At 40.2% G+C, this 67640-nt stretch overlaps 2 protein-coding genes across 3 annotated transcripts; both read left to right on the top strand.

The window, feature by feature from the left end:
• The first annotated feature begins 6906 nt into the window (after positions 1-6906).
• Positions 6907-51044, top strand: LOC117487187 (1-phosphatidylinositol 4,5-bisphosphate phosphodiesterase beta-1-like). The gene is made up of 32 exons (XM_034135845.1): positions 6907-7235; positions 9876-9953; positions 10747-10815; positions 11732-11872; positions 12324-12403; positions 12577-12630; positions 18316-18391; positions 20258-20358; positions 21679-21842; positions 22121-22267; positions 22771-22928; positions 23306-23388; positions 24016-24100; positions 24314-24479; positions 29109-29164; positions 31149-31245; positions 34857-34941; positions 35659-35783; positions 38679-38833; positions 39938-40105; positions 41988-42087; positions 42329-42433; positions 43489-43601; positions 45104-45254; positions 45383-45436; positions 45842-46019; positions 46845-46971; positions 47675-47751; positions 48046-48135; positions 48328-48385; positions 48850-48936; positions 50393-51044. Exons 1-32 carry the CDS (start codon positions 7137-7139, stop codon positions 50543-50545), a joined length of 3480 nt encoding a protein of 1159 aa, XP_033991736.1. The 5' UTR covers positions 6907-7136; the 3' UTR covers positions 50546-51044.
• A 3269-nt stretch (positions 51045-54313) lies between these two features.
• napba (N-ethylmaleimide-sensitive factor attachment protein, beta a) lies at positions 54314-63652 on the top strand. 2 transcript variants are annotated; one of them, XM_034135965.1, is made up of 10 exons: positions 54314-54595; positions 56873-56952; positions 57439-57555; positions 58356-58402; positions 58951-59028; positions 59144-59199; positions 60688-60772; positions 60943-61047; positions 61245-61313; positions 62757-63652. In XM_034135965.1, exons 1-10 carry the CDS (start codon positions 54498-54500, stop codon positions 62907-62909), a joined length of 888 nt encoding a protein of 295 aa, XP_033991856.1. In that variant the 5' UTR covers positions 54314-54497; the 3' UTR covers positions 62910-63652. The 2 variants fall into 2 exon arrangements, with proteins under 2 accessions (XP_033991856.1, XP_033991857.1); XM_034135966.1 differs by lacking the exons at positions 54314-54595; positions 56873-56952; positions 58356-58402 and having other exon boundaries at positions 57448-57555.
• Positions 63653-67640: the final 3988 nt, after the last annotated feature.

Genomic DNA, 67640 nt, shown 5'->3' with positions numbered 1-67640 from the left:
TGGGCTCGGTATCACCGGAAGTTGATTTGTCTGCGCCATCTTGAGTAGCGTCCCAGTGGCCTTATTTTTGGATCGAGGAGTGATAACGGAGGAGCGATAATCGAGGAACTACCAGACCATGCTCCGGTGAAATCCTCAGACACTCGCCCGGCTCACTGATCTGGCTGCTGTCAGACGATCAGCTGTGCGGCGTCATCACAAACGGACGTCGCTTCACGTGACGCTCCGGAGGAAACTACGTCCCATTGCTCTTAAAACTCATTTCCCTGCTTCTCGTGGTTTCCTTGCGTCTCTCCATGCTTCCCTGGTGGGAGGGACTAGTCGCAGGGAAACGACGCAAGTGAGGGACGCAAGGAATCCATTTAACCGAAGTGAGATGCAGCTACTGTCTCAGAGCTGTACATGAAGATGGGTTTAACAGTTGTCCTTAACAGATATAGTTTCAATGGGTTCAGCAGGTCAGATCTGCTTATGTTTTCCTGCTTATAGAGTGGTGCAGGAATGAGTCCTAAAACCGGTTCCCTCGTCTTGAACATCTGACGGCTTTTTAGGGAGAAGACTGCAATTGAAATAAGTATTTTCTAAAGGCTTTTATCTTAAGGATAAGGATGCTGCTGGCACAATATCCTGTGCTGTTGACATTGTTGGCAGAAACCAGTAAACATGTCGGCATTTCTCATTTCTACGCTGCTCTGTGGGATCGTTTCCTTTTAAATGTGAGCAGGCACAAAGACTCTGAACCGAACTTCACTTCAAACTCGACTGGTTATGAAACCTGCACTGAATCAGAGTCCTTATGGTCCTTACAGCAGGCCTACACAGCAGCACCAATACTAATCCATATGGGCACTATAGCCACACACACACACACACACACACACACACACACACACACACACACACACACACACACACACACACACACACACACACACATGCTCGCACACACTTGCGTCTTTTCTGGTCCTGAAATAGCTCTCAGCCTCCCACTCTCCCTTATATAAGCTCTGAGCACTGGTGGTGAAGACTGGGGTGTGTGCAAGTTTGTGTGTGTGTGTGTGTTAGCGCATGTGCTTGTTTATGTGTGTGTGCACGTGTGCTCCTCTGTCTGTGTGAGTGCCAGCAGTGTGTGGGCAGCAGGTGTGTGTGTGTGTGTGTGTGTGTGTGTGTGTGTGTGTGTGTGTGTGTGTGTGTGTGTGTGTGTGTGGTGTGTGTGTGTGTGTGTGTGTGTGTGTGTGTGTGTGTGTGTGTGTGTGTGTGTGTGTGTGTGTGTGTGTGTGTGTGTGTGTGTGTGTGGAAACATTCGCCTGTGTGTTTCTGTCAGTGCGGAAATTTGGAAAAACATATTCTTAGAGAAAAAAATCCAGTTTTTATCTCCAAAATGCAGCTTTCAGGGACAGCACCACATTCAGTCAGACAGAGGTACAGGTTGGAAGCAAACCATGTTTTTAAAGGGGCCCTATTAAGCTCATCGTCAGCTTCATATTAGTAGTGTCTCTACTGGGACATGTCTCCATGCTTTAATGTTCAAAAAGCTCTTTATTTTTCTCATACTGCCTGTGCTGCAGCACCTCTTTTCACCCTCTGTCTGAAGCCAGAGCCCAGTCTGCTCTGATTGGTTAGCTGGCTTGCTCTGTTCTGATTGGTCAACCGCTTAGAGATGTCCCACCCCTTTGCCTATCACATACCATGTGTTGGAGTACTAGCTATTAGAAGTGTTTCAGGCAGGGGGGCGAGTGTGTGGGAGGGAAACTCCCTATGGAGGGAACACAGGAGTTTTAGGCTTTGCAGACCATTTACATGCACTAAAACCTGTATAACACACTACAGGAGAGGGAAGCCTAAATCTCTATATTGGCCCCTTTAAAAGGACTTTTGCCCATTTCATTTACACATTCAACTACAGCATGTTACAGGGTTTATGTGGAAGGAAAAAAATTCTCCTTTCTTTATTTTCAGAAAATAGATATACTCTTTGTGATAGAAGAAGTCTGCAGTTTATCTGTTCCACTAAGACACTCTGGTACACATCTTCCTCTCCTTCACAATTTCTGCCGTTCTTCTCTTTGTGTGACCAGCTGTCTCTGTTGCAGAAGGACCTTGTTTATTGAAGGCTTTTATAAACTGTGTCTACTTGCTGAAAGAAACTCAAGGAAGTGTGAATATGTGAGAGGAAAAACAATATTGAACAATCTCACCTTTTTACGATTAATGTTTTTTGTGTAAAACTGGAGAGAACTGGATATAATGGTCCTTATTCAAGATTATTCAACCAGTTTTTTAGGAAATTAATCCCCGAATGTTCCTCCGTTCTGGACTCCTTAATGCAAACTGATCAGAAACATCTTGAACCTGATCCAACATAATACAAACCCTCCTTCCTTTCCTCCGTCTAACTGCTCCTTTGTGCTGGCAGCCATAAAACTGTCCGATGCTTCTGCAGTTTTACTGAAGCAAAGCGTCTGCTGCGTCTTTCTCTAAAACCCTGGATTGTTATCAGGACCAAACAGCCTTTGTACTGTTTTTGTTTTCGTAAATGCAAACTCCCCTTTGCCCTTAATCTGATGTAGCAGGTGTGAAAAGACTGCACCTTGTCTCTTCTATACATTCACATTTGTCTCAAACAGGTTTGGATATTTTCTGCTACAACTGGCCCTGTTTCATGACACGTGTCTTTGTATGCATCACAGTGTGAGTGTGTAGGAGGCTGCAGGCTGGGGAGAGTGTATATTAAGTGTGCTGTGTTATACTCGTGTGTAGGGTTCAGGGTCATACGGTTGCATTGGCACAGTGTATGTTATCTGGTATTATAAAGTGTGCATATGGAAATCAATATTTCCTGTGTGCGAGTGCGTAGGCTGTGTGTTAAATTAGACACTGTGTTGCTGGTTAGCAGCGTTGTGTGTTTAGAAAAGCTTAAAGAGGCCCTTATAATCTTTTTGGGGTTTCATTTTTCCTGTAGTGTGTTATATAGGTTTTAGTGCATGTAAATGGTCTACAAAAGCTAAAATCCCTGTGTTCTTTCCAGAGGGACTTTCTCTCCCACACACATATGTCCTCTTTAAAGGTCACCTATTATGCAAAATCCACTTATCACGTGTCTTCTACATCAACATGTGTCCCCTCTGTGGAAAGAGACTCTGAAAGTTTCAGGAACAAAGATTCTCTCTCTTTTTGTCCTGATCCATTTATATAAAAACCTGTCTGAAAATGAGCTGATCAGATTTTGGCCACTTTATGATGTCGTAACGTTTTTTTGGCATGTGTAACCATTAGCCAATCACCAACCAAGGTAACCCCCCCCCCCCCACCTTATCACCTGAATCTCCTCCTAGAGCACCATTGTGTTCTTTTTAACCTGTTAAGCCCTGAGTCTGTTTTTCAGGTCTCAGGCTCGAAAATGACATTCCCAGAACAAATGACCATACTTCTAAAAGGGGTAAATTAATAATATTTTTTCTCAAAGCAAGGTTACATCTGTGAGTTGGATGTAGAAGTGTCAGAATCAATATAGATGTTTTTATTTTAAAGTAAATTCAGATTGAACATAGTAAACCATTTTTTATTATAGTGTCCGTCCAAAAGAAAAATAATTACTTACTTATTACTATAACATATAATAAGTACCCTGTATCAGGATTGATGCAAAACAAGTGAAGTTTGACCTTTTTAGAGAGATTTTGGGTGCATTTTCCATATCTCTGGCCCCCCCCTTCGATTTTGATGATTGACAACTCTTTTTAACCGTTAGAGCCAATAGAATCGAGGGGAAGTTCCTAAAACCCATCTAAACATTACCCATTGGTGAATGAGTGCTGCGAAGCCAGAATGCCCCGGAACCGGAAGCTGCGATACACTCTGGTGGCTATCATTAGCAGCTAATATAAAATCTCAGATTTTTACATAAAAATGGAATTATGGATTATCAATAATTTGTTCTAAGTGACAGACACATTGGATTAACCTATGGATCATTAACCTATGAACCTTCAGCCGCGTTGTTATCGTTTTAATGCCATTGAACACGACTTTTGATCAGAATAACAGCTAAGGTGAGACGATCTCCCGTGTTTGCTCCGTAATGCTACGTGTTGTGATGTCTGTGTTTGCTTCCCCTGTCGCGAGTTCTGATCGCTCAGTGATGATACTAATAACTATATAATCTGTGGAATCTCAGCTTTAATCTGATATCTGATACCTTGAGTTCTGTGCTAAGTGCGTTAGCATTTTTTCGCTCAGGGGTCATTTAGACGCTTCTTATGAGACTTGTGTTTTGTTTTGGTAAAAATGGTTCGTATTGTCAGTTAGCTGAGTTTCTTCCCGTTAAGTGGGTATGACACATTCATAGGTTTTTAAATATTAAGAAGCCCTGAGACACAGTTTCGTGAAAAAAAAAACCTGCAGCCCCCTCTACTGGGGGCTCTCGGGCTGTAACCAAATATCTCTCAGAGGGGCGTGGGGAGTGTCTCCTTATTTTCATCTAAAGTAACAGACAGAGAATCAGCACTTTGGAAACAGGGCTGAAACAGAGGGGATTATGGGATACTGCAATGGTCTGTTTGGTGTTTCAGCCGATCAGAGACAGGTTCTGTATATATCTGAGACCTATAATTTATTGATGAAAAACAGTATGATAGGGGACCTTTAAGTCATTAAGCACATACTCTCTCTCTTGAACATTATTTCCTGGACTCTTCATCCACTGAACTGCCAATTTCTGATTTTATATTCAAAGACAGAAACACTGTTCTCTATCTGTTTGTCTTTTCCAACAGTATTGTTCCAATGCTCAGTTATTTCATCTCGCCCACTCTCCTTCTTCCTCTGTTATAATTAGTTGTGTTTGTAAACAAAAATAAATCTGAATCCAACCTGGGTATTTATAGAGACACTATATCCCGGTAAATATGTGGACACGGTATATTATGTTTTTGGATGTTTCAGCATTAAATTATATTTTATATATATTGCTTTTGACCCCAACACCAAGTAACACCAGGGCCAGAATCAATACTAATCTTGAAATAATAAAAAAAGTTGGTTGTGTCGTTTATTATAATTAAATGCACCGTTACTATTTTTAAAATGTTATAATACTTTCTTGTCAGATCAACTCTAAAACATGTCTTGCATTACAGCAGCTGCAGTTCAACAAGGAAATATATATACATTTAATACAAGATACACAGACTTGTTTTAACATATTCAAATCACAGAAAACACTTTGTTCAAGTCCCTTTAATGTACTTTTGATCTGGGATTTAACGCTGTATTCAATTTAAGGATTGACTGGTATAGAAAGCAGTTGAACCGTTGGACACCGTGTCTCAGAAGTGATGAAAATAATTCATATTTGTCAATACATGTTCAGAGACCATGTATTGTATTACATGTTACTGTAAATCACTCCAGAGCAAGTTAAAGTAAGAGATAGTCTCAAAAGTAAATGTTTATTGTGTGAATTCCCTGAACCAAAGAGTGCATCTGTCGCGGTACAGAACTACTCCTGTGTTACAGATGCTATTGACTGCAGATACCACTGTATCAGTTTCTCCTCCCACTCCCCCTGCACAGATTGAAAACCCTTTTCTCCCAGTTTGGAGTGGAAGCAGCTCGCGTCCTGCAGAGCTCTGACCTCACACCAACGCCGACTGCAGGCCGCGCTTTATCGCATCAAATCAGTGCCAAATAATAAGCGGTAAATCTGGCCGAGAATAAATCCCTGCAGCCAGCTTCCTAAATCTGAACCAGAGAGTCTGCAACCAGGAGAGAGGAGCTGCAGACGGTCAGGAAATTAAAATACGTGTAGTGTCATAATGCACAAGTGGCCTCATTTGACCCTAAGGCTCTGGAACACTCTGCCCCTCCATGTGAGGTCGGCCCAGACCCTAGGGGTTTTTAAATCAAAACTAAAAACACACTTCTTCTCTCTGGCTTTCTAGTTAGAGCGGAGCACGACTCCTGACTTTTCCGTGTGTTTTATTTTTATTTTGTTTTTTAAGATATATCTGTTGTAATTTATTGTCGTTTATTGTGATTTGTAGTAATGTGTTTTTATTACATGTACAGCACTTTGGCTCGACCAAAAATCGCTTTTAAATGTGCTATATAAATAAAACCTGATTTGATTTGATTTGATGTGTGTTTGCACCCCCTATTTTTCCCATTTCTCCCTCCAGCTCTTCATCTTCTCTCCTCTTCCATTCCCTCTTTTGAATTTTTTTATTTGTTCTTTATCTTCCTTTTTGAAAGTGCGCTTTGTGGTCTGTGTGCTTTTTAAAGTCTGCCCATCTGTCTGTCAGTTATGAATAATCCAAAAGTTAATTTAGAAAACGCAATGTTCGTCTCTTCTCAGAAGAAACATCGTTTTACGTGGGATAAAATATTCTGTGAAGCTTGAACATGTCTTGTTTTTGTTGTTCCCTTCAGAAATGTGACAGGATTAGTCATGTGTTCAACAGGTTTAAAAACTAGAACATGTTCATATTTGGATGACTGGTTGTTCAAAGTGACACAAGCATTGTTTTCTGTCAATCCCAGCTCTTGGCATCAGCTCAGAGGATGCTTCAGACATTACCCATGTTGTGCTTAAGTGTTTTTAATTTGAATTATTTATCATTGAAACATTAAATCCCTAAATTAAATCATGAGAAAATTGAGAGTCTTCTCCCACACTCTTCTTTTCTTCTCCCTGCTCTTCCTCTCTTATCCCTCCCCCATCTGTGGGAAGCTGTGATTGTGCGCATGTCGCCGATGAGTCAATTTGTGGAGGCAGCGCACACACACACACACACACACACACACACACACACACACGTATCCTGTCTCCCACGAAGGCATCTGTTTCAGTCTGTCTCTCTGTGAGATGCAGCACCAACAGAGGAGAGAGGGGGAGACAAGAGGAGGGAGGGAGGGATAAGAAAGGAGAGAGGAGGGAGACAGATCAGAGAGGAAGAGGACAGAGGAAGGACTGAGATTTAAAGAAAAGAGTGAAGAGACAGGACACAATCTAGAGAGGAAGAGGATGCTGCTGCAGCTTCTGAGGAGTTTGGACTCGGACATGACAGAGATGCAGCATCCAAGAGTGTGAGCAGCTTCCAGTCTCTGTGTGTGTGTGTGTTGGTGTGTGTGAAGCCATGGCGAGTGCTCAGCCGGGGGTCCATGCTCTGAAACTCCAGCCTCCCTCCGTCTCCGCCACGCTGAGGAACGGGAGCAACTTCATAAAATGGGACGAGGTAAGGACAATTTACTGAAGTACTTCATGCAACAACAAAAAAAGCACAATATCTTCATCGTGTTCTGCTTCATAATTTACATTTCTTGAGGTTATTTCATATTTTTAATGCTGCATATATTTGGGAGTATTGTGGTTTTGATTCCCACTGGAATTATACCCAGTGAATGTTAGTGTGATGAGAGAAAAAGGGAGGAAGAGGAGGTGTTGTCAGATGTGTTTACTATACGTTGTTGATTGAGCTTTGGCAGTAAGTACCTGTGGATTTAACACCAGCAAGAATGGTGTGTGTGTGTGTTTGAGTTTGTGCGAGAGAGAGAGAGAGAAGCGCTATCTTGGTCCATTTCTTTATTGCCACCTGTTGGCATGGAATCAATTAGTGTGCACTTAAAGTGTGTGTGTGTTTGTGAGTGTGTGTGTGTGTGCATTTAAATATGTATAAGGCACACACATGCAGAACCCCTCAATTGCTGTCACGTGCATTGTCAAAAACACAATTGTCGGTGTGAGTGTGTGTGTGTGTTTGTGTTGCGTGTTGGTATGCTGAAGTACGGAGCTCTGACAATGAAAAAACGTGCTGTCCGGTTACCATGGTAACTGGCATGGCTACCGCCACCTAAACAGTGTGTGTGTGTGTGTGTGTCAATGCATTGATCCATGTTATATCATGAATCATACTTACGGAAGAGCTAATTCAATACACTTGACTCTATTCACCAAGTGTGTGTGTGTGTGTGTGTGTGTGTGTGTGTGTGGTGTGTGTGTGTGTGTGTGTGTGTGTGTGTGTGTGTGTGTGTGTGTGTGTGTGTGTGTGTGTGTGTGTGTGTGTGTGTGTGTAGAGCTGTGTTTTTATGAAAAATTGAATTGGTTGCCATGCCAACGAGTGATAACCAGGGATCTAGTTAACGATCTTCTGAGTTTTTTTTTGTAGTTTTTATTCTTTTGAACGCAGGCTGCAGTATTTATGAGGAAAGCAAAGAAACACACACAACGTCTCGAGCTCTGATTTCTACACAAACATCTCAGCCGGCTGTTTCCCCAAAAGACACGCTGCATAAAGCCGATCACCAAATGTTCAATTGTTGGTGCTTTCTACAGTCTGTACATCTATTTCCAATTGAGGGATAATACAAAAGATAATTTAGAAAACTCAATATCCTTCAGTAGAAACATCACGTCACCTGGGGTCAGATAGAAAGCTAAAACCTCAGCTGGTTAAATGACAGTTTCCCCTCTCGAAATATGGCAGCATTGTTTATTTGTTTCAACGACATAAACAAATGAAAACCTTTAAATATTCAGTGCCAAAATAGGGAATAGAGTCTTAGAGAAAATAAAGGTGCGGAGATCCAAAGATTATAGCTTACCCTGAATTTGATTTGTTTGCAAGCTTAAAGGTGGGGTATGTAATTTATTTGAGAAACACTTGTTGTTATATTCCATGGAATGCTCTTAACATCCCGATAGCAATGAATATCTTAAATGCTTTGACAATAAATACATAAAAAATATCATCTGTGGAAGCCGTAATACTGTGAAAAGCACGACCAATCATTTTAGCCGGCCCGGCTAAAACAACTGGATGGCCTACCTGCCTGTCAGCCTTCCATCTCGTGCACAAACTTATCTCGTGCCCTCATTGGTCATGTGCGCGTTCGTGTGTGTTGGAGGAGGGGCTCTGTAAGGAAGTCTGAAGGAAGTGGCAGATTTTCTCCGGTTGTGTATTTTCAAATTCTAGCGCACTCGAGCTGGTTTCTCCAAAATGACATACCCTACCTTTAAATACATTATGTATAGGGTTACAACTAATGAGTGTTTCATTATTGATAAATCTTACAAATATGTTCTAGATTAATTGATTAACTCATTTAAATACAAAGTCAGAAAACTGTGAAAAAACATTCTTCGATAATGTTTAAAAAAACGTCTTATTTTGTCCGTCTGAACCCAAGGACATTCAGTTATTTCAATATTTGAGAATTGTAAGGAACATTTTCTCACCGTTTGCAAGAAAATGTATTTTCACGATTCATCATTAGTTTATACGTTTTTTGTATTTTTTTTTTCGATAGTTGCAGCTGTTTAATGCATCTGGCTGCTTTAGCAATATTCTTAAAACAATATTTTTAGGAATAAAACACTTTAAACACTTTGTGTGTAACGGTATGTCTTCACTGTCTACAAAGTAACTGATATTGAATAAAGAGTTTTTATCACTGCACTAATAATCCATATTATCTGCTCCTTCATATAAACTGGACGGGCTAAGTGCACCTGGAGCCGATCACAAACTGTCATGGTGTGTTACTACGGCAACAGGGACAATTATTGGATGTCATGACAACTCAACTTAGTCAGTTAGAGTTGGTGTCCCGAAAATCACTCAGTGTTCCCGGTTTAATAAGCACATTTTAGGGTTGAACCTGCGGTGAATCATCACTGACGGGTGTGATGTTGCATAATGGTCATTTCACATTTCCTTCCAAAATGATAAAATCACCAGTGCTGAAATAGGGATTAGAGCATAATGTGGTATTTTCTATGGCCACTAATGGGTGCCTTTGATATATTTGTCGGATTTCTTTGTATTTCTTTTCTATTTGTTGTTTTTTATCAATGGTTTTTCATTCTTTCTCTACAGGATCTGTCCACTGTGCATCCAGTGACGCTTCACGTGGATCCTCATGGATTTTATCTCTACTGGACAGACCAAAATAAGGTTGAACACACACACACACATACACACACACACACACACACACACACACACACACACACACACACACACACACACACGTGCACTGTCTTGAATAGCCTCTAAAAGTAGGCCGAGAATGTGAACAAGCAGGATGATTAGGAGCACTTTTAGTTCATTGATTGAGTCCAAATTTGACTCCATGTCTGAGCGGTCAATGTGTGCACTTTGCTCTGAGTCAAACACTAATTACATGTTTGTTCAAATATACCTCTTACTTCCAATCCACTCTTTTTTCCTGAAATTGACTGACACCTTTAGAGTGCCGGTTGTTTGCACAAATTGCTGAAACGGAGATAAAAGCTAAGTAAAGAAATAGCAGCTAATAGCAACCGAAACAACAATGGCTGCTCCTGTTGCTTTGTGCAGAGGGTTAAGCTAATGCTAACTCTGACTGTTGTGGAGTGTGTGGGGGGTAGGGGGGGGGGGTGCTATACATAATGTTTTACAAATAGCAGAAGCACATTGACAGCACGTGAGGATTGATTTACACACACACACACACACGCACGCACACACACACGCACGCACACACACGCACACACACACACACCTTCTGTCCAGGTGGGCCTAAGTCCTTTGCGGGAAACAGGATGTAGCATTTAGCTCCAGCTGATGGTGTGTGTGTGTGTGTGTGTGTGTGTGTGTGTGTGTGTGTGTGTGTGTGTGTGTGTGTGTGTGTGTGTGTGTGTGTGTGTGTGTGTGTGTGTGTGTGTGTGTGTGTGTGTGTGTGTGTGTGTGTGTGTGTGTTCTTCAGGAGACGGAGCTGTTGGACCTAACCTTTGTTAAAGATGTCAGAACAGGGAGGAGCACCAAAACACCAAAGGTAACATCGGATGCTTTAATGAAGTACTTTTATTGTTCGTTAGTATAGTATATAGTATATAGTATATAGTACATGTAGCTTTTCTCTGCAAATATATCCTCTCTGATATGGACGTTGTAGACTTTTACTCTTTACTTTTTATACTATCATGTTGCATTCAAAGCGTTGGTGTCCTGTCATTATGTTCTTTTGTTCTACCTCTATAAAGTATTACAAAATGTTCATATTTCCTTTCTTAGTTACTAATATACTGCAGTTTAAAACAGTCTTTTTTACCTTTAAACACCTGATAATGTACTGATTTCTTAGCTAGTCATCTCCCTCCGGTTACAAACAGCAATGCCAAGCTGTTTTGTTTTGAGTTTTTAAATATACTTTAAATATAAAATTATATTTTTCTGACCCACTTTAAGAGTAACACCTTCTTTAGGAAGAAATTGTCTCTGACTAAATCACTGTTGATGTCACGTACTGATAACTAAAGTCATTTCATATTCAAGTTACTTTAATTTCAAGTTACTTTAAAAAGCTGAATCTTAATAGCAACTTTTTTTAAACTTTAAACAAACAAATGTCAAATACTTAAAAACTCAGTGAAGTTAGGATCATGGTTAATGGTTGTGACATTACATAAGTAACATTTGTATTTCTCCATGTATATTTCCACATATATTTTTTTCCTTTCTTAATGCTATTTTATTTCTACTTCAGAAATATTTTGTACATTGCCTTGTTTTTTATGCTGCTGCAACGCAAACATTTCCCAAATTTGGATCAATAAAGTACTAATCTATCTATCTATCTATCTAAATACAACAAAAATAAATTAAAGTTACAACTATAATACATAAAATAATTTTTTTTTAAAAAGAAGAAGAATTGTGTCTGAAATCGTTTTTTCTGTGTCGTCCAATAGGAGGCCAAGCTGCGGGAGCTGCTGGATATCGGCAATCTGGTTGGCCGACTGGAGAACCGCATGGTCACCGTGGTTACAGCCTCAGACCTGGTGAACGTCAACCAGCTGAACTTCATCGCCTCACAGGAGGACGAGGCAAAGGTGATGATGATGAAGAAGAGGAGGATGATGAAGATGATGATGATGATGAGGATGATGATGATGAGGAGGAGGAGGAGGAGGAGGAGGAGGAGGAGGATTATGATGATGATGAGGATGAGGAAGATGACGGTGACGACGATGATGAGGAGGAGGATGATGATGATGATGATGATGATGATGATGATGATGATGATGATGATGATTATGAGGAAGATGATGTGATGATGATGATGATGATGTGATGATGATGATGATGTGATGATGATGAGGATGATTATGAGGAAGATGATGTGATGATGATGATGATGATGATGATGTGATGATGATGATGATGTGATGATGATGAGGATGTGATGATGAGGAGGAGGAGGAGGAGGAGGAGGAGGATGATGATGATGATGATGATGATGATGATGATGATGATGATGATGAATTGCGTTTCTTTCGGCAGGTGTGGTGTGAGGAACTGTTTTCTCTGTCTTCCAATCTGCTGAGCCACAATCTCAACAGGGACCACAGTCTGTTGAAAGCGTGAGTAAACACACACACACACACACACACACACACGCACACACACACACACACACACACACACACACACACACACACACACACACACACAGAAACCTGCATATCATCTATTTACTTACAGTGTATCCCCCAGTTTAAATTTACAAGTACTTTTTTACTCTCTTTTGTTTCAGGTTCGTCAGGTTGACTCTCCAGCCGAACGCAGAGGGGAGGATTCCCGTGAAGAAGTGAGTCCCTGATTATCCTTATTATTAGCTTCCTGATCTTTAATCAATGGTTGTGTGTTAACTCTGAGGCACATGTGACAGTAGGCGCTGCAGAGGAAGTGAGAAAATAGCCCGGCGAAATCCTTCGAGGCGCGCACAAAACGAAACTTTGCTCTTTCCTGTCCCTTGCTTCCAAAAATAAACTTAATTCCATGTGCACTTGGGGAAAGCAAAAAACAGGGACAGGTTTCATGAAGGTGCTTAATTCAGCTCTGACCTGGTAATCAACCACTGCCGGAGCATGAGACGGATAATACAAGTGAGGAAGGATAGCTGTACTTTAGAAGCAAGGCATGAGCAGAATTAAGGTCAGGTGATAAATACTGGAAGACGATGAAGGAGAGGTATGAGAATGACAAGATGGGGGATGAAGGAGAACGTTGGGGGGGTTTTGAGAATGCAAGGATGCTCATATTGCCAACAGGAATTTGTAAAAGAGGCTCTATTATGCTTTTCAGGGTTTTCAATTTCTAGGTTGTTGTGCATGTAAATAGTCTGCAAAGGCTAAAATCCCAAAGTTCCTGAAACGCCTCCATTGGACTCCTTTGTTTTCTGCCGGGTCATACTGACATCACTATGTAACACTTGCGCTTCTATTGGCTAGCGCTCCAACACATTGTACGTGATAGGCTAAGGGGGCAGGACATCTCTAAGCGGTTGACCAATCACAATAGAGCCGGCCAGCTAACCAATCAGAGCAGACTGGGCTCTGGTTTCAGACAGAGGGTGAAAAGAGGTGCTGCAGCACAGGCAGTATGAGAAAAATAAAGAGTTTTTTGAACATTAAAGCATGGAGACATGTCCCAGTACAGACACTACATACTGATATACACCTGAACATCAGCAGGAGAGGACTCTTTAAAGTAGAGACACTACATACTGATATACACCTGAACATCAGCAGGAGAGTACTCTCTAAAGTAGAGACACTACATACTGATATACACCTGAACATCAGCAGGAGAGGACTCTTTAAAGTAGAGACACTACATACTGATATACACCTGAACATTAGCAGGAGAAGACTCTTTAAAGTAGAGACACCACATACTGATATACACCTGAACATCAGCAGAAGAGGACTCTTTAAAGTAGAGACACTACATACTGATATACACCTGAACATCAGCAGGAGAGGACTCTTTAAAGTAGAGACACTACATACTGATATACACCTGAACATTAGCAGGAGAAGACTCTTTAAAGTAGAGACACTACCTACTGATATACACCTGAACATCAGCAGGAGAGTACTCTTTAAAGTAGAGACACTACATAGTGATATACACCTGAACATCAGCAGGCGAGGACTCTTTAAAGTAGAGACATTACATACTGATATACAGCTGAACATCAGCAAAGAGAGGACTCTTAAGTAGAGGACACTACATCTTAAAGTAGAGACAACTACATACTGATATACACCTGAACATAGCAGGAGAAGACTCCTTTAAAGTAGGACACTACATACTGATATACACCTGAACATCAGCAGGAGAGACTCTTTAAAGTAGAGACACTACATAGTGATAGACAACAACCTGACATCAGCCAGGAATCGCCAGGATGCGAGACTCTTTAAAGTAGAGAAATTACATACTGATATACAGCTGAACATCAGCAAGAGAGGACTCTTTAAAGTAGAGACACTACATACTGATTATACACCCTGAACATCAGCAGGAGAGGACTCTTTAAAGTAGAGACATTACATACTGATATACCACCTGAACATCAGCAGGAGAGTACTCTTTAAGTAGAGGCACTACATACTGATATACACCTGAACATCAGCAGGAGAGTACTCTTTTAAAGTAGAGACACTACATACTGATATACACCTGAACATCAGCAGGAGAGGACTCTTTAAAGTAGAGACACTACATACTGATATACACCTGAACATCAGCAGAAGAGGACCCTTTAAAGTAGAGACACTACATACTGATATACACCTGAACATCAGCAGGAGAGGACTCTTTAAAGTAGAGACACTACATACTGATATACACCTGAACATCAGCAGGCAAGGACTCTTTAAAGTAGAGACATTACATACTGATATACACCTGAACATCAGCAGGAGAGGACTCTTTAAATTAGAGACACTACATACTGATATACACCTGAACATCAGCAGGAGAGGACTCTTTAAAGTAGAGACACTACACACTGATATACACCTGAACATCAGCAGGAGAGGACTCTTTAAAGTAGAGACACTACATACTGATATACACCTGAACATCAGCAGGAGAGGACTCTTTAAAGTAGAGACACTACATACTGATATACACCTGAACATCAGCAGGAGAGGACTCTTTAAAGTAGAGACACTACATACTGATATACACCTGAACATCAGCAGGAGAGTACTCTCTAAAGTAGAGACACTACATACTGATATACACCTGAACATCAGCAGAAGAGGACTCTTTAAAGTAGAGACACTACATACTGATATACACCTGAACATCAGCAGGAGAGGACTCTTTAAAGTAGAGACACTACATACTGATATACACCTGAACATTAGCAGGAGAAGACTCTTTAAAGTAGAGACACTACATACTGATATACACCTGAACATCAGCAGGAGAGTACTCTTTAAAGTAGAGACACTACATAGTGATATACACCTGAACATCAGCAGGCGAGGACTCTTTAAAGTAGAGACATTACATACTGATATACAGCTGAACATCAGCAAGAGAGGACTCTTTAAAGTAGAGACACTACATACTGATATACACCTGAACATCAGCAGGAGAGGACTCTTTAAAGTAGAGACACTACATACTGATATACACCTGAACATCAGCAGGAGAGTACTCTTTAAAGTAGAGACACTACATACTGATATACACCTGAACATCAGCAGGAGAGTACTCTTTAAAGTAGAGACACTACATACTGATATACACCTGAACATCAGCAGGAGAGGACTCTTTAAAGTAGAGACACTACATACTGATATACACCTGAACATCAGCAGAAGAGGACCCTTTAAAGTAGAGACACTACATACTGATATACACCTGAACATCAGCAGGAGAGGACTCTTTAAAGTAGAGACACTACATACTGATATACACCTGAACATTAGCAGGAGAAGACTCTTTAAAGTAGAGACACTACATACTGATATACACCTGAACATCAGCAGGAGAGTACTCTTTAAAGTAGAGACACTACATAGTGATATACACCTGAACATCAGCAGGCGAGGACTCTTTAAAGTAGAGACATTACATACTGATATACAGCTGAACATCAGCAAGAGAGGACTCTTTAAAGTAGAGACACTACATACTGATATACACCTGAACATCAGCAGGAGAGGACTCTTTAAAGTAGAGACATTACATACTGATATACACCTGAACATCAGCAGGAGAGTACTCTTTAAAGTAGAGACACTACATACTGATATACACCTGAACATCAGCAGGAGAGTACTCTTTAAAGTAGAGACACTACATACTGATATACACCTGAACATCAGCAGGAGAGGACTCTTTAAAGTAGAGACACTACATACTGATATACACCTGAACATCAGCAGAAGAGGACCCTTTAAAGTAGAGACACTACATACTGATATACACCTGAACATCAGCAGGAGAGGACTCTTTAAAGTAGAGACACTACATACTGATATACACCTGAACATCAGCAGGCAAGGACTCTTTAAAGTAGAGACATTACATACTGATATACACCTGAACATCAGCAGGAGAGGACTCTTTAAATTAGAGACACTACATACTGATATACACCTGAACATCAGCAGGAGAGGACTCTTTAAAGTAGAGACACTACACACTGATATACACCTGAACATCAGCAGGAGAGGACTCTTTAAAGTAGAGACACTACATACTGATATACACCTGAACATCAGCAGGAGAGGACTCTTTAAAGTAGAGACACTACATACTGATATACACCTGAACATCAGCAGGAGAGGACTCTTTAAAGTAGAGACACTACATACTGATATACACCTGAACATCAGCAGGAGAGTACTCTCTAAAGTAGAGACACTACATACTGATATACACCTGAACATCAGCAGAAGAGGACTCTTTAAAGTAGAGACACTACATACTGATATACACCTGAACATCAGCAGGAGAGGACTCTTTAAAGTAGAGACACTACATACTGATATACACCTGAACATTAGCAGGAGAAGACTCTTTAAAGTAGAGACACTACATACTGATATACACCTGAACATCAGCAGGAGAGTACTCTTTAAAGTAGAGACACTACATAGTGATATACACCTGAACATCAGCAGGCGAGGACTCTTTAAAGTAGAGACATTACATACTGATATACAGCTGAACATCAGCAAGAGAGGACTCTTTAAAGTAGAGACACTACATACTGATATACACCTGAACATCAGCAGGAGAGGACTCTTTAAAGTAGAGACATTACATACTGATATACACCTGAACATCAGCAGGAGAGTACTCTTTAAAGTAGAGACACTACATACTGATATACACCTGAACATCAGCAGGAGAGTACTCTTTAAAGTAGAGACACTACATACTGATATACACCTGAACATCAGCAGGAGAGGACTCTTTAAAGTAGAGACACTACATACTGATATACACCTGAACATCAGCAGAAGAGGACCCTTTAAAGTAGAGACACTACATACTGATATACACCTGAACATCAGCAGGAGAGGACTCTTTAAAGTAGAGACACTACATACTGATATACACCTGAACATCAGCAGGCGAGGACTCTTTAAAGTAGAGACATTACATACTGATATACACCTGAACATCAGCAGGAGAGGACTCTTTAAATTAGAGACACTACATACTGATATACACCTGAACATCAGCAGGAGAGGACTCTTTAAAGTAGAGACACTACACACTGATATACACCTGAACATCAGCAGGAGAGGACTCTTTAAAGTAGAGACACTACATACTGATATACACCTGAACATCAGCAGGAGAGGACTCTTTAAAGTAGAGACACTACATACTGATATACACCTGAACATCAGCAGGAGAGGACTCTTTAAAGTAGAGACACTACATTCTGATATACACCTGAACATCAGCAGGAGAGGACTCTTTAAAGTAGAGACACTACATACTGATATACACCTGAACATCAGCAGGAGAGGACTCTTTAAAGTAGAGACATTACATACTGATATACACCTGAACATCAGCAGGAGAGGACTCTTTAAAGTAGAGACACTACATACTGATATACACCTGAACATCAGCAGGAGAGGACTCTTTAAAGTAGAGACACTACATACTGATATACACCTGAACATCAGCAGGAGAGGACTCTTTAAAGTAGAGACATTACATACTGATATACACCTGAACATCAGCAGGAGAGGACTCTTTAAAGTAGAGACACTACATACTGATATGAACCTGAACATTTGCCTGATACGTCCTCTTTTAAGTCACATTTTAAAAGAGCAACGTTTTTGGGCACGGTAAAGAAAGTTAGCGGAGTGACAGGAGGACATTTAGGGAGTTAGAGGAGTAAATGTGGGGTTGTAACACAGAGATATTTTAAGAAGACAAAACGTAGGTTGTGTTTAAGGCTGAGGTGATAATGTGGTGTTGTCATTGTGTTTTGCAGCATTGTTCGCCTGTTTTCTTCAGACAGAAAGAGAGTAGAGAACTCTCTGGAGAACTGCAAGCTGCCCTACGGACGGGTAAACACTTCAATACGTTTCTTTAATGTTATTTTCAGCAGAAAACTGTGGATACACATAAGTCCCTATGTTTCTTCCTTACCACTTTTCCCTTACCTATGTGTAAAAACATCATGGGTTAAGGAAAGGATGTGAAGGAGATTCCATCAGGACAGGATGGAGGATGTTAATGAATCTGCTTTTGGGAACTATATTATGTAGATGGACTAAAAGTACGTAGATAATTCACCCCAGGTTGTTTCATCAAGTTTTTTAAATCATATGACTTCATTACCAAGGTTTGAATTCAGATTAAAAAAAGGAAAGTGGAAGGAAATAGTTCCTCACCCTCCCCTCCACAAGTATTAACATAAACATGAATCAGGATTAGTTTGATTGTATGAGAATATCTGAATTTATTTTACTTCATATTCAATATACTGTATGAATAACTTGTCAGGCCTACTCCTCTACTTATATCACCATCCAAATGTGTTGAATTAAAAGGAACATCTTAAGAAACACCTCACAACTCAGTAAACACTGTGAAACGTTATTAGATCATTTTAAAGTAATTAGTGTAACGTAGTTGTCCTTTAAGTTTAACATATTGTTGAAAATAAAAATAGCACTATAGCTAAAAATGGCCTAACATGGGTCAGGATCGGTTGTTTCTGTAAATGGCCACTTTGAATGTTGCGCACCAAAGAATTGTGGGACAGCATTAGCTCCTTTCCATTCGTAAAGGATGGTCCAGTGTATCCTACGGTAAAGGAGATGATAAACAAAGTATTGAAGCTCCTTTCCTACCGTCTAGACCAGGGGTGTCAAACTCAAATACACTGTGGGCCAAAATTAAAAAATCGGTACTAGTGGAGGGCCGGACTGGTTCAATGTTTATTGCAAAACTTATTGAAATGAACTTATTGCACATATTAAACCTGGAACTAACAAAGCTTAAATTATTGCCTATATTTTATATATATATATAATCAGCTGCATTCATTTCTTATGGCTCTATCTGCAGCTTTTCCGGAGTCATTTCTTATGATTACATTTTTCCACAGGCCAACAACAGCTTCAACAAAACGATTTCCCTCAAAGAAACACAAACATGCCCTGTTGTCTCAAGAAAGAAAGTGCAGAAGGAAACATCCATTGAAACTCAGTGTGCTGCTCTGTGATGCTAGCTCAAGCCAGATACTTGGCATCTCATCTTGGGTGCAAGTTCATCAATGTTTGGGGTCAGGCTCTGAGCTGAGGAAACCCTCAGGATGGAGTGAAGGTGTGCGTGCAATATACCGGCGGGCCAGATCTAATAGTAATTAGAAATTATCCTGCGGGCCGAAATTAAATCCACCAAGGGCCTGATTTGGCCCCCGGGCCTTGAGTTTGACATGTGTGGTCTAGGTGATTCAAACAGCTCTCATCATGGCTGGCACTCAGGTACTTCTCTCTGAGAGGAAGAGAAAAAATATATTTGACCTCAAGCTCTGTCTCTTTCAAGTCTAGCCTTCTTTTTTCTCCATTTTATATTCTATATATCGAGTTCTTTATCTGATGCTTTGGGTCCAGAATGACTCACAGTGCATGGAGTGGAGAATAAAATATCTGGGTCATCAAGTTTTAAAGCAACCAGTGAAAAGTGGAAAAACTCACTTCACACTGAATCTCACATTTAATATTCCTGTGAAAGCATAGTTTTATAAGAGCAGAAATAAATCAAAGATGGTGAGAAATGTTTGATTATTTTCATGGTTTAAAACATGTTTTTCACAGGAGGGAGAGAGAGGATGAAACACAGTGAAGCTGACACACCGATAGCTCCAGTTCTTGCTAATTAAAAAATGTGCTGATGTTAATGTCCGTGTCCTATATATCTGACAGGGGGACAGCATCAAACTGGAGGACTTCACGCCGGAAATCTACAGGAGCTTTTTGGAGAGCCTGTGTCCTCGTCCTGAGCTCAGCAGCATCTTCAAACTGCAGTACGTTTATATCTCCAAGAGGCCCTACTGTATTATGCCTTTCCTGTAGTGTGTTAAATAGGTTTGTGTGCATGTTAATGGTCTGCAAAGCTTAAAATGTCCCCTTGCCTTAAATACCTCCATTGGACTCCTTTGTTTATATCGTAACATAGTGACATCAATACGTAACATGTAAAAGCTTCTATTGGCTAGCGCTCCAACACATTGTAAGTGTTTGGCTAAGGGGCGGGACATCTCTAAGCGTGTTGACCAATCACAACAGAGCCGGCCAGCTAACCAATCAGAGCAGACTGAGCTCTGGTTTCAGACAGAGGGTGAAAAGAGGTGCTGCAGCACAGGCAGTATGAGAAAACTGAAGAGCTTTTTGAACATGAAAGCATGGAGACATGTCCCAGGAGAGACACTACATACACATTATGAGCCTCAGAATGAGCAGACTATGTCCTCTTTAGATGTACTGATCCACTGACCTCTGAGCAGCTCAAATACGTATTACTGTTACACAAGCTTTCATGCTTTTCAAGTGTGTTGTTATTTGCTTCAGGGTAATTTCTTTGATATGTGAAGGATGATGAATAATGATTCATCTTCTGTCCCACTTGTGCACATACACAGGGATTAAAGAGAGGATGTCTCTGTAACTTTGAAGTGTAAACTACAGTATTAACTCTTATTTCTCTATGTTCAGCAAATGCATATCATTCACTGGGATATATGCAACTATTGAGTCCATAACATGTTTTTAAATAGGCAAATACCTATACCCATAAGGTCCAAGAACTAACTATTCATCCTTCACTTTTACATTTTGTCAGAACAAATCAAAAACACAAAGAGATTAACTTCATTATGATTCAAAATATAACAACTTTGCTCTGTTTCAAACTGAAAACGTCTTCATTAGGGCTGCAATCAACAATTAGATTTATTAGATTAATCTGCACATTCATTTCTAGATAAATCAGTATAAAACATATTTGTATTGTAATAGTATTAAAAAAATGTCCATTGCAGTTTTTCAGCATCCAATATCTTAACATGTGTTTTATTATCAGTCTAAATCATAGGATATTTAGTTAAATAGGATAGAAAACAGATAAAAGAAGGACATCTCCACATTTGAGGGACTGAAAACAGCTTTTTCCACATCTTTTTGCATGAAAAATTACATTAACAGTCAACCTATTATCAAAAATATATATTTGTTTCTGTTGCGCAAGTTATTATACAATTACTGCTTTACTATTTAGAATATTGAAGCTGTTTTGAGGTTCTGTAGTGTAGACATCCCATAATACGCTGTCTGTGTGTGTCCTGCAGAGGGTGGGGTGACAGGACGCTGACTCTGGATCAGATGACCGACTTCATCAACAACAAACAGAGAGACCCCCGCCTCAATGAGATCCTCTACCCCCCCCTCCGGCCTGCACAGACTCACTCTGTGATGGAGAGACACCAGCAGGACCAGGACCAGCTGAAGAAAGGTACACACACCATCTTATTTAGATATCAGACATGTACACACACCATTATATTTAAATATCAGGACATGTGACTGAGTGTTTCTGTCAAGTTTCATAGTAAATACTTACAAATCAAAAACAAAAATATGTCTAAAAGATATTATAACAAGAGGCTATAAAATATTCAAACTGTGTGTGTGTGTGTGTGTGTGTGTGTGTGTGTGTGTGTGTGTGTGTGTGTGTGTGTGTGTGTGTGTGTGTGTGTGTGTGTGTGTGCGTGTGCGTGTGTGTGTGTGTAGGCGTGATCTCCCTGCAGGCCCTCTCCAGTTATCTCTCCAGCGATGAGAACGGGATCATCCCTCCGGAGAAACTGGATCAGTCTGAAGACATGAGCTTCCCCCTGTCACACTACATCATCAACTCCTCACACAACACATACCTGACAGGTACACACACACACACACACACACACACACACACACACACACACACACACACACACACACACACACACACACACACACACACACACACAGTTTTATTTTCAAATATATATATTATTTACAGTGTATTCTTACTCTTATAAATTGTACTCTATATCGTCCTACTGTTGATAGGTATATATAACATGTTGATATTAATTTTTTATAATATTTTATTTTCAATGTATAGGCTATATCTTGTTCACATACTATTGTAACAAAACAATTGATTTGGGATCAGTCAAGTTAATATAATATAATCTTAAAAACAAAAAAAGCCACATTTGGACTTCCTATACATATTCTAGAAGCTATCTTTTTTATATAACAGATACAAAATATATATGTAAGATTCAAAGCAGGTGCCACATCATTGTATATTTAACTCATGTGTAATGCCTATGCTACTGTAACAAAACGACATCTTTATTTGGGATGAATAAAATGAATCTCCTGGTGTGTGTCAGCGGGTCAGCTGGCCGGCAGCTCCTCGGTGGAGATGTACAGGCAGGTTCTGCTGGCCGGGTGCCGCTGCGTGGAGTTAGACGTCTGGAAAGGACGGACGGCGGAGGAGGAACCGGTCATCACACACGGCTTCACCATGACCTCGGAGATACCCTTCAAGGTGTGTGTGTGTGTGTGAGAGATGGTGCAGTATCTCTGTGGTGGATCCTGAAGTTGGCATCACAAGGTCTCCACAAAGAAAACAGTGGGAGAGTCCAAATGACCAATGTTTTCCAACCTCTTTGATTTCCTGGAACAGATCTTCTGTTCTTCCAGAGTTTGTGAACCTGCTTTTCATTTGTATGGTGTTATGGAATATGTACTCAATTTGCATTAGATATGTTCAGAATTGAGTATTTTAAAGGCAAATTGAAAACTTTCCATGTTCTCCTTTACCTAAGTGGCCTGACTTGCACATTTGGTTAGTTTTCGTTTTTTAGGTATACGCTAAAAATGCTCTACGTGTTTTGCTAATTGTGTTGTGTTTTTATTTTTCAGGAAGTGCTTGAAGCGATTGCAGAGTGTGCCTTCAAGACCTCACCTTTCCCCGTCATTCTCTCCTTTGAAAACCACGTGGACTCGTGAGAATCTCATTATTTACTTCTGATTTATCCAAGAGATGGATTCAAATTACCCATGTTAGAGGCCTTTCCCTCACCTGATTCACTGTGCATTTTTCTTTGACTATTGACCTGGACACTCTGGGGTCCTTAGTTGTGGGCTTGAAGTTGTTACGTACCTTGTCACACTAAGGGTTTAGAAGACTGGCAATAAGAATAGCATAAACTAAAATGTTTGTTTGGGTTATGTGTGTGATGTTTTATATCTGATTATTTACTCGTATACTGTCTATTATCGTCATTATTTTTGTTGTATGTGTTTATTTTGGTCTATTTCTATTTTTATTTGTTTTCATTTCTTTTTTACCTGTATTTATATATTTTTTATATTTTATTTCTATGACCATTCACTTATTTTTGTCGTATGTTTGTCTATTCACTGGGGAATACCACCTGGAGGGGGAGGGGGGTGGGATTTGGGGGGTTTGCAACTTTTTGTCATAAATATTGGACATACTGTATTTGTGAAAAACTGAAAAATAAAGTTGTTAAAAAAAAAAAAAAAAGAGATGGATTCAAATGTAAGATTTCTATCCATGTATCTTTCTAACTATGTATCTATCCATCTTATCCTTATGTCACCAACAGTTCGAAGCAGCAGGCTAAAATGGCTGAATACTGTCAATCTATTTTCGGGGATGCGCTGCTGATCGACCCTCTGGACAAATACCCTGTAAGTAACACACACAGGAAGAATGTGGCATAATGCATTTCATTACTCTTGGAAAATCATGTTTTTAGCTAACCACCTGTATGGTTTTGACTAATCATCTGCATTGTGTGTGTGTGTGTGTGTGTGTGTGTGTGTGTGTGTGTGTGTGTGTGTGTGTGTGTGTGTGTGTGTGCGTGTGCGTGTGCGTGTGCATGTGTGTGTGTGTGTGTGTAGCTGGAGGCAGGCGTCCCTCTGCCCAGTCCTCAGGAACTGATGGGAAAAATTCTCGTCAAAAACAAGAAATCCCACAAACCCTCGGCTAACACGGACACCAAACGACTGACGGACCTTGCAGCCAATCTGAGCCACGAATCAGCGTCTCCTAGCAACAACACGGGAGGTAAGAAAGACACAAGACAAAAGGACTCCTTCAGCCTTTAGATCCATCTGAAATCTGCTGCCACACACTCACAGTCTTTGTAGGAAAACACAAAACAGGGTGGAAGGATCCGGGATTTTTCAGAGCTGCAAAATGGTTCAAATGCAAACAAACACATGCATTGATGGAGAGGCGTCAGAGTGAAGGTGCTACTGTTTTCGACGCCAGAGAGGAGTTAGGGGTTCAGTGCCTTGCTCAAAGATACTTTGAAACTGGTGAGCTGGAACCTCTCCAACCACCAGTCCACACAACAAATATTTTGTTTGTTTTTGTCCGCACAGGAATTATTATAATGTTTATTATAATAGAAAATGTTGATTCTTGCAGATAAAACATCTCAAACATTCACACTTGTTGCTGTGGCTGTGAGGGAGTCATCTTTCGATCGTAAGGTTTTGATTCCAGCCCCTGCAGTCAATAATAATAATAACAATACATTTTATTTGTAAAGCAGCTTTCATTGCTAAAAGTAATCCCAAAGTGCTACAAGAGGCGTAATAGAAACACAAGTTCAGTCAAAGGCTTTTTTTAAAAGAACGGTTTTTAGGCCATGTCAAATGATCCTTGGACAAATGCAATATTTCTCTACTTTACTAGAAACAATGAATGAAATAAAAGCGTTTACAATAGTGATGTCAGTTAGATTTGGTTTGCACAAAGAAAAGTTGTGAATAATAAGTTTTTTTATTAGTATCCAAAGCAGGTAATTATCCATATGAGCTAAAAATCTAAATGACGCATTCCTATTATAATTGATCCCTGCCATGTAGTGTCTGGATTATGATTTAAAGATATTTGATCAGCTGTTTTCTTGTACCTTAATTTTTCCCATTCATTGTATTTATTCTTAACCCAATTGTTGACCTTAGGCGCTTTCACACCGCAGTACTTTTCCCACAAAGGTTCATCAGAACTTAGTTCATGAGAACTCTTTAGTTCTCATGAACTAAGTACAGATCGCGTTCCCACCGGAATAAGTTCCCTGAGGGAAGATTAGGCAAATGAAGACGCTGACGTCACTTCTTCTTCTTCTGCTTTGGGTTTACTGGCAGGCCGCAAACCACTTCACGGCGTATACTGCCACCCGAAGTCCCCGGCCGGAAGTCCCCGGAGTTGGGGACTGGCTTCAGTAGAAGCTGCTGGGACTCCCAGCAGCTTCTACTGAAGCCTTCCGAGTAAATCGCCAGAACGCCGACACCTCCTCATCTCCACCGCTCCCATGTTTTCTTTTGTGTTGCCAAAAGTTAGTCTCTCTGTGTTTGTGCGCTGGGCTAATGCTAATAATGCTAATAATGCTAATGCGAGGAAACTTTTTTTGAGTTTTACGGGGCGTGGTTTGCAATCCGCCCAGCCAATCAGAAATAGGAACCTTTTCCAGCACGGCATTCGTTTGTGTCGGAGGCTGTTAAAGGCAATGTGAGCGTCCATTCCCATTGGACAACGGAGAATTGTACACCCGGAAGTAAGTATTCGCCTTACTGTCGATTGATTTGACAGTGATATCTCCACTACTCATCAACTCAAAAACACCAGATTACTGTATCGTTGTTAATTAAACGACGGTTTTAGTGTGTGAACAATGCTTTTGTCACGTTTTCCCCTTCAATTCTGAGAAACAAGTCGTTTTCTATGAGTTTTGGATGGCCGAAGACATTACATTACCCACAATCCTCTGTAGCAACCATAGACTGTATAATACAATTAAATAATACATTATTCCGAGTGCGCTTGCTTTTCTCTTTGAAAGTCATCACATAACGGCATTGTAATACACGTTTTGGCTGCATTAAATATGACATATCTGCCGTAGTTAACTCTATTTATAGAGCCCTGATGACAAGACTTCTAGACAAACAGGAACTGCAGCCAAAACTGAAAACTTGACGTGGATCTTAAATATATAAGCAATTAAACCACATCTTACATTTCTTTTCACACAATACGTCTCCTTGCAGTATCAATACTAATTCGGCTGACTTTTATATTTGATCCAATTGGTAGATAGGCTGTATTTACACCATAACGGTGCACAGCTGATAGAAAGGGACACCTACTGGTTAAAGCACATTATTGCATTTTATAATTGTATTATTAGATATTAATAGGATCCCTATAAAGTATATTCTTTACTCGTCGTTATTCTCTACTAATAGTTCATTAAAGACTGTATATAATGACTATTTTGCACATCCCTTTCAAGATTTCAACATTTTCTAAGGTTTATTGACATATTATATTATTATGCATTGAATGAAAAACTTGGGTCGCAGATTCCTAAACAGTGCATTACAAGACATCTATCAATATGTGTGTACCTCCACCATTACATTGTCATATTCTGCACATTTCTTATACTATTTACATACATCTTATAAGAGTATAATACATATGTATAATATCAGTTAAAATAAGTGCTTCAACATAGTTAACATTGCAGGAAAGCAATATATTAGACGTTAAGTACTTTGTCAGGCTTAATATTTATCTGTAATACAAATGTCACTGTGTGTGCTGTGTGCTCTGCATGTGTGACCATCAAAGAGGGTTTCATCCCTCCATATTCATCTTCTATACCCCCAAAGCTTTTTTCTTATTCAAAAGAAGACCTTAACCTAAAGTATTCTTTTATGTTTAAATAAAGCCTTATTAGTTTGTCTGTTTTGCACATCCTCCTATTAATATCTAATAATACAATTATAAAATGCAATAACGTGCTTTAACCACTAGATGTGCCTTTCTATCAGCTGTGCACCGTTATGGCGTAAATACAGCCTATCTACCAATTGGATCAAATATAAAAGTCAGCCGAATTAGTGTTGATACTGCAAGGAGACGTATTGTGTGAAAAGAAATGTAAGATGTTGTTTAATTGCTTATATATTTAAGATCCACGTCAAGTTTTCAGTTTTGGCTGCAGTTCCTGTTTGTCTAGAAGTGTTCTCATCAGGGCTCTGTAAATAGAGTTAACTACGGCAGATATGTCATATTTAATGCAGCCGAAACGTGTATTACAATGCCGTTATGTGATGACTTTCAAAGAAAAAAGCAAGCACACTCGGAATAATGTATTATTTAATTTGTTTATACAGTCTATGGTTGCTACAGAGGATTGTGGGTAATGTAATGCCTTCGGCCATCCAAAACTCATAGAAAACTACTTGTTTCTCAGAATTGAAGGGGAAAACGTGACAAAAGCATCGTACACACACTAAACCTATCAATGTCGTTTAATTAACAAGGATAATCTGGTGTTTTTGAGTTGATGAGTAGTGGAGATATCTCTGTCAAATCAATCGACAGTAAGGGGAATACTTACTTCCGGGTGTACAATTCTCCGTTATCCAATGGGAATGGACGCTCACATTGCCTTTAACAGCCTCCGACAGAAACGAATGCCGTGCTTCCCTAAGCGTCAAATACCGCCGCCGATGGGAATACATTGCAATCAGTTGAAAGCTCTTTGCGTCCGTTTATGAAGCTGAAGGAGCCTCGGCGCGTCACAACTGGACGCCACGGGACCCTGACCAAGCGTCGCTCCTGGACGCTTAGGGAGTGAGAGTGTGTTGAGCAGGGTTATGGCTAGAAAGGATCCGTCTTGTGTAAATATGACGTCACGTTCTCGTTGTAACTCTCGTTGTAATCGGAGCGGCTCGGAAACACATCTACAGCAGTAACATCATGCAACATACCAACCCAGTCTCACGGCATTTCGTGTTATAGTCACGAAATTAATTTAATCTATTGATTCATGTTCACCATCACGATTTTCGCATTTTTTTCGTGTCACACAGAACGATTTTAAAAGCAATGTATTTCTATTGGTAGTGTGTTTCGTGCCTGCACCACGTCTTTTTGTCCGGTCGGGTCTTGGAAGACCGGAAGCTGTGTGGTTCATAAAAACATGTTCTTACTCAATATCTTACCCTAAGCCTAACCCTATCCCTTTTTATTTTAAATTGACATAATTAATAGATAGTTTAGCTTCTCACCATAATTTGCTGTGGCCCACTGATGTTAACGATCGTAACTGAAAGGCTGCCTGCCAAACGTAAACATTCAGCCACGTGACTTGCAAACTCTCGCGAGAGTTGTACACAAGACGGATCCTTTCTAGCCATAACCCTCTAGCAGGGACGGAAAAGGGGGTAAAAAGGTTCTCATGAACTCATTTGAGTTCCGGATTTGTTTGGTGTGAACGCAACACTTCGGAACTATATCAGAACTAAAGTGGGAAAAGTACTGCGGTGTGAACGCGCCTCTTGTCTCACCGGTGCGATGTGAAAATGTGTTTTGGAAAGCCTTTATGTAAATTGAATACGGATTTCATCAAACAAACATATATTTCCACAGGCAGGACTCCACGTTATTGTTCAAACAAACAACAACAAATTGCAAGTCAAGTGCAAATTATTTTTACGATAATCTTCTCCGGTTACTTTGATAAAGTGGAGTGTGTGTATGACGGTGTTTTATTCCCTCTTTAAGCCGAACACACAGGGTCAGGTTTACAGCTGTTTGATGTGTACAAACGAAGAAGAGTGGATGAAGAGTCGATGAGGATGAAGACTTGTTTAACTTTAATTTTAACAGAGATGGAGGCTGAGAGTGAGGAAGAGGATGATGATGAAGATGATGATGGTAAAAAGGTCAGTGAGGCGGAGGGCCGCTCGCCCTCACTGAATGTCAATAAATATTGTTGATTTTCATTGTTCATTTTTTATGCCATTGTTGTTTTATGTACTGTAAATGTTGTTGTTAACACTTGCTATTTCCTGTTGTGTGTGTTCGTTATTTTTGCTGTTGTTGTTTGTTCTTAATGTGTAATGTTATTTTCTTTTTCTTGTCCTAAATGTTTCAGTGGGTCTGAGCTCTTACAAGCTATGATCATTTACTTGTAATCATTTTGTTTACATAAAAATACACCAATCATTGCTGTCCTCTATAGCTGTGTATCCATTCACCTGTTTCGCTGCACATTATTCCTTTACACAAAATAACAAATAAATACAAATAAAGTTTAAAAAAAGAAGATAAAAGTAGACCAAGTCATGTGAATAGAATTCCTACCGTAATTCAAACAATTAGGTACCGATATATGTATAAAACAAAATATTAATATGAGGTAGAGATTGTATTATTTAGTGTTTTTAAATTGTCACTCTTCACTAGACAACCTTTTATTAAATGTTTGTAGTGTTGGTCTACTTTGCAATTACTTTTTAGAAAACCTAGTTTAAGATTAAGCTTTCATTTTAATGATATAAATCAGGGGGGTCAAACTCAAATACACAGTGGGCCAAAATTTAAAAATGGGTACTAGTCGAGGGCCGGACTGGTTCAATGTTTATTGCAAAACGTATTGAAATGAACTTATTGCACATATTAAACCTGGAACTAACAAAGCTTAAATTATTGCCTATAAAAACAACATTAAACATTAAATAATCAGTTGCATTCATTTCTTATGTCTCTATCTGCAGCTTTTCCCGAGTCATTTCTTATGATTACATTTTTCCACAGGCCAACAACAGCTTCAACAAAACTATTTCCCTCAAAGAAAAAACCAAACATGCCCTGTTGTCTCAAGAAAAAAAGTGCAGAAGGAAACATCCATGTAAACTCAGTGTGCTGCTCTGTGATGCTAGTTCAAGCCAGATACTTGGCATCTCATCTTGGGTGCAAGTTCATCAATGTTTGGGCTCAGGCTCTGAGCTGAGGAGACCCTCAGGATGGAGTGAAGGTGTGCGTGCAATATACCGGCGGGCCAGATCTAATAGTAATTAGAAATTATCCTGCGGGCCGAAATTAAATCCACCAAGGGCCTGATTTGGCCCCCGGGCCTTGAGTTTGACACATGTGCTGTAAATGAACAGATCAATTATATGTATTTTTTAGGGAAACTTTTCATCTTAATCTCACAAAACCCTACTTTGAGATATTTCATAAAAGCTAATAATACCAAGAAAATGAGGTTTGAGGAGGTGTGGAAATGTCATTGTAATTCTGTTCACTCTTGTTTTTGTGTTTGTATTTCTGTCAGATAATGATAATGCTGTACTTTTTAAGTGTTCAAAAATTCCTGACCACAATTTGTTGGACCAAATCAATCTGCTGAAACTTCACTTCCAACATTACCCAAGTACATGCATCAATCAGACCATTTAACCACAGATTTAAATGTAAAGCTTGAGCTTCAATATCAGGATACATGTATTTATTATCCTTGCAAGAAAGTAGTCATCACACACAGAGTTGCATGGGACAAATAGTCCCCGAATAGTGTCCTTGACATGCTTATATACAAGAGAGGGTGTTACACATGTGTACTGGTTCAAAGCAGTATTCTGGCATTAGTTCAGATTAGTTTAGGCCTGCGTAAGCAATAAACATCACAGTCATATGTCTATCTCCCTAGGGGCTGAGTCATCATGTTAATCGTTGGAACATAGCTATCATATGTCTAAAACAGTGTCTCATGAGCGTCATCCATGTAATCATACATCTGGTTATGTACACAGTTACGTAGGGGGTCTGTTATCATGTGCTACTCTGATATAGAAACAGTACATTCAGTATTTTCCCAACAGAAATGTCCCTCTTTAACTTGTTTTTCCTGTGTATCTGTGTCAGGGCTCAGCAGAGCGCGAGGCCGTGGCCACCGAGGAGATGTCCACGCTGGTGAACTACGTCCAGCCAACCAAGTTCAACTCCTTCGAAGCTTCAAAGAGTGAGAAAAGCTGATCATACACACATTGATTTACACTTTCTCTGCAACACAATTCATGAGACAGTTCTCCCACAAAGCTGGATTTCATGCTTCAGCTCTATCTGCAGAGGATCAACATTTCACACCTTGAGAATAATCTTTGATATGAATGTACAATCACACAGCAGCTGTTTCTCTGTATGAACCCATTGATTCAAAGATTTAAAGGCTTTATTGTCATATGCACACAGTGTAGTTTAAGCATGAACATCCTAACGGAGCGTCCACACAGCAGCGTTAAAAAAAATCTTGGAGGTGGGCGTATCTGAAGCTTGGGGATTTTTTGCGAGCAAGGCGACCAACAACCAATCACATGAATCTCCCGCCCCCGACATACGAAGCAAAAAAGCCCGAAGTAAACTGGATATAAACTCCCCAAACAGGCGAAAACCTACCACTGTCTCTGCCACCTCCCTCCATGCCTGGCTCCTCCGGTTTGTATCCCGGTAGGTAAATAGGGACTGGTCATAAAGCACCGGGTGATTCCCTACCGCTAATTTCTCCTCCATTTTTTGGAATATGAGGAAATGACCTGCGGTATGTCTCTCCCAGCATACACGCGGTTTGATTGGCTAGCGCTTGAACGGTCAGATTTGCATACACAGGATTTGATTGGCTGACGCTTCCACCTCAGCTTCAAAAGTTGAACATTGCTCAACTTTGAATCCTGAAAATCCAGAAAATCTCCGCTCGCCTGCCCACAATGCAGTTCGGCGAAAAGTGAGGCAAAGTGACGTCACCCCATTCAAAGTGAATGGGCAGAAGCGTTAGAAGATTTTTTTAACGCTGCTGTGTGGACGGTCCGTAAGGCTTCTCCAACAGAGAAACATACTATAAACTTAAAAAGGCCCTATTATGCTCTTTGGAGTGTTTCCTTTCCTGTAGGTTTGTGTGCATGTAAATAGCCGGCCAGCTAACCAATCAGAGCAAACTGGGCTCTGGTTTCAGACAGAGGGTGAAAGAGGTGCTGCAGCACAGGCAGTATGAGAAAAATAAAGAGCTTTTTGAACATTAAAGCACGGAGACATGTCCCAGTAGAGACACTACATACTGATATCCACCTGAACATCAGCAGGAGAGGACTCTTTAAAGTAGAGACACTACATACTGATATACACCTGAACATCAGCAGGAGAGGACTCTTTAAAGTAGAGACACTACATACTGATATACACCTGAACATCAGCAGGAGAGGACTCTTTAAAGTAGAGACACTACATACTGATATACACCTGCACATCAGCAGGAGAGGACTCTTTAAAGTAGAGACACTACATACTGATATACACCTGAACATCAGCAGGAGAGGACTCTTTAAAGTAGAGACACTACATACTGATATACACCTGAACATCAGCAGGAGAGGACTCTTTAAAGTAGAGACACTACATACTGATATACACCTGAACATCAGCAGGAGAGGACTCTTTAAAGTAGAGACACTACATACTGATATACACCTGAACATCATCAGGAGAGGACTCTTTAAAGTAGAGACACTACATACTGATATACACCTGAACATCAGCAGGAGAGGACTCTTTAAAGTAGAGACACTACATACTGATATACACCTGAACATCATCAGGAGAGGACTCTTTAAAGTAGAGACACAACATACTGATATACACCTGAACATCAGCAGGAGAGGACTCTTTAAAGTAGAGACACAACATACTGATATACACCTGAACATCAGCAGGAGAGGACTCTTTAAAGTAGAGACACTACATACTGATATACACCTGAACATCAGCAGGAGAGGACTCTTTAAAGTAGAGACACGACATACTGATATACACCTGAACATCAGCAGGAGAGGACTCTTTAAAGTAGAGACACTACATACTGATATACACCTGAACATCAGCAGGAGAGGACTTTTTAAAGTAGAGACACTACATACTGATATACACCTGAACATCAGCAGGAGAGGACTCTTTAAAGTAGAGACACTACATACTGATATACACCTGAACATCAGCAGGAGAGGACTCTTTAAAGTAGAGACACAACATACTGATATACACCTGAACATCAGCAGAAGAGGACTCTTTAAAGTAGAGACACTACATACTGATATACACCTGAACATCAGCAGGAGAGGACTCTTTAAAGTAGAGACACTACATACTGATATACACCTGAACATCAGCAGGAGAGGACTCTTTAAAGTAGAGACACTACATACTGATATACACCTGAACATCAGCAGGAGAGGACTCTTTAAAGTAGAGACACTACATACTGATATACACCTGAACATCATCAGGAGAGGACTCTTTAAAGTAGAGACACTACATACTGATATACACCTGAACATCAGCAGGAGAGGACTCTTTAAAGTAGAGACACTACATACTGATATACACCTGAACATCATCAGGAGAGGACTCTTTAAAGTAGAGACACAACATACTGATATACACCTGAACATCAGCAGGAGAGGACTCTTTAAAGTAGAGACACAACATACTGATATACACCTGAACATCAGCAGGAGAGGACTCTTTAAAGTAGAGACACTACATACTGATATACACCTGAACATCAGCAGGAGAGGACTCTTTAAAGTAGAGACACGACATACTGATATACACCTGAACATCAGCAGGAGAGGACTCTTTAAAGTAGAGACACTACATACTGATATACACCTGAACATCAGCAGGAGAGGACTTTTTAAAGTAGAGACACTACATACTGATATACACCTGAACATCAGCAGGAGAGGACTCTTTAAAGTAGAGACACTACATACTGATATACACCTGAACATCAGCAGGAGAGGACTCTTTAAAGTAGAGACACAACATACTGATATACACCTGAACATCAGCAGAAGAGGACTCTTTAAAGTAGAGACACTACATACTGATATACACCTGAACATCAGCAGGAGAGGACTCTTTAAAGTAGAGACACTACATACTGATATACACCTGAACATCAGCAGGAGAGGACTCTTTAAAGTAGAGACACTACATACTGATATACACCTGAACATCAGCAGGAGAGGACTCTTTAAAGTAGAGACACAACATACTGATATACACCTGAACATCAGCAGGAGAGGACTCTTTAAAGTAGAGACACTACATACTGATATACACCTGAACATCAGCAGGAGAGGACTCTTTAAAGTAGAGACACTACATACTGATATACACCTGAACATCAGCAGGAGAGGACTCTTTAAAGTAGAGACACTACATACTGATATACACCTGAACATCAGCAGGAGAGGACTCTTTAAAGTAGAGACACTACATATTGATATGAACCTGAAAATGAGCAGAATATGGCCCCTTTAAATCAAAGAGCTGAAATTGTCCAACTTCCTGTTGATTACATCACATTCCCATCCCTTAGAAAGAGAATATGGGAATCGTGATGAAACCAAGGCAATTGCTGAACAATATTTGTGTGTGTGTGTGTGTGTGTGTGTGTGTGTGTGTGTGTGTGTGTGTGTGTGTGTGTGTGTGTGTGTGTGTGTGTGTGTGTGTGTGTGTGTGTGTGTGTGTGTGTGTGTGTGTGTGTGTGTGTGTGTGTGTGTGTGTGTGTGTGTGTAGAGGCAGCTCGTTGTCACCACATGTCGTCCTTCGTGGAGACCAAAGCTCTGGAGCATCTCACAAAGACACCGGTGGAGTTTGTGGAGTATCCTTGGCAACAGTTACTGTGGATACGCCGCTCCATGGCAACCGCTTCCATGCTTTGTGTCCCTTCTCTTTTGTTTTTATTAGTATGTATTAACCTAAAACAATTTCTTAGACCTCCCTGAGAGACTGTTAATAGGATTTTCTTAAATAGCAATATTATTTTTCAGGGGCTCTACTGTATAACCCCGCCCAAGAATATATTTTTATTTTAATGACTTGAAAATTACACCTTTTCAGAAATGCTTTTACATTTTTGTTTTCTACATTTTAGGTTTGTTCATTTTTAGGATCATTTTTAACCTGTACATTTATAACGTACAATATATTTTATACCTTATAAATATATATTTATAAAAAAAAGTACTAAAATGTATTATTATTATTATTTTTATTGTATTATTTAGATTTTTTATAATTTTTTATTAATCATAATAATGTCAAAAATAATACGGTTATTATTATTGTTTATTTGTATTATCATTATATTAGAGGTGTAGAAAATTAGTGTATTGGTACATTTAGTCTGATGCGCTTTAGTGGTAGCATTTGTAGTAATATTGATTATTTTTTTATGAATTATTAAAATGTTTGTGCTCTGGAGGATGTCTTGCTGTTATTTTGTTCTTTGAAATTAAATATTTTCCCTGAGATGGGGATTTAGAAATATTTTAACTCACTTAACATAATTGTTGTTAACCTTACATTAATTACCCAGATATAATAAATCCCAGTTGAGTCGTATCTACCCAAAAGGAACCAGAGTGGATTCCTCTAACTTCATGCCGCAGCTTTTCTGGAACGCCGGCTGTCAACTCGTGGCTCTCAACTACCAGACTATAGGTGAGCATTCAGTGTTTTAATGTCAACATGTTACGCAAAAGAGCAGTGATTTTTAAACCTTAAAGTGGACCTATCATGCTATATTTGAATAATATAGTGTAGGACCATAAGGCATATTTATACTTTTTTTTTTTCAAAATACCAAACAGATCATGCATTTTAGCCATGCCTCATTTTGCTCAATTTGACAATTTCTAGCTCTGTTTTTGCAAGGGCTGATTCTATGAGAACAGCACTGGCCTGGCATATGTACTACAGCGTCTCCAGCGCTTTCGAACGGCAATGGCCGTGGCTGTCTCCTCCTGATTGGTGGAGTTGGCCCAATAGCCGTAGCGCCACTGTCCTGACGTCAGGACAGTGTTCAAATCTGGATCAGTTTTTATCAGATCCGTTGCAGCCCCTTTTTTAGAGATTTGGGTATGGAGGAAAATAGAGAGGGTTGTGTTTTCTGACACTTGGTGAGTTCCCTGGAAGACCGGGGACACATATTCATGTATAAAAGACGTACAAAAGTGCATTTTGCATGATAGGTCCCCTTTAAACAAAAAACTTTGTGGCATTCTTCCTTCACAGTTTATGTAATTTAAAGGGGACCTATCATGCAAAATGCACTTTCTGGTGTCTTTTATACATAAATATGTGTCCCCGGTGTGTCGGGGAACTCACGCAGCGTCAGAAAATAAAACCCTCTCTCTTTTCCTCCGTATCCACATCTTTTAAAAACGGGGGTACCACGAGCGGATACAGATTTGCTGCCGATATGACGTCAAATCGGCAGCGGACCCACAGAAAGTTGATATCAGAAACAATGCCTGACGTTTTTTGGACGTAATCTCGTCTTTGTTTACATTAGCAAGCCTCGCTAACACTCAGAGCTAACCTGTACTGGAGAGCACATGTGTTTAAAAAGCAGGAAATTAAAAAAGGAACTCACCTTGTGATAAACCCGCAAGAGAAAAAGCATTTGAGCTCCATACTGTTTCAGAAATAATCCTTGATGTGGTTTAGAACGGGATGGCGTTTTATCACAGCAGAATTTAACTTTATCTCCGGTAGAATTCTGATTAGGCATTAGCTCCGCCTCCTCTTTTTTTTTTTTTCAAGCTAAGGACCCAAAATCTGCTTTTCTCTAACAGGGCTGCAAAAGAGGGGTTTGAGCAATATGAGGCATGGCTACAATAGGCGCTTTCACACTTTCCCAGGAATAGTTCCGATAGTTCCTGGGATTTTGCGTTCACACCAAAAAGTACTGGAACTAGAACTTTTTTTGCGAACCTTTTCACCCCTTTTCAGTCCCTGCTAGAGAGGTGGTACTTTCCTGGGGAGAAAAAGGTTCCAATTTCTGATTGGCTGGGCGAATTGCAAACCACGCCCCGTAAAACTCGGAAAGGTTTTGTGAAGCCGCCATTGTATTTGCTGGCATTAGCATTATTAGTATTAGCATTAGCCCAGCGCACCAACGGAGAGAGAATAATTTATGGCAACACAAAAAAAACGGTGGAGATGAGGAGGTGTCGATTTACTCGGAAGGCTTCAGTAGAAGCTGCTGGGACTCCCAGCAGCTTCTACTGAAGCCAGTCCCCAACTCCGGGGACTTCCGGCCGGGGACTTCGGGTGGCAGTATACGCCGTGAAGTTATTTGCGGCCTGCCAGTAAACCCAAAGCAGAAGAAGAAGAAGTGACGGCTTCATTTGCCTAATCCTCCCTCAGGGACTTACTAAAGTGTGAACTAAAGAGTTCCGATGAACTAAGTACTGGGAACTAAGTACGGCAAAGTGCTTGGTGTGAAAGCGCCTAATGGGTGATCTGTTTGGTATTTTAAGCAAAAAACTTCACAGACATGTTTTGTATAGGTATGGCCCTACAATATATTTTTCCAATATAACATAATACATTACATTGCATTTAGCTGACGCTTTTATCCAAAGCGACTTACAATAAGTGCATTCGACCAAGAAGATACAAACTTGAAGAAAACAGAATCATATAAGTACATTAGTTTTCATAGAGCCAAAACATTTCAAGTACTACTCAACTGGCTTTAGATTAGCCAGTCCTTTGTTAGTATATAAGTGCTGTATATAATTATTTGTTAGTAATTGTATTGCTCGAAGTGGAGTCGAAAGAGATGAGTTTTCAGTCTGCGCCGGAAGATGTGTAGGCTTTCTGCTGTCCTGATGTCAATGGGGAGCTCAGGTCAACTTGAAATGTTTAGGGATAAAGTGCTTAAAATGTCCAGTAATTCCTAAGAAAATAAGACAAATTAGAAGACTGCTTATAATAAACGACCAGATTTATTAACCTTACCTCTGCGAACAAGAGTTCCCTGAATAATTAAAAGTATTTTCAGGCAACTAAATCTAGACACTCGTGCAAAAATGGCGGCAGGTGGGCGCTAGAGAATATGGGAAAATATACCAATTAATTGAGTTTAATGAAGATTAAACATGACTTTTAATATTAATTAAGTCTATTGTTGTTATTTGATCACTGCTAATTGATATAAAAATGTGTATAGGGGCAAGTAGGTTTCTTGAACCGTAGTGAAACATAGTCAATGTTATACAATTTATCTCAATATACTTAATACATATTTTACCACTTGCAATTAAGATGAAAGGACATTGCAAACACTGCACTTAATTTCGTTTGCTAACTCAACCCAAAATTCATCCAAAATCAGTACAAGTTCAATTGATTTAAGCTTTTCAAGAATTTCATAAATTCAAAGCATCAAAACTCGGAATTCAAGCAGCTATTGGTGGGATGCTAAAATAATGTATTTTACTGCTCTTTTGAACTCATAGCTCATATATACACTTATATTGTAACTCCAATTTATTAACTGCATTGCGAAAAGTTTGTACTTAACTTAATATTGTCTTTTTGTCCCAGATTTGTCCATGCAGCTGAATCTCTTCATGTTTGAGTATAATGGTCGCAGCGGCTACAGACTTAAGCCGGAGTTCATGAGACGACCGGACAAACACTTCGACCCTTTTGCAGAAAACACGGTGGACGGCATCGTGGCTAACACCCTCTCTGTGAAGGTACTTTCCTCTTTAAAGGGACAGTTCAACAGAGATGGCAAAAGTACACACATCCTTTACTCAAGTAGAAGTACAGATACTCGTGTTTAAAAATACTCTGGTAAAAGTAGAAGTACTGACTAAACCTCTTTACTCAAGTAAAAGTAAAGAGGGCTTTGAAATGTACTTAAGTAAAAAGTACCCATAACTAGCAGCTGTTTTAAAGAGTACCTGACCTCCCTTTATATTAATAGAACAATAATGTCATTGTTAGCTAATGAATGTTTCCATGCTGAACAACGGCAACATGACAATGTTTTCATTGGTCCCTCTTCTTTAGAGAAGACCAGGAAATGATGGATACACGGATCGTGTTCAAATCAATAGGCACGCAATGACTCTAAATAATAATGATCACGCTACCAAACACACATTCAAACTAAAGGAACCAGCCTGTTTGGAAAATGTAAGAAGTAGAAAGTACAGGTGTTTGTGTTCAAAATGTAAGAAGTAGAAAGTACAGGTATTTGTGTTCAAAATGTAAGAAGTAAAAATAAAAAGTCATCAGAAAAATAAGTCGTGGAGTAAAGTACTGATACCAGAACAATGTACTTAAGTACAGTAACGAAGTATTTGTACTCCATTCTGTATTTCAGAGAGTTTGAAGTGGGGTCGTTTGAGGTATTTATCTAAAACCAAGCCCTAGTTTGGAGAAATACACAGTAATGGCTGCACAGAAACTGATCAATGCACTTGTGTGGACAGGGGTAGCAGCAAAACACCCTGAAGGAAAAGCCAACATCAATGTAGGTTTATGAACGTCTGTATGTATGGTGTTACATCCATAAATGCTCTCGCCAAAGCCACCTGACTCCTTTGCCAAAACTAGTAGTTTTTCCTCCCAGAACACAGGAGTTGTTGGTGCACAGTCTATATAGGTTAGTTGTTAGTTTGTGTTCCTGTGTGGATTCATTTTTGGATTCAGCAGCGGCAAATCTACTTTTGGGCTTCTAACGAAAATATGTGGACTCATGTGAGGGTTTTTAGGACTCATTCCTGCACCTCTCAATTACATGTTAGGTGTATTTACTGAAACGTTTCCTTGTCTGTGTGTGTGTGATCCAGGTAATTTCAGGACAGTTTCTCACTGAGAAGCGTGTGGGTGTGTATGTGGAGGCGGACATGTTCGGACTTCCTGCAGACACCAGGAGGAAAGCCCTGAAAACTAAAACCTCTCAGAACAACAACGCCGTCAACCCGGTGTGGGACGAGGAGCCCATCGTCTTCAAAAAGGTGAGACTCAACAGAAACCAACCTGAGCTGTAACTCTGACTCATCTGCTGATAACTCTTCCTCCTACTTCCTGTTGAAAAAGCTTCTGATATCCATTAGTGTAGCTAGCTCCAGATGCTAACAACAATAACCAGTGTGATGATGTTCTGACTCTCTGACTCTCTGACTCTCTGACTCTCTGACTCTCTGACTCTCTGTCTCTCTGTCTCTCTGACTCTCTGACTCTCTGACTCTCTGACTCTCTGACTCTCTGACTCTCTGACTCTCTGACTCTCTGACTCTCTGTCTCTCTGTCTCTCTGACTCTCTGACTCTCTGACTCTCTGACTCTCTGTCTCTCTGACTCTCTGACTCTCTCTCTCTCTGTCTCTCTGACTCTCTGACTCTCTGACTCTCTGTCTCTCTGACTCTCTGACTCTCTCTCTCTCTGTCTCTCTGACTCTCTGACTCTCTGACTCTCTGTCTCTCTGACTCTCTGTCTCTCTGTCTCTCTGACTCTCTGTCTCTCTGACTCTCTGACTCTCTGACTCTCTGACTCTCTGACTCTTTGACTCTCTGACTCTCTGTCTCTCTGACTCTCTGACTCTCTCTCTCTCTGTCTCTCTGACTCTCTGACTCTCTGACTCTCTGTCTCTCTGACTCTCTGTCTCTCTGTCTCTCTGACTCTCTGTCTCTCTGTCTCTCTGACTCTCTGACTCTCTGACTCTCTCTCTCTCTGACTCTCTGACTCTCTGTCTCTTTGACTCTCTGACTCTCTGACTCTCTGACTCTCTGACTCTCTGTCTCTCTGACTCTCTGACTCTCTGTCTCTTTGACTCTCTGACTCTCTGACTCTCTGACTCTCTGTCTCTCTGACTCTCTGACTCTCTGACTCTTTGACTCTCTGACTCTCTGACTCTCTGACTCTCTGTCTCTCTGACTCTCTGTCTCTCTGACTCTCTGTCTCTCTGACTCTCTGACTCTCTGTCTCTTTGACTCTCTGACTCTCTGTCTCTCTGACTCTCTGACTCTTTGACTCTCTGACTCTCTGTCTCTCTGACTCTCTGACTCTCTGACTCTCTGACTCTCTGTCTCTCTGACTCTCTGACTCTCTGACTCTCTGTCTCTCTGACTCTCTGTCTCTCTGTCTCTCTGACTCTCTGACTCTCTGACTCTCTGTCTCTCTGACTCTCTGACTCTCTGACTCTCTGACTCTCTGTCTCTCTGACTCTCTGACTTTCTGACTCGCTGTCTCTTTGACTCTCTGACTCTCTCTCTCTCTGACTCTCTGACTCTCTGACTCTCTGACTCTCTGTCTCTCTAACTCTCTGTCTCTCTGACTCTCTGACTCTCTCTCTCTGACTCTCTGTCTCTCTGACTCTCTGTCTCTGACTCTGACTCTCTGACTCTCTGACTCTCTGACTCTCTGACTCTCTGACTCTCTGACTCTCTGACTCTCTGACTCTCTGACTCTCTGACTCTCTGACTCTCTGACTCTCTGACTCTCTGACTCTCTGACTCTCTGACTCTCTGTCTCTCTGACTCTCTGACTCTCTGACTCTCTGACTCTCTCTCTCTCTGACTCTCTGTCTCTCTGACTCTCTGACTCTCTGACTCTCTGACTCTCTGACTCTCTGACTCTCTCTCTCTCTGACTCTCTGTCTCTCTGACTCTCTGACTCTCTGACTCTCTGACTCTCTCTCTCTCTGACTCTCTGTCTCTCTGACTCTCTGTCTCTCTGTCTCTCTGTCTCTCTGATTCTCTGTCTCTCTGACTCTCTGACTCTCTGACTCTCTCACTCTCTGACTCTCTGACTCTCTGACTCTCTCTCTCTCTGACTCTCTCTCTCTCTGACTCTCTGACTCTCTGACTCTCTGACTCTCTGACTCTCTGACTCTCTGCAGGTGATTCTTCCCACTCTGGCCTCGCTGAGGATCGCTGCTTTTGAGGAAGGAGGAAAGTTTATCGGTCATCGGATTATTCCAGTGTCTGCCATTAGACCAGGTAGTTATTCATCCCACATTAACTTCCTCTCTGTCTATTGTGAGACTGTAATGTATCAGTGTGTAGTATTAAGAGGAAACTATTAGAAGAAATGTAATATTATCATATACATTTTCATTGCTATGTTTCCTTGTAATTTTGTCTTCATACATCTCCTTATTTCTTGCCTGATTCTTTCATTATTACTCAACCAAAATATCAGACTCTTTGGCTTCAGACAGTTGGTTGATTTTTCTTTCAGGTTATCGTTACATCAGCTTGAGGAACGAAAAGAATCAGTCTCTGGTTCTGCCGGCTGTGTTTGTCTACATCGAGGTCAAAGACTACGTCCCAGACACCTTTGCAGGTAATAAATCAAAGAAAGTAAATACTGTTCTGCAGAAAAACAACTCTTCCTACATAGTTTCACAAAAAACGAGTTTTAAAATCAAGAAATTTGCTGAATTTCATGCAAGAATGTTTTTTTTCGGACCAGTCTAAATTTTTCCTATAATAATAAACAATCCATTTTAATTTGTTGATTTTATTCAGTTTTATTTACAGTATTTGTATGATAATATACAACTAAAATAATGTTGAGTAGAAGTACAAAGCAGCAGACAATGAAAATACAAGTACCTCAATATTGTGTTTATTTAATTCTCACATAAATTGACTTTAATGTTACACCACTGTAGACTTTATACTCAGTTATTGAGTTGCAATCTACACAAAGAACATTTTTCTGCACTTCAACAACATTTATAAGTAACTTAAATATGTCCACGTCCATGAAACAGACCCTATAAAGCAGTGGTTCTCAAATGGGGGTACGCGGACCCCTATGGGTACGTTGGGGTACTGCAGGGGGTACGTGAGATTAAAAAAAAAAAAAAAAAAAAGGTTAATTAAAAAAATACCATGCATGATTACAAAAATAATCTTAGAACAATAAGTTAAATAGAAAACACAATTTTATATAAAAAATTCCTAGAACCACCAAGGGGGTCCTCATATAAACATGTCAAATGTGTGTATTGTATTTTATAGTTTTTCACAATATATCATTTTGTTCATTAGTTTGTTAAACATATATTACTTCAGTTGAAAAACTCCTTGGAAAAACCTGTTTTATAAAAACGTTATTTTTTTTCATGCATAAAATGAAAATATCCTTAGTTTGTTGTAATTCATGCACGAAGCAGTTAATAAATCACACACTGAGGGAACATCACTATATTGTAATTATTTATATAGGCTTTTTCGATCAAAAATGTTTGGGGTCGGTCAGGGGGTACTTGACTGAGAAAATGTTTCAAAGGGAGTACATTACTGAAAAAAGTTTGAGAAGCACTGCTATAAAGTACACGCAGCTCTGTATTCATCTAGGTTTTTTAATCTTTATCTGCATTTCCTGTCCAGATGTGATCGAGGCTCTGTCCAACCCGATCCGGTACGTGAACCTTCTGGAGCAGCGGTCCAAACAGCTGGCCGCGCTGACACTGGAGGATGGAGAGGAGGACGCACACACCGAGGTGAGGCTCTGCTGGTTATTATAGTTATAGGACGCATCTTTACATAATTAAATTCAAATTCAAAGGTTTTATTATCATATGCACAAAGCTACAGTGTAGAAATGGCAATGAAAATCTTCTGACCTGAGCTCCTCCAACAATGCAACATATATAATAAAATACAAAAATACTAAATACTAAATAAAAGGTAGTCTATATACATGTCAATATACATGTTTGCCTAGGGTCCCCACAGACTCTAGAATCGCCACTGCTTGGGTGTCTCCCCTTAAAAAATACTTAAGATATTCATTAACCTGTTACGCACCGCCCCCCCAGTACCGGGCTGATAAACGCGTCATTTGCAGGAAACAACATCTAAGGAATCTTAATATTTAATAAACTATGAGTGTTTTATATCCATGTAACGGGAAGAAACTCAGCTAACTGATCTTTTTAATTTTTTTTTCCAACAAAAACCCACAATGCTAACACTCAGCCTCTGAATTAGCCACGAGCGAAAAAATGTAACCTATCTCTGCACCTAAACTCACTCTAACTCCCTTATTACTTATCCTAGATGCACAGCCAACCACTCGTTTTGCATCAGCTGGAGACATAGAATCGTTTGGTGCCCACCTCAACACTCAGTGATAAACATTTGCGACGCTATAAACGAAAGCGTACATCATAACATGTGGAGCTAGGTAGCTAGAAACGCTAACATGGCTTACCTTGGTCAAAACTGGTCTTCAATGGCATTAAAACGCTAAAAAAACGATGCTGCAGTTAATCCATAGGTTAATCCAATGTGTCTGTGTCCTCTTTGAAATAAAATGTCTGATAATCCATAAGCAATAAAACTGTTTTTTGTTTCCAAATGTCAGAGCTAGAGATAGGTCCACTCTGCTGCAAATTTACATGCGCGCAGCCCCCACCTTTTCTCTTCACAACGTGTGTGTGTGGGGGCCTCCCCCTTCGATTCTATTGGCTCTAACGGTCAGAAAGAGGTGTCAACCATCCAAATCACCTCAGAGGTGGGGTGGTTTTGGCTAAACCTCTCTAAAAAGGTCAAATGTCACTTGTTTTGCATCAATCTTGATACAGGGTACTTATTATATGTTGTACTTTGGATTCCTAAAGCTTTTAGTCTACTAACCCCATCATCCAAGGGTAGTTTTCACTATCTGTAAAAAAGAATTTTTGGACGGACACTATAATTTACAGTTTTTTACTATGTAAAATCTGAATTTTCTTTAAAATAAAAAACATCTATATTGATTCTGACACTTCTACATCCAACTCACAGATGTAACCTTGCTTTGATAAAAGAAATTATTCATATAACCCTTTTAGAAGTTAAGTTGTAGTCATTTGTTTTGGGCATGTCATTTTCGAGCCTGAAACATGAAAAACAGGCTTGGTGCTTAACAGGTTAAAGAAAACTCAAATTCTTGTTTTATTTGTTAATACTGAACTTGTGTTTGGCTGTTATTTATTCTTGTTGTGTTGTGTTTATTCAGGATGAGGCAGATACCTGTGCAGAGCGTAAGGCTGATCTGAAACCAGCTCCTCAGGAGAACGGGTTAAGCCCCACCCCCGGCCATGCAGGCCACACCCCCATCTCCACCACACCCAAAGCCGCCGCAGCCAATCAGCAAGCAGCTACGACAGGTAGCCCCCGCCTCCAGAGACACACATTCACAAAGTGCTTAAAGTACATCTTAATGTGCCAATATTCATACGTTTAGCTGTTCAATTAACCTTTTATTGATGTTTTTCATGTCTTCTCTGCGTTTTAGAAGCAGCCAAACCAGCAGCAAAGAGTGAAGATCTGGTTTTAAGTGTTTTGATAGGTGAGACATGTTGCTATCAACAGACTTTTTTTTTATCATGATTGACCAAAAAAGTATTATTAATGATGAAATATATGATGAAACTCATACAAGCTTTAAAAGAAACACTAGACATATATGTAGTAACATGTGTTGTTTGCATTTTATTGTTCTCTTTTATCCTTTTGCCTCTATCCACTTGTCTTTCATCCTTTTTTCATAACTAATGCTGTTGATGTATTGTGATTTTAAAAAGGTATCCATTATCATCTGGACAACAGCTGGAAATTAGCAATGTTGGCTAAAGTTGCCCCATGTACTATTTTTTGTGACAGTTGATAAATGGGGACTGTCCACGACACTATGAACAAATAATCTAAACTAAACTAGAGAGAGTTCATTCAAAATATCCACATTTGCCCCCAGATGTGCCGGTGTGCTCCATGGAGGCTCTGCAGCAGTCGAAGGTTTACCAGAAGGAGCAGCGGCGGCAGTTCAAGGAGCTGAAGGAGCTGGTGAGGAGGCACCAGAAGAAAACCTCCGAACTGCTCCGAGAAATCAATAACAAGTTCAAGAAGACGGTCCGGCAGTGCAGCAAGAGCAGGTAGTGACCTGTAAAACAAGATGTCATCAGTATCTTAAAGGTCACCTATTATGCAAAATCCACTTCTTCATGTCTCTTCTACATCAACATGTGTCCCCTCTGTGGAAAGAGATTCTGAAAGTTTCAGGAAAAAAGATTCTCTCTCTTTTTGTCCTGATCCATTTATATAAAAACCTGTCTGAAAATGAGCTTTGCCACTTTGTGATGTCATAACGATGTTTTGTCTTGTGTAACCCCCCCCCCCACCTTATCACCTGAATCTCCTCCTAGAGCACCATTGTGTTCTTTGTAACCAAATCTCTCTCAGAGGGGCGTGGGGAGGGGCTCCTTATTTTCATCTAAAGTAACAGACAGAGAATCAGCACTTTGGAAACAGGGCTGAAACAGAGGGGATTATGGGATGCTGCAATGATCTGTTTGGTGTTTGGAGCCAAACACTTCAGAGACATGTTTGTATATATCTGAGACCTGTGATATATTGATGAGAAAGAGTATAATAGGGGACCTTTAATTCAACTGCACTTATTGTAAGTTGCTTTGGTGAGGCGGGAGGCTGTGGCGCAGTGGGCTAGTGCGTTGGTGTTTGGATCAGGGGAGCACAGGTTCAAACCCCACTGCAGTCAGCATGTCATTGTGTCCCTGGGACACTTCACCCCAAATTGCTCCTGTGGGGTTTGCCCACAGTATTGAGTATGTAAGTCGCTTTGGATAAAAGCATCTAACAAGTAACATGTAATGTAATGTAAATGAAAGTGTTATGTCAAATCGAATAGGGATTTGTAAAATGGCCGCTGTATTTCTCATTTACTCATTTATGCTCCTCAGGGGTTCGGAGGTGGAGAAGGACGAGCGTCTGCAGCAGCTCAGAGACGAGCAGCAGCAGCAGCTCCTGACTCTGAGGCAGGAGCAGTACTACAGCCAGAAGTACCTGCAGAGAGAACACATCAAAATGGTAACCACAAGTAGTGTAACAAAAACAACTGGACCATCCTAACCTGAGCTGCCTTTCTGCTCCAGGCAAATAGTTCAAATAAAATAAACAATATTTCAATTCTTTAAAATGAGGTTGTGCAGTAGGTTGTTATTTTATAATGCAAGAAAAGACACCTCAAGTAAATAAAGTAAAAATCTAAAGTAATAGACACCCCTACGAAACTCCCATTATGAAACATTTTCATATTTTTTCTGAAATATTCTGTTTAAATACTGTATCTGTATCTGTGTTAAAGATAAACAGAAATATGAACATAATGCCACATGTTTTGCATTAAGTTGATATATTAGAGTCTTTACTGAGGGGATTTTCTATTTCTCTTTGCAAACTTTGCAAGGTTGTTAATGGAAAAACTACTTTAAAAATAAGTTATCTATTACAAGTTGCCTGAAACCTTATTTTAAATATGCAAATTAGGCTTAATGTAATGCTAACTTTATGGGGAATTTTAAGATAAATCTTCAGACAAAGTAAAAAAATGAAAGTGCTTTCTTTACACTGTATGTCTTCCTTTAGACGTGTTATGACCCAAACATAAAAAAAGGTCACAGTCGAACCCCAATGCTCCAGCTTCTGTAGAGTTTAGTTCTACGTTTATCAGACCATGTGCTGCTTTATCCCAGTTTAGTTTAAACATGGATGTGAAATGTGTCTCCTGCAGCTGACGGAGAGGCTGAGCAGTCTGGCTGAGGAGAGTCACAACACGCAGATGAAGAAACTCAAAGACATCTGCGACAAGTGAGTCTCAAACATGAGATTTAAACAACACACATTTAGGTGCAAAAATACAAAGAATAACTTTTGCTTTTGGTGAAAGTTGATGCCTTTACTTTTGTACGTTTGTATTCGACTGGCGTTCCTTCGTGGGGTCAGCCAGTGAGATTCTTCTGCACCTTTTTCTGAAACACTTTTTAGGATCGCTGCCCTCTGCAGATATGAAACCATTTTCTACCCCAAATTGAACATTTTCAAACAAGTTATTTTGTGACTGATCGCTCCCACTGAGCTCTAGTGTTTTTTCTGCTGCTGTAGGGAGAAAAAAGAGTTGAAGAGACAGATGGATCGAAGGAGAACAGAGAAGATCAACCAAGCGAAGACCAAAGAGAAACATCTGGCAGAAGAGTACGATCCATAAACACACACACACACACACACACACACACACACACACACACACACACACACACACACACACACACACACACACACACACACACACACACACACACACACACACACACACACACACACACACATAACTTTAGTGTATCTCATAAAAATGTTTATCTGGAACTCTGACTGTGTGTTTCCCAGGGAGAAGACTGAGATCAATAAGTCCTACGTCAATGAAGTCGTCCAGAACATAAAACGGGTGAGCGGAGGATAAAAACATTTATTTTATGGGGTTTTTCTACAGTCTGAAAGCTGTCTCTAGACGATCAGGAACACATAATGTTTACAACACAATAAAGTGTTGCAGGAATGAGTCCTAAAACCCAGAAATTGGTCAGCATTTTAGCACTTCCTGTTCCCTCATCTGGATGTCAATGGGTTTTTGAAAGTGTTAGAAGCCTAAAATAAGGTCTGTGGTTAACACAACCTGAAGAGATTTAAACGTTTTATTCTACGACATATCTGGTGAATTTAAAAACATGTAAGTGTCATAAACGTGTGTTGCCTATTTTCTGCAGTAACCAAACAGCCAATGGAAAAATCCCATTGCTTTCTGTGGAAGGAACCTGGGAGATGCCTTCAGGGTCCACTACAGAAATAGGAAATCACTGCACCACTCTATATAACGCTTCATAAAACTCTCTGCATGGTTTCTGTCTCCAGCTGGAGGAGACTCAGACGAAGCGCCACGATCAGCTGGTGGAGCAGCACACCGAGCTCCTGCAGGAGATACAGGACCTGAAACCAAAGGTAGAAAAAAGACACACAAAAACAAGAACAAAAAAAGTGCATTACAACTATACAAAAAGAAAAGTAATACATAAAACAATGCAGCATAGTTCAGCTGGTAGAGCTGCAGCCTATGGGTTTGAATCCTAAATACTAGATACCTACATCCTAAATATCTTCTTTGGTCACATTGTTCTGTTGTCTTAATTAAAAAACCTCTTATTGATATTTCTTTTCTTTTTTAACTATTTGCATGCATTTGATACGGAGCAGGCTACATTACTTTCATAACTTGAGACTCTGATAAGTTGCTGATTATATTTGTTTACAGGTAACTAGCGGAGGTGGGAAGTAGTGGAGTACTAATAGGCTACTTTGTTACTGTACTTAAGTACATGTTTCTGGTATCAGTACTTTACTCCACTACTTATTTTTACTTGTTACATTTTGAACACAAATACCTGTACTTTCTACTTCTTACATGTTGAACACAAATACCTGTACTTTCTACTTCTTACATGTTGAACACAAATACCTGTACTTTCTACTTCTTACATTTTGAACACAAATACCTGTACTTTCTACTTCTTACATTTTGAACACAAATACCTGTACTTTCTACTTCTTACATGTTGAACACAAATACCTGTACTTTCTACTTCTTACATGTTGAACACAAATACCTGTACTTTCTACTTCTTACATTTTGAACACAAATACCTGTACTTTCTACTTCTTACATTTTGAACACAAATACCTGTACTTTCTACTTCTTACATGTTGAACACAAATACCTGTACTTTCTACTTCTTACATGTTGAACCCAAATACCTGTACTTTCTACTTCTTACATGTTGAACACAAATACCTGTACTTTCTACTTCTTACATTTTGAACACAAATACCTGTACTTTCTACTTCTTACATGTTGAACACAAATACCTGTACTTTCTACTTCTTACATGTTGAACCCAAATACCTGTACTTTCTACTTCTTACATTTCCCAAACAGGCTGGTTCCTTTAGTTTGAATGTGTGTTTGGTGGCGTGATCATTATTATTTAGAGTCATTGCGTGCCTATTGATTTGAACACGATCCGTGTATCCATCATTTCCTGGTCTTCTCTAAAGAAGAGGGACCAATGAAAACGTTGTCATGTTGCCGTTGTTCAGCATGGAAACATTCATTAGCTAACAATGACATTATTGTTCTATTAATATAAAGGGAGGTCAGGTACTCTTTAAAACAGCTGCTAGTTATGGGTACTTTTTACTGAAGTACATTTCAAAGCCCTCTTTACTTTTACTTGAGTAAAGAAGTTTAGTCAGTACTTCTACTTTTACCAGAGTATTGTTAAACACGAGTATCTGTACTTCTACTTGAGTAAAGGATGTGTGTACTTTTGCCATCTCTGGTAACTGGTAATACATGTTTAAATTAACCTCCCACCCTCTTCATCACGTTGTGTGTCTGCAGCTGCAGGGCTCGGTGGAGGCTGAGTTCCAGGAGAAGTTTCAGTGTTTGCCCGGAGAGATCGAGGACTTCCTGCAGGACAGGAAGTCGGAGGTCCGGAGTCACAGCAAGTCCCGCCCCTCCACTCCTCACGAGGGTCTGTCGGAGGATGACTGAGGAGGGGAAGAAGTACAAAAGGATGGAAACACCAGGAAGTGAGAGGGGAAGACTGTAACTTTACTTTCTAATGGAAGAACGCTTTAGTGATTTATTTTCTACTTCCATTCGAGCATGCACTTTCAGCGTTTATCAGAACTTCTTTAGGTTTCTTTTGTTATTTTGATGGACAATCTTACAACCCAACTGTTTGGGCTGCATGACATCTATCTATCTATCTATCTATCTATCTATCTATCTATCTATCTATCTATCTATCTATCTATCTATCTATCTATCTATCTATCTATCTATCTATCTATCTATCTATCTATCTATCTATCTATCTATCTATCTATCTATCTATCTATCTATCTATCTATCTATCTATCTACCTAGAGAAGAGATTGAAACACACCCACCACTTCTTTCTTGTTTACTATTTTAAAACAATAACCTACAATATTAAATAAAGTAATTTGCTATCACACACACACACCACACACACACACACACACACACACACACACACACACACACACACACACAGACACAGACACAGACACAGACACAGACACAGACACAGACACAGACACACACACCACACACACACACACACACACACACACACACACTGGTTTATTGTGCATACTGTACACTTCTCATTGGAATATAGACACACAATTCAGTATTGGGTTCATGTTACATCAATGCATCTCATTTCATGTAATATTTCAAAAGACAATCAGCTTTGTTTTCTTCTGTATCTTAAATTAATTATTCATTTAGAAGCTGACGGTCATCTGTAGAAAAAGCCCATATGCAGAATACGTTGAAATTCATGTTTTCTAATGATTTTGAGTGAGAAATCATCTGAATGAGTTTAATCTGATTGCAGATAATAACGAAACAGGTTCAGTAAATATATCTGTATGTCACAAGATGTATGCTATAGACTGGAAACTTTATTGCATCATCAGATAGTTTGAGTATGTTTTTATTGATTTATGAGCATTTTGAGTAATGTATCTCCAAGTTAAGATATCATAGCATGACTGTTAGACAAAGACATGTATGGAGGTAATAATATTAACAGAGAGAATGAGGATTTTGGAGTAAATAGAACATTCTCGTTGATTTATTTGAAATAATAATCTGAGTTTTCTGAGCCGTAGCAGCATCAGATCAGGACTTACTGACAGCTGGAAGAGCCTCAAAGTCTGCTGCATGATTCTACTGTTATTTATTTATTGTTATCATCATCTCAATTAAGAATAGAGAACATGTACAATTTATAAAACTGTTGGAAGAAGAAGAAAACACCTTTTTTTTGGTCTCCTTTTTCTGTCAAATGGCAGAAATGTGTCTTTTGTTTGCAACTTATTTCAGAGTGCAAAGTCTTTTTGTAAAATAATGTAAAATGAATTTGGCTCGTCACATTTTGTACAGTGATCTTCCAGAAAACATTCTCCATGTTTTGTTGTCTTCTGGACTAAAGCTGCCGTGTTCAACATCCTTTCTGCAGGGGAACATTTATTCAGATTGAAACCACTGTTGATTGAGATAAACTGAACTTTATACTGACATTTTGAAGCCAATATTTTAGACTTTAATGTCAGTACTTCTGTATTCTCTTTAACACTTTAACCCTCCTGTTGTCTTCGGGTCAAATCTGACCGATTTACTACTTTCATCAGTCATAACTTTTTTGTTTTACATTAGAATGCATTAAGGCTTTATGATATCCTTCACAGTAGACATTTGAACATATTAAATTGCTGATCACCACTTTCATTGAATTTTGGATAATTTAGTCAACTTTGTAACACCCATGGTGTTCCCGTCATAAAGAAAAGGAATTAGTAACCATCCGGATCAGATAAAACACACACACAAACACACACACACACACACACACACACACACACACACACACACACACACACACACACACACACACACACACACACACACACACACACACACACACACACACACACACACACACACACACAAACACACTCTAGATGTGTCCCCCCCCCCCTTATGTGCCCATTCCCCCCATGTGAATCACACATGGCACACACAAACACACACAGAACAATTTGATACTTTTCCCGCTCTTATGTGCCCATCCCCCCACATGGATCACACCTGGCACACGCAATACATGTTCAGTGTCTATTCTTTGTATATTTACTGCAGTTGTTCATGTATACCAGTAGTCTGATACAATATTTACAGTTTGAAAGGGTGTTAAATGAAATGTAGTGATGATTAATGTTTTTTGTGTTAATGTAATAGCAGTTAAAACAGGACCGGTCAAATTTGACCGCGAACACCAAAGTAAGGGGGGAACGAAGACAATAGGAGGGTTAAATGATCTGGTATAGACATGTTAAAATCCGCCGAGTTCTCCATCAAAACACCTTGTTGAACGCAGCTCGCTTTAGTGATTAAACTGAGCATGCTTTATCGTCTTCTCCGAATTGTTTCTTGAATGATATTTTAAGAGTTGGAAATTAAAAATGTTTGAACTAAACATGAATTGTTCATAGTCCAATGTCTAAAAAAAGAGAGGAGAGAGGAGGTAATTACTGTTGTCAAACATCAAGAGGAAAACACTTTTGTTTCTGATCACGAAGACGATCGAGCCACGGGGGAGGAACGTGGAGGAGGTGACGAGCTGAGAGAGGCGTCTTTAGACTCATTTAATGGCTTTGTTCAATGTTTTTTTGTTTATTTTTTGCTTATTGTCCGGGCTTATCCACAACCGCTATTTTTTATTGTTTTAGTATTTTTCTTCTTCATTTCTTTGTTATATCTAGGGAGGCATGTTATTTGTTAATGTATGCACGTGGAGGAGGGCTTTCAACGCTAAGAGAGGGTCTTTTGTCATTATTATGGTTTTGTTTTTGTAGATAGGGCTGATCAATCAACTAATATTACATTATATATATTGTATTTTCTTTTTATTGTATATTTATTGGCCTTTTGAATTTTTTTTCAAGTAATCAAATCCTATCAAAGTTTTCCTTTTTGTAAAAACGAATGGAGCTCATCACAATTTCCCCATATTACAGAGTATTCTCACACAGCTGCTGTCCCATAATAATCCCAGCAGATGTCAGCAATGATCCGCAGATATTAAACTTGTCTTTATTGTAAAAACTGCGAATGATGTAAAAAACGTTTCCATGTAAGCTGAGACATTGAGTTTCCTGAAAGACAAACAAATATTTATAAGCGAATAAACCTGGACAAATATTTTCTTCATGACCAGATACCAGTAGAGGTAAGTGACATTGGACAAGACTGTGGCATTCCCAATAGCTTCCAACAGATGGCATATGTATTCATATAAACATTTTTGAAAGAAGAAGCAAACTCTTTACTTTTAATTTTGTTGTGCAAAAGGTAGAAATGTATATTTGGTTCGGGCAGCACCTCACCACTGCTATAGAGAAAAACACACTTTTATAATGTACAAAGAATCATATGTTAATATTGTTTACTTATAGATATTTGTATTATGGAGTACTCTGTGATTTAATATTGTGCATTCTTTAGATACTCCATAGATACCCTCAGTAGATACTAGATTTCCCCTCCAGTGAGATGGCATTTATATATATTGGTATTTTCATCATTGTTAAGGACAAAAGAAAATACTCAAATGTCAGATATAGGCCTTTGTTTTGGGTCAAGTCTATTTACGATTGTCACATTTTGCACCACACAGTTGCACTCCCCTTCTTCCCCAGCAGATGTCAGCAATGATCCCCGGATGTCCTTCCTCTCTCTCCGTAGAAAAAGAGCTGCAGCCCCTCAGCATCAGCACCCCAGCAGACACTCATCTCCTCCTCCTCCTCCTCCTCTTCCTCCTCCACAGCTCTGCTCCTCTGCTCCTCTTCTCCACTGCGGAACATCGGCCTGATCTCTTCCAGCTTCTCCTCCAGAGGCAGACCCAGACATGGATAACTCCGGAAAAGAGAAGGAGGCCATGCAGCTGATAGCTGAGGCCGACAAGAAGGTCAAAGCGTCCGGATCCTTCCTCGGGGGGATGTTCGGGTAATCTTGTCTCTGTTTACCTCCCTCTGTCATTTTGGATTCGTGCACACAGGGCCTCTCAAAGCCTGTCAAATGCTGCTGCTTATCCCAAAATCTCGGGGGCTTTAATAATATAATATCCTTATAATAATAGTGATGCGTCTCTGCAGAGGCCAGATGTAACCCTGCATTGTTCTTATTCATTTATATAATTTAGTCTGAGCATGATTTATCTTCCTCTGTGTGACATTGCAAGATTTTGCTGTCATGGTTCGTCAGCTGTATCCCCAAAAAGATATGAGCTGTCCTCGCGGGTAATGTGGCTCGCGCTTCGTGGAGAATGTAAATGTGACACATCGATGATGTAGCGCGGGGAGCGTCGAGCGTGAGGCCGGGGAAGAGGTGCGGGGAGGCGGGGAGAGCAGCGCAGAGGCCGGTGTGCGGGGAACCATCGGAGGGGGTGCGGGGGATGAGTGTGTGTGTGTGTGTGTGTGTGTGTGTGTGTGTGTGTGTGTGTGTGTGTGTGTGTGTGTGTGTGTGTGTGTGTGTGTGTGTGTGTGTGTGTGTGTGTGTGTGTGTGTGTGTGTGAGCGGATGGGGGGCCTTCATGTGTGGGAGGGGCGTATGTTTACATGTTAAATGGAAACACTGTTATATAAATGTGATGATATGATATGTATTTGTTGATTGATTGGTTGATTGATTGGTTGATTGATAAATGTATTGATTGGTCCTTTCCAAGAGGGATAACGGCTGCATTATTGATTTGAGGAAGCTGTAGGATCTATATATCCTACCTCATAATGATGTTGAGTAGTACAATTTTATATTTTCTACATGTATGTTCACGTCAAAATAGATATAACGATATAACAATTAACAGAAAATGAATTTACAACAATTTTTTCAATCAATAAAACATCTAAGTCTTTCATAAAACCAACGTAATGACATGTGAAGATGTCACATTGGGACATGTTTTACTTTTATTGGACTGTATCAAAGCAAACCGTTAGTAAAGAAAATAACCGACAGATTGATCAATTGTTAGCTTTAGCCATCATTTATTTTATTCATCCATAAAATCAGGGTGACTACGGTGTTATAGACCAACTCAAATATCAGAAATCTAAATAACTAAATTACAATTTTATAGAATATAGATTACTGATATATATCGATTTGTTCTGACGTCACAGTCGGCCTCAATTTCGATCCGATTCAAATGGAGATGAATGGTGGCACATGAAAGATGTATCGATAATTTCACTCTGCATGATGTCATAACATCCTTAATCATAGAATCAATGCACATTGATGTATACTTACACCCTTATTAATAACCACAAGAAAACAACTAAAACCTCAGGCATCAAAACAGCTTTAACACAATGAAGTATTGTTAGTTTTAAATGTAATAAGCTGTCTGTTTATAGCCAGTATCCTCAACAACAGAAATGGGTCCCATCTGTTTTCACAACATGCGTGGACGATGTTTCTAATGAGCCTCAGTCCTGACGATAGGAAGCAGACTTGGATGTATTGGTTTTGACAGGTTGTGAAGGTCATATGTAGAAAAAAAGCCAACCTAACCCTAACCCTGAAAATGAACAAGAGAGGGCCCCTTTAAAAAAACATAATGGAAGACTTCAGCCTCCTTCAATCTACTTCTGCACAGAGAGACATTAACTTCATTGATTCAATAATGGTGTGTGTGTGTGTTTGTGTGTGTGTGTGTGTGTGTGTGTGTGTGTGTGTGTGTGTGTGTGTGTGTGTGTGTACGTCACATTTAACATAACTCTATTATGGCAAACGCACATTAATCGCTTTCAAACGTGTAACCTGGTTCTGTTTCTAGTTGTGCTCCATTTGTTTGTTCCTCGTCAAAGACTTGCATAGCTCTAGGTTCATACTATATCACATGATCAAATATACATGAGGCAAGAATCAGATAAAGGATGAATGCTTCATAGGAGGAACAGATTTCTCTCAGCTGCAGGGTGAACGTTTCCTCTGCTGACCTCTGCAGTGATGTCACCCAAGTTAAATAACAACGTCATAGTTATGCCTCATAAACAGTGTTACAAATGCTGCTATATATCTGAGTTTGCAACAATACATTTAACAGTCAAACAAATGTATTAAATAAATGGTTGATTTTCTTTGACTCTGTGGTCTGTGTGTGTGTGTGTGTGTGTGTGTGTGTGTGTGTGTGTGTGTGTGTGTGTGTGTGTGTGTGTGTGTGTGTGTGTGTGTGTGTGTGTGTGTGTGTGTGTGTGTGTGTGTGTGTGTGTTATAGGGGGAACCATAAAGTGGAGGATGCCTGTGAAATCTACGCCAGAGCAGCCAACATGTTTAAGATGGCAAAGAACTGGAGTGGTAGGTGACACACACACACACACACACACACACACACACACATATTAACCTCACTTATTCCCACTGCGCTCTGAAAGAATAAACAGATACATCTCTGCTAAAATAAGCAAACACCTACACGTTTATCCAACAGGATATAATGATTCAGTTGTAATACCACATACAGAAATATGATAATTAAACACACACAAACAAACACACACACACCGTGGATTATTTTATGGAAATTTAGGACAGTATGGTGATAAGATATGACGTTTCATGGCTGCAGGAATGAGTGTTTGCGCCAGATAGGGCAGATGTGCCAATAATAGCTCACGCTGTGCAGAATTTAGAGGCTTAGATGTGTGTTTTGATGATGTGTGTGTGTGTGTGTGTGTGTGTGTGTGTGTGTGTGTGTGTGTGTGTGTGTGTGTGTGTGTGTGTGTGTGTGTGTGTGTGTGTGTGTGTGTGTGTGTGTGTGTGTGTGTGTGTGTGTGTGTGTAGCCGCAGGGAATGCGTTCTGTCAGGCCGCTCGGCTCCACATGCAGCTGCAGAACAAACTGGACTCGGCCACCAGCTTTGTCGACGCCGGCAACGCCTTCAAGAAGGCCGACCCACAGGGTGAGCAAACACACACACACACACACACACACACACACACACACACAAATCTCAGGTATATCTCATCTGTTTATATTTCATTATCTCCAAATTTAAGTTTACTTTTACTTTTGCTATTTTTATTTACCTTTTGATACTTGTATTTTTCTCCTTTCTACTTAAAAACATTTGAAAACAGGACTTTTTTTCATTTTTTCTGCTACTATGTATCATCTTATCAATTTAACGTCAGCTGCACATAGTCCCTTGATCCTCCTTGGCAACGGTCTGTTCTCTTTAGCAACGGTCTGTTATCGAAAATTAGCAGACCTATGGAATGTCCAGATTGACCAATGAGAATGGAGTATTCAATTTAACCGTGTCACAGATTAGAAGATAATTTGTACACTGTGGTATTAGACCTTTTACTTCAGTATTTGAGTAGTTTTTCCACTACTGGTGTGAATTTACCTCTCTTCATATTTTAATGTAAGACTCGAGGGGAAGCCTGTGGATCAGAGTCAGGACCCTGAGGAGGTTTCATTCAAAGATTAAACTCGGTTTGCTCGAGGAAAAATGATATCATGCTGCTGCAGCCTCACTGTGATTTAATGAAATACTACGGGTTAGCAGGTGATAGCCGCCGGGGAGGAAACTCTTCAGTTCTTCTTGGATTTACAACATAACATTACATTTAGCTGATGCTTTTATCCAATGTGTTACAATTGACCATGAAGACACAAACTGAGAACAGCAAATAAATAAATATGATCTTTTGAAAGTATTTTAACCTCCTTTCTCTCTTATCTGTCTTCTTCCAGAGGCCATCAACTGTCTAAACCAGGCCATTGACATCTACACCGATATGGTAAGCCTTCAACCAAGGAGGGGTGCAGGAATGAGTCCTTAACTGGGTAATGAGTCAGCATTTTAGCACTTCCTGTTCCCTCGTCTTGAAGTCAATAGTTATTTTAATGTGTTTTTGGTTGGAGGACTGAAAAAGGTCTGTGGTTAACACAAGCCCAAGAGATTTTAACGTTTTGTTCTACCACATAAAATACGTCAGGAACCCTGAACATTAGCCACCTTTAGCTTAGCGCTATTGACGTGAAACCATGTGATTGTACTGTATTTCATTTATAACGTTAACTTTATACTTCAAAAATCATAAACTGGTGTTAATATGTGAAGATTATCCTTCTGAACAAAACTTGTAAGTATCATAAACATTGGTTTGCCAGATTGTTTATTTTCTCCAATAATCCAAATGGAAAAACCCCATTGGCTTTCTGTGTAGGGAACCAGGGAGATGCTACCTTCAGGGTCCACTTCAGAAACAGGAAATCCCTGCTCCATTCTATTAAAGGCTTCTTATGAATATTGAATAATACCTCTTATCTTTGTCTCATGCTACAGGGTCGGTTTACCATCGCAGCAAAACATCACATCACTATAGCCGAGATTTACGAGGCCGAGCTGGTCGATATCGAGAAGGTACGTGAAGGGGAAAATCATTATTTTCTGTTTTCTGTACTCAATTTTTAACCTTTTTTTTATATGTTTTTGTTGAATTGAAGTCATCATCTTCTGTTTTATATGTGTCTTTCAGGCCATTGCCCACTATGAGCAGGCAGCAGACTACTACAAGGGAGAGGAATCTAACAGGTACATTATTTCATAAAACTTACAAATGCATTAAAAAGAGCTAAATAGATTTCAGTCAGACAACTCACGTGTTTCCTAATATGTTTATTAGAAGCAGCATATAGTTTGAGTTTGGCCTCTAGGCTCGGAGTGATGGTTAGATAACTATCCCCGAGCCTACAGGTGGAAGCTGTGGTGAAAGCTGTGGTGAAAGCTGTGGTGAAAGTTGGGGTGGAAGCTGGGGTGGAAGCTGTGGTGAAAGCTGTGGTGAAAGCTGGGGTGGAAGCTGGTGTGGAAGCTGGGGTGGAAGCTGGTGTGGAAGCTGGGGTGGAAGCTGGGGTGGAAGCTGGGGTGGAAGCTGGGGTGGAAGCTGGGGTGGAAGCTGGGGTGGAAGCTGGGGGGGGAAGCTGGGGTGGAAGCTGGTGTGGAAGCTGGGGTGGAAGCTGGTGTGGAAGCTGGTGTGGAAGCTGGGGTGGAAGCTGGGGTGGAAGCTGGGGTGGAAGCTGGGGTGGAAGCTGGTGTGGAAGCTGGTGTGGAAGCTGGGGTGGAAGCTGGTGTGGAAGCTGGTGTGGAAGCTGGGGTGGAAGCTGGGGTGGAAGCTGGGGTGGAAGCTGGGGTGGAAGCTGGGGTGGAAGCTGGTGTGGAAGCTGGGGTGAAAGCTGGGGTGGAAGCTGGTGTGGAAGCTGGTGTGGAAGCTGGGGTGGAAGCTGGGGTGGAAGCTGGGATGGAAGCTGGGATGGTGGGGGGGGCAGGCGAGCAGCAACAACATGAAACACAGCAGCAGGAACATGAACGTAGCAATAGCAAGTGAACACAGCAGCAGCAGCATAGCGAGGCAGAGGCAGGAAGACCTGGCAGCTTAAATAGAGCGGCATGTTTAGGAGAATGTGTTTGGTTGGTTGTAAGAGGGACGAGGTGCGTCACGTGTTAATGTATGATTGGTGCTCGAGTTGACTGCCTGAACTAGCTCGCAGGCATCGCCCCATTAGTTGAAATATACAATTTGGCAGCAGAGCATTGATATGCAACTAATTAAAGAATTGAGTGATTGTTAAAGTCCCCTTTTAAGCAATATATGACAAAATAATAAAAAATACAATTGAAAAAATTGAAAAATGCATCAAAAAGGGTTATTTTTATATTGAAAGGAGCTGCATAGTGCTAGAAAAAAAGTTAATGTAATGTGCAAGATGTATTTATAACGAAGTATAATCGTTGTTATGAAAATGCATGATGGTGCATGAATATAAGTATATTATATTCTAATCAGATATAGTGTTGCAGTAAAGTTTGATGCTGACGGTGCACTGGAAGAAGACTCATTAACATTTTGCTGAATAATTGCTGAGTAATGCTGACTCATGCTCCCTTGTTGCAACAAGCCTGATGACCTTTTGCATCATCCATTATCTAAATTAGACTTCTTTGAAAGCTCAGCTCGGGAAATACTAAGATGTAATAGTGATACACGGAATACATGATGGCTTTTCTTTGTCTGTGTGTTTCCAGCTCAGCCAACAAATGTCTCCTGAAGGTCGGACACTACAGCGCTCAGCTGGAACAGTACCCCAAAGCTATCGAAATATACGAACAGGTCATTCATTATTTATTGTTAGAAAAATATCACTCGTCACCGGCTTGAGCTTCAATAATCAGGATACATGTATTTTTTATCCTTGCAAGAATGGAAGTAATCATCACATACAGAGCATTTGGTACTGAAGTATGATATCTGAGTACTTCTTCTTCCACCTCTTGTTCCAGGTTGCTATGAACACCATGGACAATCCTCTGTTAAAGTATAACGCCAAAGAGTATTTCTTCAAGGCTTCACTGTGTCATTTCATCGTGGACGAACTGAATGCCAAGGTAACACACACACACACACACACAGAAAGAAAACACCACTTACACATATACGTCCTGAGATACAGATGTCTGGTGACAGTTATGTACTATTTTAACCTTTCAATCTCTCCTTCAATGTGTGTGTGTGTGTGTGTGTGTGTGTGTGTGTGTGTGTGTGTGTGTGTGTGTGTGTGTGTGTGTGTGTGTGTGTGTTGCAGTTGGCCATAGAGAAGTATGAGGAGATGTTTCCAGCCTACTCAGACTCCAGAGAGCTGAAACTCTTAAAGGTAAATGTATTGCATATATAAATACACTTTTTTATACCATATGAGCGCTCCTACGTCACAGCATTTGAAAGTCATATCGCTGATTTGCAGAAACATGGCCGAGTAAACGAGGATTTAAAACTAAAAACATTTCATTATGCTCACACACTGTCACTCAATGTTAATATCTTGTGTGGCTACAGTTAATGGTAGTTCATTTTTATAAAAATTATGTTTTTTTGTTGTTCTCTGCTGGGTTAACTTCTCACCTTGCTGCAGCGATGTACAGGAAATGACTTTAATCAAGGTTTTTTTTTAACGTGTTGTTGGTTAGAAGCATGAAATAAGGTCTGTGGTTAACACAAGCTGAAGAGATTCTCACTTTGATCTCTATAACATAAAATATGTCACTAAATACCTCACTGGTGAATTTACAAACGGCGGTTGCTAACCAGTGTCTACATGAGACGACTAAATGTCACCACACCCCACATTAGCCGCCTTTAGCTGAGCGGTGATGATGCACAGCCATGCTACCATGATGTAGTTCCTTTATAGCCTAACGTTAGCATTTACTTGTACCAATTGCATTTACACTTCAAAAATCACAAAGTGGTGTTAATAAGTGGAGATTATCCTGCTGAACAAAACATATAAGTATCATAAATGTGTGTTTGCCACAGAGATCCAAAATCCTAGGGAGAAATCCTAGTGGCTTTTTGTGCAGGGAACCCTTTAATAATAATGCATTTTATTTATAGAGCGCTTTCCTTGAAACTCAAGGACACTTTACAGAGTAGAAATTCATAAAAACAACACATTTAAAATATATAAAACACAACATTAATTACAGATTAAAGCAGTTCTGAAGAGGTGAGTTTTGATTTGTGATTTTGAACATGGTGAGATCGGGGCAGTTAACTCCTAGGTCAAAATGTCTGTCATCGCTGTGCCTCTCTATTAAAGGTCCCATACTGTTTTTCATCAATATATCACAGGTCTCAGATATATCCAGAGCCTGTCTCTGATTGGCTGAAACACCAAACAGATCATTGCAGCATCCCATAATCCCCTCTGTTTCAGCCCTGTTTCCAAAGTGCTGATTCTCTGTCTGTTACTTTAGATGAAAATAAGGAGCCCCTCCCCACGCCCCTCTGAGAGAGATTTGGTTAAAAAGAACACAATGGTGCTCTAGGAGGAGATTCAGGTGATAAGGGGGGGGGGCTAATGGTTACACAAGCCAACAAATCGTTATGACATCATAAAGTGGCCAAAATCTGATCAGCTCATTTTCAGACAGGTTTTTATAGAAATGGATCAGGACAAAAAGAGAGAGAATCTTTTTTCCTGAAACTTTCAGAATCTCTTTACACAGAGGGGACACATGTTGATGTAGAAGAGACATGAAGAAGTGGATTTTGCACAATAGGTGACCTTTAAAGTCTTGTGTGTTTCCTGCCACAGAAACTCCTAGACGCCCACGAGGAGCAGAACAGCGAGGCGTTCACGGAGGCGGTGAAGGAGTACGACTCAGTGTCACGTCTGGACCAATGGCTGACCACGATGCTGCTGCGCATCAAAAAGACCATCCAGGGAGACGCCGGGGACCTGAAATAGAGAAGAAATCATTTAAAATATAAAGGGGGCAGACAAGGGTAGAGGGGGTGGTAAAGGGGGGAGGATGAAGGGAGTGTTTTTGGTGGAAGAAAGGTTTAAAAAAAACACAGAAAGATGAATGGGGAGGGAGGGGGAGACTGAGGGAGTTTACAGTTGTACATATCAGTCTGCATGTGACCCCCCAATAGCTAAGCATCACCTTTGAACCCCCCCTGTGTCCCTGCTCCTTCAGTATTGCTCCACAGGTGTGTGTGAGAGAGTGTGTGAGAGTGTGTGTGAATTATAACACTATTTGATGGGATGGCGTGCAGCTCATATCACATATAAGAAAATATATGTTATTAAAACGGATGTTATTTATGAGATATTTATTGTCGATACTGAAATCATTGTTTATTAAGGTACTCAGTGTGTCGATCTGTCTGAATATTTTAGGTAATAGCCCCTCTCCTCCCTCCTCTCACTCCCCTCTCCTTTACCTGTCGTTCCTCTGTCACCCGCTGTCTTTTCCTCAACCCCTGAGTCAGTGATATCGCCTCGTTGTGATTGGTTGGTTCTTTGTGTTCGCCCCGCCCCCCTCCACGTCACTGCCTCGTTTGTGCATGTCTGTTGTCATGTTGATGTAAGTGTTCTCCGTGTCGTGCTAACGTGTGAACAACATACATGTAGCCTGGTATCATTTGTGTGCAATCAGTAAATATGTACCTACGAGTTGAAATAAAAACATCATCGCTCCAGATATATCCGGCTGCTTTCTGGTTTATTTTTCGGGCATTTGGTATAATTATATGTGGGTTGTTCAGTGGTGTAAAGTAACTAAGTACATTTACTCAAGTACTGTACTTAAGTATACGTTTGAGGTACTTGTACTTGAGTATTTCAATGATTTGCTGCTTTGTACTTCTACTCCACTTCAGTTCAGACGTAAATCGTGTACTTTTACTCCACTACATTTATTTAATACTTTTTGTTACTAGGCAGATTTCTTTTAATAATGTGAAATATAATCAAGTGTTAAATCAGACTTTAGTTCCACCTGGAGTAAATGCACAAGCTACCCTGCAGTATACAAAGTCATTACAACTAGCTGCAACTTTACCATCATATATATTATTCTGAAATGGACCAATCTGCACAATGAGTGTTACTTTAAGTATATTTTGATGCTAATACTTTTGTACTTATACTTCAGTAACATTTTGAATGCAGGACTTTTACTTGTAACAGAGTATTCCTACACTAGGTAGGAGGTACTTATATTTTTACTCAAGTACAAGATCTGAGTACTTCCCCCACCTGGCTGTTACTCAAATATCTTCTTTTTTTATACAAAAATATACTGACGAAAAGGAAGCAACAAGCAACTTTTCTTTACAGTTATTTTCTTTTCTTAATTGAAGCTTTGGGGACCCGCTAGATTAGGAAATACACACAGAACAACACAACCACATTTTTTATATTTCATTAAACATGGATTTTGTTTTCTAAAATCTAAGAAACTGTATGTAATTTTTTTAATAATATCTAAAAATATTTTTACATTTCACACACAAATCTTTTTTTTACCTCATCTGTCCTCACGAGGAACAAAAGACAAAACTACTTTCTGTTACACATCATTTTTTTCTTGTGCACACCTGCTCCTTGGAGGTGATTGTTGTCACACCAGCCTACGAAGTTCTCCACGGGGTCCCTGTACTCCTCCTCGTTGTCATCTGTGATGCAGCTGACGATGGAGGAGTCATCGGAGAACTTCTGTAGGTGGCATGAGCTGGACTTGTATATATTTATTTCATATTTGACTGCCAACACACTGCTCTTCGAGGCTCTGAGGGCTGACATGATTTAATCCTGTTTAAGATTCAAGGCTTTTAATGTAACATATTATATATATTATATCATATTATGACATCTTAGGTCACAGGCTCCTCCAACAGTGCAACACAATAAAACAGATAAGATAGTGCAAGTAAATACACATAAAATAGAATAGAAATAGTGCAAGGAGAGTCTATATACAAGTAATTGGAATATGATATATTAGATAAATAATTTGTAAGTTGCAACTGGATGAATGTTATGGATGTTCTTTCAAAAGTTCAGGTGTTTAAGAGGCTTCGTTTTCCTAATCACGCTCTCTGTTGTGACACGGACACATCAGTCTCCTGAGAGTCTCTCTGTTCCTCCACACAGCGAACACCCCGGCCCCCAGCAGGGAGGAAGCCAGTGCTTTGATCACAGCGCCCAACACTTCGATCCGGAGTCCAGAGTCTGCATGGAGGAACAGAATCATGCCGGCTTCACTATCTTCCTCACTTACTGCGTTATTCATCCTGCAGGTGAAGTTCTCCACGTGTCCATGCTCTTCCTCGGTGACGGTCATGACTACCCAGTCTCACACAAAAACATGTAATAGCTACGTTGGTCGACCGGGCAAAACGTAGTATATTCACAAATAACCCTCTCAAGACGTAACATTGATACAATAGGTGCTTTCACACCAAGTACTTTCCCCAGGAATAGTTCCCGGAACTTAGTTCCCCGGAACTCTTTAATTCCTGAACTATCTAGTAGATCACGTTCACACCGGAATAAGTCCCTGAGGGAGGATTACGCAAATGAAGCCGCTGACGTCACTTCTTCTTCTGCTTTGGGTTTACTGGCAGGTCGCAAACATCTTCACTGTGTATACTGCCACCCGAAGTCCCGGAGCCCCCCGGCCAGAATCGCCAGAAGCGCCGACACCTCCTCATCTCCACCGCTCCCATGTTTTCTTTTGTGTTGCCATAACTTAGTCTCTCTCCGTTGGTGCGCTGGGCTAATGCTAATGCTAATAATGCTAATGCGAGCAAATAAAATGGCGGCTTCACAAAACCTTTCGGAGTTTTACGGGGAGTGGTTTGCAATTCGCCCAGCCAATCAGAAATTGGAATCTTTTCCTCCCCAGGAAAGTACCATCTGTTAAGGAATAATTCTTCTAGATATCTAACCTTTTACTCTGACATATGTTATCTCCTCTAAGGAAAGGCCTTGGTGCCATATGTGTTGTTGTCACCAGTGTGAGACCGGTCAACTTGACTGGCACGTAGGGTAATTGTTGTGAGAACACTGAAGCATTTCTTTATCGGTGTTTGTGGGCTCTCGGATGTGAAATCCTTGAGGCCATGAGCGTTGGACGCAGATGATTCAGTGTTTAGTCTACTCCTTCAGAGATGTTGATTCTCTGTGAACCTGTTAAAAGGTCTAGCATAGAGAGAGGTTCTTCAGAATTGACGTGGCAACTCTACCGTGTGGTCAGAACCTCTGACTCTTTGATTTGTGATGTGAATCCTCCGGCCGAATACTCTGAATAAACCCATCAGTGTTTGACATCAAAGCTCCAACTCTCACCGTGTCTCCTTCCTGAGTCGGTGACTCCATGCATTACTACACAGAAGTTTCCTCCACAAATTGGCGTTGTCGGCAGGATACCAACAGATCTTCAGAGACTGGTAAGTGTGATTTCAAATCTACATTTGGACATTGCCTTACCAGAATCTGTGATTGACGGTATCCTAAAATTATCTGTGAAGCTAAGCGGCTGCGTTTCGTTTTGGTTAATGAACATTTGGGGCTAGTAACCCCAGGGGATCATCCAGGGACTCTGTCTTGGCTGGTTCCCTCTGTGTGTGATGCTCGGACGTATGTGCCGTGCAGGCATACACGGAGATGTTTAAAAAAAACCTTAATGAGGGCAGCAGTAAAGTGGAACTTCTGTGTGAAATCAAAATAGAGATTTGTAATGAACAAATCGCCGAGATTCCGGGGGTTTCAGCGGCCAACACTAGCAGTTAACTAAAGCAGCCAGAGATATTACCCCCAGCGCCTCTAAAAAAAACACGGCTCCAGCTGCTGCGGCTCCGGGGAATGTGTGTCAAATACCTCCCCGTATCTGCATGAGCTGGTGAAATGAACTCAGAGGGAGAAAATCACAGCTTTTGTCTATAACTTTAACTCACACCACCGCCGTCTCTATTAAAAACGAGACGGTTTAAAAGCACTCTCGTGGCTTGTGGCCATTTACGACGTGCTGGCAGGTGCGAGGTGCGTGCATTACCTGATGCGACAGGCTCCCTACATTGCTGAGGAGCTGATGTCGGTCCGGGGTGCATACATAAAATTATAGGCTAATTGATCATGGGTGGGCAGTGGTATGCAAGTGTAGAGCAAAACTGTGTTTCATCATTGGGATGAGCATGATGGGAGGTGTGTAGGCTGGTCGAGTAGGACTACAGTTAACTGTGTGGTTTCGGATAGAAAGGGTAGAGGAAAAAAGTCTATGTGCTCCAGATCGGGGGGGCATAGCACCACTAGAGCAGGGATAGTGGAGTCGCAAGAGGATAAGCTAGTTATTGCTCTTGGACGGTCTTCAGGCACCGATCTAAGGACTTGTATACAAGGGTGGAGGTACGAGTCAAGGTACCCCACTGGGTTCCCATTGGGAGAGATCAAATAGTCCCTACCCCCTCTGAAACCTCTTTAATCCGGACTAAATTGAGCTGGATGAACTTTGCTGTTGCATTGTTGTTTATTATGAGTTCATCATGTTTGTTTGTCTGATTGTTTGTATCAGGGGTCTATATTGGTTTGTCTAACCGCCGTCTTGTGCATGTTTTGTAACAACTAATAATGAATCAGTCCATAGCCAGGGTAAAATAAACTAAGCTTTAGTTAACTCACCAAAAGTAAATG

This window comes from Trematomus bernacchii, unplaced genomic scaffold, assembly GCF_902827165.1.
Source record: "Trematomus bernacchii unplaced genomic scaffold, fTreBer1.1, whole genome shotgun sequence".
NCBI classification, from domain to species: domain Eukaryota; kingdom Metazoa; phylum Chordata; class Actinopteri; order Perciformes; family Nototheniidae; genus Trematomus; species Trematomus bernacchii.
The sequence above is the reverse complement of the archived record's forward strand: the minus strand, read 5'-3'. Positions and strand labels throughout refer to the sequence as shown.

Bases quoted from the DNA above. Each gene is read 5' to 3' on its own strand.
- LOC117487187 (XM_034135845.1), top strand. From the start codon at position 7,137: ATGGCGAGTGCTCAGCCGGGGGTCCATGCTCTGAAACTCCAGCCTCCC. The intron at 9,954-10,746 runs GTTGAACACACA...TGTGTTCTTCAG, and splicing joins ACTGGACAGACCAAAATAAG to GAGACGGAGCTGTTGGACCT. The intron at 12,631-18,315 runs GTGAGTCCCTGA...TGTGTTTTGCAG, and splicing joins GGGAGGATTCCCGTGAAGAA to CATTGTTCGCCTGTTTTCTT.
- napba (XM_034135965.1), top strand. From the start codon at position 54,498: ATGGATAACTCCGGAAAAGAGAAGGAGGCCATGCAGCTGATAGCTGAG. The intron at 59,029-59,143 runs GTACGTGAAGGG...TGTGTCTTTCAG, and splicing joins AGCTGGTCGATATCGAGAAG to GCCATTGCCCACTATGAGCA. The intron at 60,773-60,942 runs GTCATTCATTAT...CTCTTGTTCCAG, and splicing joins CTATCGAAATATACGAACAG to GTTGCTATGAACACCATGGA.